The sequence below is a fragment of the Muscardinus avellanarius genome (assembly GCF_963383645.1).
Source record: "Muscardinus avellanarius genome assembly, chromosome: 3".
Lineage (NCBI taxonomy): Eukaryota > Metazoa > Chordata > Mammalia > Rodentia > Gliridae > Muscardinus > Muscardinus avellanarius.
The window spans coordinates 3,787,493-3,859,581 of NC_137788.1; positions in this window are offsets into that span (position 1 = coordinate 3,787,493).

The following is a 72,089-nucleotide window of genomic DNA, read 5'->3' on the forward strand; positions in this document are numbered from 1 at the left end:
GCAGGTGTGCACCAATACACCTGGTTCTCTGGCTGTCTCTGTCTTCCACAGACCCTGGGGGTAACTTTGGAGGTGCTAGGATAATACAGGATGACTTCCCCATCTCAGCATCCTTTGCTCAATACCACCTGCATGCCTTATTGCCTTTTGAGGTCTCAGGCTCACAGGTGCCAGGGAGTATAATGGGCACCTGGGGGGGGGCAGTACACAGAAAGGCAAGTGGGTGAGATTTCCCCCCCAGGTCCACCAGGGCAGGCTCTGGCTCCCTCGGTCAGGCAGCACCCAGAGGCACTGGCTCTGGGCCCCAGGTGGAGAGGTTGGCCGTGCACCTAGCAGAGTCTGGGTGTCCTCCTTGCAGCCAGAACCAAAGGCAGCTTCCTTTCATCCCTACCCCTTGACTCCAGGTTCTACGTCCCTGACACACTCAAGTTCTGACACCATTCTGCTTCCAGGAACATACAAAGCCGAGGAGGAGAGACAGAACCTGAGAACTCAGATGCTTTGGAACCCAGGTCTCCAGAGCGGACTGAGCAGGTGGCCTCAGGCCTGGGCATCCACCCACTCTCCTGGTTTTCCGACTCTGTAGAAACCCAGAGGCATCCTAAGGGGGACAGCCTGGGTGGGCCACATGGGACCTCAGGCCTGAGAACACCTGCTCTGTGGGATCTTGACCCTGGAGGGCCACCGTAGCTTAGGGAGGCCTTGCCCAGGGCCAGTGGCTACTTTTTCACAAGTGTATGCCTTAGCTAACAAGCAGATATGCCACTTTTTTTTTTTTTTTTTTTGGTGGTGCTGGGGATGGAACCCAGGGGCCTTCTACCTCCAGGCTATACTCCCAGACCTATTTTATATAATTTTTTTTTAAACAGCTCTCCAGAGCCAGCTGTACAAGCTGGCTCTCCTAAGCTGGCTCTCCTTAGCCAGCAAGGCTGGCTTCAAACCTGTACATTCCTCCTGTCTCCGCCTCCCAAGTGCAGGATTATAAGCGTGCGCCACCACGCCCGGCAGATACACCACTTTTTATCAGATCCTGCTTTGATGATACTCCTTGGGTGCGTACACTTTAAGGCATTCTGGGATGGTAACATTTTTCTGGCTGCCTTTAACTATGTCTATCCATGAGACCAGCAGGCATGGGAGCCTGAATTTTTTTTTTTTTTTTTTTTTTTTTTTTTTTGTGTGTGTGTGTGTGTGGTGGTACTGGGGTTCCTGGAAACCCTTCTACTTCCGAGCTACACTCCCAGACCTATTTTTTTTATATTTTTATTTGGAAACAGGGTCTCCTAAGCCAGCACAGCTGGCTTCGAACCTGCGCGATCCTCCTGTCTCCGCCTCCCAAGCGCAGGGATGACAAGTGTGGCCACCATGAGGAAGCCTGAATTCTAAACTGCAAAAGCTGCTGGATTCTTCTCAGGCCAAAAGCAAGCCCAAGGCTCAGCTTCAAAGCCTCCGGGTCAGGCACCATGGTGGGGATCCATCAGCAAGTCAGTAGATTCTCCTCTTGTCTTCTCAATAAAGGAAGCTAGAAAGACCTGGCCTTGGCCAGTGTGCCATGGGTCATTTACCAGTCACCCCCACCAAACGGTCTCCCTGGAACCCCGGGTCATTAGTCACATAAATGATGACCCTGGCTTTATATCCCCAAGGCCCCGGATACAGCTTTGCTGAAGAAGGCCAGGGAAAGTTGGTAAAGGCTAGTTGAGATAAAAGGAGCCCCTTCCTGTAAAGAGGGGGTGTGGACCTCCTGCTCACCGAGCGGCTAAGCACAGGGTTGACTGAGAGCTCACCCCAGGCACCTTCTGTCTTTAGGAGCCAGATTTCCTCAAAGGGGCCAAGGAGGAATGACGTGGCTCAAGAATGCGCCTCAGAATCCTTCTGGAAACGGCGGCTGTGTAAGAAGGAGATGAAGGGAGGAGGATGCGGGGTCAGACACAGAAAGGGAGGCTCGAGACACGAGGAAGCTGCCACCAGAGACACCCTCCAAGCAGATGCCACGGAGGGAAAGACTTTAAGGTCTAAATGTTCTTTAAGAACCAAGGAAACTGGAAGTCAAAGTCACGGGCCGAGTCAGACAGAATAGGAAGGAAAAGTCACACCCCGGCTGAACCTCCCTGTGGGTGCCTTCCCACTGACCCCCAAGCCAGCAGGAGCCAGGACTTGCTTCAATCTCTGGGGGACAATCACAGGAAAAGACCAGCGGAGCCCCCGGCCCCCAAAGCCAGTCACAGCAAAAGACCAGCGGAGCCCCCGGCCCCCAAAAACCAGTCACAGGAAAAGACCAGCGGAGCCCCCAGCCCCCAAAGCCAGTCACAGCAAAAGACCAGCAGAGCCCCCGGCCCCCAAAACCAGTCACAGCTACAGGAAACAGTGAGGAGAATCTCCAGGTTTGGTGGACTAGACAGAAGGACAGAGGTGTCAAACAGCCATCTTTGCATGAGTGGCTGGCAATGCAGCCATTGTCCCCAGCAGGTGAATCCAGGGATCAGGCTCCGGGGGAGACCCAGAGAGCGAATGGGGCCACACGGCAGGGAGGGCTGGAGCACAATTCTGTTGCTGGGCCAGGGTTAGAGTCCTGGCTCTGTCACCTAGTGCTGGGTGGAGGGGGGTCTTGGTCAAGTCACTTAAAGTCCCGTGCTTTGGTTTCTCCACCTAGAAAAATGGAGCTGGTGGTGCTGCCTGCAAGACAGGGTTGGGAATCAGGTCGGTATTTGCAAAGCACGCAGGAAAGTGCCAGGCAGAGCATCAGGTGGGTCAGAAACGAGCACATGTGGGAAGGGTCACAGGCGAGAGGAGACAGCCCCAGGCCAGGCCTGGGCGGAGGCAGGGCGCGGAGTCCAAGCCAGGGTTTCTAAATCAGGGAAGCCAAGAGGAAAGAATTGTTTTAATGGTCATTTCAGCTGACTTCGGACTTATCGATGTCATATTTCTAGCTACAGATAAGAATCCAGAGGAAAATATGTGCTTTGGGTATCACATAACGGAGAGAGAGAGAGAGATGGAGGCTGTCCTGAGAACACGCAGACCCAGCCAGCCCTTGGTCCCGGCACCAAGCCAGGAAGCAGAAGCACACTCAGTTCTCCGGGCCACCCCACAGGTGAGGGACATCATGGAGAGACAGGAGGGTGGGGGGCCATCCAGGGCAGAAGCTGCTGGCCTCCTGAGCTGCTTCCCTCCACGCTGACACCAACAAAACTGAAGTAACATTGATAGTTCGATGTCTTAGTCACACCAGCCTCGTTACAAGTAACACACAGACGAGAACACCTCTTCTGTAGAAGTTTCCCTGGGAGAGCAGGGCTCACAGCCCACTTCCGCAGAAAGACGTTGGCCAAGAGAAAGGTGTTTTGCACTAAAATGTAAGCCCATGGGAGCAGGGATGGTTGAAAATACCAGCCCCAGAGACAATCCCTATGTATAGCAGGATAATGGCTTCCAAAAATGTCCACTCTCTCATCCCAGAACCTGTGACCTCATTTGACTCATGGACTTTGCAGATGTGGTCAGGTTAAGGGTGTGGAGAGCAAGACCGGGAGATTGTCTTCTGTTACCCCTGTGAACACCAGGTCAGCTTAGGACTCTTACAGGAAGTGGGAGGCAAGAGGGTGGAGTGTGACAAGTCTCTGGATCTGGGACTGGATCTAGGGGAGAATGTGGAGGAAGGGGCAGGCGCAGTGCTGCCTGCTGACACCTTCATCTTTGCCCACAGTGGACCGCAAAGGTCTTGGTATGTGACATGACGATTCTGTGTTGTTTGAAACGGCTGTGCTGTCCTCACTTGTTACAGCAGCAAGAGGAAGCTGAGGCCACAGGTTACACAGTTCATCCTGATAAACATGTCGGACGCATGAACAAATGAATGAGTGAATGAGAAAGGGGACTCTCACTCAGGGTCAAGACACACAAAGGCTGAGCCGTGGTTTAGGAGCATTGGAGAGAGGCCAGGTCCTCCCTTAGCTGCAGGGCTCCCCGGGACACAGGCGGCTTGGCTCAGTCACCCAGAGAGGGCAGATGGGGCTGAGAAGCCGGGGTGTCTGGAGACGCAGCTTCTACGGCTGGAGAGGTGGTGGGATCCAGGAGGGAGACACTTCCTAAGCACACTGTAGGTGCTTTGTAGGAAGGCACCAGCATGGAGACACCCCAACACAAGAGAGGACGGGAGCAGTAAGAAGTCTGAAGATTTTAAGATGAAAATAAGTTCATCCAGATAAGGCCTAGAAACCCAGGCGACCACCTGTGTTGGCAGGACTGGGCGCCATTCCGAGTGCAGCTCTCTGAAGAGGAGCCAGCACTTCTGGGTTTTTCTCCCCTCTAGCCTGTTAATGGGAGGTTCTGCCCAGTGCCTGCATGTTCTCACGAGGGTCCTGGACTTGGCACAGATGGTGAAGCTGCAGCTAAAGAGAGGCGCACTGCCCTTGTCCAGCCAGGGCCCCCGCTGTGTCTCTGAAGCCCTGATTGCAAAGTTCCGGGACAGGATTTCACCTTGGGTGACCACTGCAGGGCAGAAGCTGAGCCTTCCGACGAGGCGGCCCCAGTGGACACCCGACTGCAGCCTCGGGGGAGACACAGCCAGCACCTCCTAGGTGAGCCGCTCCCCAGAGTCAGTTCTACACACACGACGAGAATGGTAAGTGCTCACCGACCTTCAAGCAAGGAGCTGACAAGGGGTTGTGGATGACTTCGTTTGAAATGTGGGAAGGAAAGCAGTATTTCTTGGCCTTGGAAACTGACGGGTCTCAGAGTGAATTCAGTTCATGTATAGAGGGGACGATGAGGCTACATACCTATACAAGCAAAGAAATATCATAAATTCAAAGAGCATTGGGCCTGTCGCGGTGGCACACGCTTGTCATCGCAGCATTTGGGAGACTGAGATGGGATGACTGTGGTTTGTGGACAGCCTCAGCATCTTAGGCCCTTTGCAACTCAGTGAGACCCTAGTTCAAATAAATAAATCCTCTGGATTCTTATCTGTAGCTAGGGGTGTAGTTTGGAAGTAGACTACCCCTAAGTTCCACCCCTGGTACTGCCCAAAAAAAGCACTGGATGCCCCAACCCACTGAAAGTCACAGCTTAGCTGAGCCTACCTTCGACACGATCACATTTCCATAGTCTGTGGCTGGGGAACCCATCCAACCCAAAGCCTCGTTTGTACTAAAGTGTTGAGTATCTCACGTGATTTACTGAATTCTGCACTCAAAATACAAAATGGACTGGATATATGGGTACTTTTTTTTTTTGCACCATTCAAAGTAAAACCATTGTGTGTCAGGCGCTATCTCTAGATGTCTCTTGTTTCTGAGCCTTCTGGAAGAATTTTCCTTGCCCACCAGCAGCCCTAGGGGGCCCCGCAGGAGGGACAGACAGATTTGGGGGAGCAGGTGTCACCTTAAGGCAGAGAGGTCAACGTTAGAAGAACCTCTGAAGTCTGAAGAGTGAGTTGGAGTCCTGTGGCCAGTAGCTTAGGGAGTAAGAGAATGGACAGCCATGGTGGTCACTCTGTGTGGCTACACAGAAGGATCTTCTCGGGGCCAGAGGCCAGCGTTTCCAGCCCTCTCGTGGCTCTTGGGCCTGAGGAGCAGGACTTGGGCTGAGCAGAGCCCTCCTTCCTATTCTTCAGTCGCCTCCCACCAAGAGGGTAGGACTGGGCCTTCCTGGGATGCAGGGGCTTCCCCAGAAGGCTCCATCTCACCATGGCCTGAGGGGAGGAGGCAAGTTCCAGTGGGGAGGGGGGCAATTGTCAGGACTTCCTGGCATCCCTAAGGCACAAAGACCAAGTAACTTCATTAATAATAAAAAAAGTGCCGTCTCTCCTTCATCTATTATTTCCTCCTCTTCTTCTTCTCTCCTTCTCCTCCTCCTTCCTTTTCTTCTTCCTTCTTCTCTGTCTCCATCTGTTTCTATCTCCATCTTCCTTTCTGTACTGGGAATTGAACTCAGGGGCACTTCTACCTCCGAGCTGCATCCCCCAACTCCTTCTTACTTTTTATTTTGAAACACGATCTCACAATGTTGCTGAAGGTCTTGAGGGTCTTGCTAAGTAAATTGCTGGGTCTGGCCTTGAACATGCAATCCTCCTGTCTTTACCTCTTAAGTACTGAGATTACAGGTGTGCACCATCATGCCAGGCCAGATATGTAGATATGTTTATTTCTACCTTCTTGTCTCCCACACCTCCCCCTATTTCTTTCTCTTTCTCTCTCTCTCTCTCTCTCTCTCTCTCTCTCTCTCTCTCTCTCTCTCTCTCTCTCTCCCCCAAATCTGGGTGAGGACTAGAGGAGTGTTACATAAAGAGCTCCCCAAAATCAACTTGGGGACTCAGGTCACATGGGCAATGACAGCTCATTAGGAATCCCAGGGAAAGAATCCCCAAGAGGAGAACTGTGTGTCCCCCAAATCCATACACTGCACTGTTTACCCCAGGCTGATGGTATTTGGAGACAAGGACTTGGGGGATGATTAGGCCGTGAAGGCGGGCCCCCCACCTAATGACATGGGTGAGATCTCGCTGGCTGGCTCTCTTCCTCTCCTCCACCTAACCCTAACCCTAACTCTAACCCTAACCCTAACCTTCTCCGCCACCCAAGGACACAGTAAGACAGATCCAGGAAGCAGCCCTCCCAGGTCCTGAATCTGCCCACCTCTGGGTCTTAAATTCCTGCCTCCAGAACAGTAAGAGGGAAACGTGTGCTGCCCACTTCCCTTGATGGTGGCTGCATTCCAGGGATGGAGATGAGGGTGTGGTCCAACATAGGTGCTCACTTAACATGCTGTGGAAAGAAATACACTTGGGCAGAAGGCCAGATGAGCAGCTCCGCCCACACGCTGCTGCAGCAGCTGTCACCCACTCCAGTTGGAAGGTACAGGCCGCTACACGTGGCCCACGCTGATCAGAGTCCAGGCGGGGGCCAGGTCACCTGGGCACACGGGCTGCGGTACTCCCCTCCGTGTGGTCACCATCGCAGGCCTGTTCTCAGCTAACAGAGGAGGCCAACTCCCAGTGACCCCATTTCACCGGAGCACCCGATGGGGCTGCATCCTGCATGCTGACGACACTGTCGGCCAGTGCCACCAGAGGGCCACGCTGGCAGTTAGCGAGGGCCTCATGAATTACTGAAGCTGTCCCTTTCCTGCGGAGGCCTGTCATAATTTAACACTGATTACATTGGGGGCCAGTGGAGTCAGCTGTTTCAATATTTCAGGCCCAAGCCCAGGCTGCTGGCACACGGCCCGTCCTGGCTCCCTCCCAGGGTGTGCAGCAAGGGTCCAGGCCTCACCCTTGCCATGGAGGAAGAAGGGGCTGGGCTGAATGGTGGATCGCAGCAGTGTGGGACAGGGCTCAGGCTCCCCATCAGTGCAGCTGATGGAGCTGGGATCCTGGGCAGACTGCACCATCAGGATACTGTAGAGCTGAATTCAGGCCATTTGCATCACTGGTGTGGAAAATGAGTGGTCCAGATTGGCACGTCTGGGCCTTTCCTGGTGAGAGGCTCATGGTGGCCCCTGGAGACCCAAGAGCTTGTTCTCTGCATTGACAGCGGAGCGCTGGCTTTCTAGCGCCTCTCTTCCTCTAAGTTGTCCCTGCCATGTGTTCCGGTCATGGTCCTTTTCCACTTCCATCACTCCCACCACAGGAGGACAGCAGCCCCTCCCTTCAGCCCCTCCTAGTATGTGAGGACGTGGGGAGACACCGCCATCTTGGAAGCACAGAGTCCTTGTCAGATACCAAATGTGCTGGTTCCTTGATTTAGGGCTTCATAGCCTCTAGAGCAGTGATAAATAAAGTTCTGATCTTTATAAAGTACCCAGTCTCGTGTATTTTTTACAGCAGCACACACAGATTAATACAGATGGCTTGACTTACAAGAGACCTGAACACACGGACCTTGCCTCAGCCTTTACATGGCTCTGTGACCTTAGGACAATTCTTTAACATCCCTGTTGCTCCGTTGGAGCAGAAATGACAGCACAGCCAGAGAGATTTAGTATTTGAAGCTCAACAACTTTCTATGGATTGAGATTGAAATTTTCCTAATATCACTTCTGCCTTCCCCGATTTTTCTTCCTTTCCCTCTTTCTTTCTCACTTCCTTTCTTCTTCCTTTCTTCCTTTCTTTCTTTCTCACTTCCTTTCTTCTTCCTTTCTTTCTTTCTCTTTCTTCCTTTCGAACCCACATAGCCACCCAGGTACAGGCTACATTCCCATCCTCCCTTGGAACTAGATGTAGTCACACATTAAAGTCCAGTGCCTTAGGATGTGAGAAGAGGGAATATGGACAGTGTCTGAATAGTATGTCCAAAGAATCTTCCCCGGGTGGATAACTACAAATTGAAGCAACATGGAAGCCGCAGGCTAATAGCTACTCAGCCACAGCCGGCCCTAGGCTTTCCACTCCTAAATGATGATGTGAATGAGAGAAAAAAGAGATATCTATGTTATCAAAATCACTGTGGTTGGCCTCTCTCTCTCTGAGCAGCTCAGCCTCTATCCTAACAAATTCAGGAACTAGTACCAGAAGTGGGGTTCTTCCACAGTAATTAATATGGCATAGCTTCTGGCAGAGTAGCTGGCCAGAGGAGAGGGTTCTGATGTTACAGGATTACGATCTGGTTGCCTTTGTTACACATGTTGGAAATTCTGAGAGTCATTGCAGGTATAACCCATCTACTTCCTAAACTTGGTCTTAGAGAGAACTTGTTGGAAAAACTCAATGTTTGTGTTATGTTCTTTTTTGCCCTTTGCTGTTTTTAGAAAAATCCAGAAGAAATCCAAACATAAGGAAGAATCAGTGGCTCTGTAAGCAGGGACAGAAAAGAATTGAGCCTGGTTAAGAGAAGCTCAGAGGCTGAGGCCTGCAATTTAAACCAATTGAAAGTCCAGAGACTGGGAACTCACAGGGCTAGAAAGGCCAGCTGGTCCTAGATCCCACACAACAGGTGACGTCAGGGTCTTAGGAGCCACCAGTGACAATGAGCAGATCAGCAGAATGGCCTTCCTACCTATTCCAGAAGGTCTCAGTGGCCATCATAAAATGGAGGGGTGTTCTGATTAAATAGCATTCCCCCAAATTAATGTTAAACTGGAACCGCAAATGTGACCTTATTTAAAAATAGTCTTTAAAGACAAGTGTGGACACACACACACACACACACACACACACACACACACACACACACCTGTAATCCCAGAACTTGGGAGGCTGAGACAGGAAGATCACAGGTTCAAGGCCAACCTCTCAACTTAGTGAGACCCTCAGCCCTCAATGACTTAGTGAGACTCTGTTTTAAAATAAAAGACAAAATAAGGGTGAGGGTTATAGCTTGAAGTTAGAATGCCCTGGGTTTAATCCTCAGTTCCAAAGGAAGGAAAGGAGGAAGAAAAGCAAAAAAGAAAGAAAGGAAAGGAAGGAAAGAAGAATGAAAGAATGGATTTTTGCAACGGCAGTCAAATTAAGGTTGGGTCACAATGGGTGGGGATGGGCCCCAAATCCCATATGGCTGGTATGATACTCCTTCTCTACTAAGGAGAAGGCAGTTTGGGTAGATCTCAAAAGAAAGAACACCATGTAAAGATTGAGCAGAGCTTGGGGAGATGTTGTCACACGCCATGAGATGCCCTGGACCACTGGGGACCACCGTAAGCCAGGGAAGCTGTCCCCACCCTCACCCGGACTCTGGACTTCAGTTTAAGAACTATGAGGGAATGAATTCCCATTGTTTAAAGTCCCCCGGTTCATGGAGCTTCCTTAAAGCAGCTCTGGGGAACTGAGGCACATCTACATGGTCATTTAAGAAAGCCAAGAAACAGAAAAGGCATCTGACCTGCCTAAAATCATGACTAAAAGGGATTTGGAGGATAGTCCCCTTCGCACGAGATGGGATGGAAGTAAATAGGTTTTGAGGAATTATTATTGCTAAAAAGTTCACCCCCCGGTTGGGCCTGCAGAGCCCGTGGCAGGTTCTACAGAGATTAGGGCTGGGCTGCCACACAGATGACCGGGCGTCCACTTGCCACCAAGATGGGCATCTTGCTGACCATTCCTGCTGGGAGGGATTAGGGGCAGTGCTGCCAATCTCCGCTGACCTCTCTTTTACCTTCCTTTCTGAGAGATGCTATCATCATAGTCATCCTTGACCATCCAGAACTTGTGTGGTAGAGCACGCATTGGGGAAGTGTTCAGACATGGTCCTTGGGACTCTCAGTGACCAGTTCCACGTGTCCATAGCTGTACCCTGTAGATGGGCTAAGGGCTACCCAGAGACCACAGACAGGAAAGAAAGAACAGGAGGGCTTCCTTGGAGATGGGGAGTGTGCAGGGGTGGGCACATGTGCTGGGGACACCAGAGTGCCTGGAAGGTGGTCTCTGGGCAGACACTGCCCCCTGCCCCCATGACCCCCTTCTGGCCTGTTTGCTCCAGCAGTGCATGGTAGAACAAAGGTCTCCACTGCAGAAGCCCCTCTGGGGGTCCTTCCTGCCACAGCTTAGTTTGTACCCAACTACCCGGAGACTCAACACAGATTGTTGAAGTTGAGCTTCCCAGCTGTAAAGTGGAGATAATCGCTCACCCCCAAGGGTGTTGTAAGGATTAGTGACATTCTATGCAGAACACCCAGCGCTTGGAATACACTTGATAAATGTGTAGTGGGACTGAGATTCATTCCTGACAGCTAAATGACGCGTCCTTATTTTCTAGAACTAATCTCATCTCCCTAAGAGGTCGCCACTCATCGAGGGGTGTAGACGCCTCCCTCTTAACCACATCTCAGGGATCCAGACGGGTATGTCCACACTTAGAGTTTATCCCTGTCCCCATCTCCACCCCAGGATGCTCTCTGAGGCCACAGGAGTGGCCAGTGACTTGGGTGTGGCCTGTCCCCCTTCCCCGGACCTTTGGGACCTCTGTGGCAATAGCATCCTCAGTTGGCCTGGCCATTGCTCATCCTGCGGCCCCCAAGAGCAGAAGCTGCCTACAGATGGAAGCAACGTTTCCAGATAATTCCAAGACCCATGGGTGGTCCTTCTGATGGACAAATCCCTGGTCTGGCTCTCACTGGAGCTTTGTGACCTTCTGAGGTGCACCTAGGGACCACAGGGTCATGCAGGTTCCTCTTGCCCTTACCACGTGCCCTTCTGGGTTCCCATAAGCCAGCACCATTAAGCACCCTCAGGGCTCCTCTCGGGCCAGCCTCCCTGCCTCCTCCTGGCCATGGGACTTTGCAGGAGACTGGAGAGGCCCTTCTTCCTAATCAGACCCAACCACCCAGCATCCTTGCAGGTATGGGAAGGGAGAGGGAAGAATCTGCAGGGCTGTTTTCCCCAAAAAGACCAATGGGTTCCAGTGCCTGGGGGTCCCTGACCCTTCTGTCCTTGCCTTCCATCTCCAGACCATACAACACTCCATCCACATTCTTTCCCTCCTCTATCTTCTTCCCTCCCCTCCGGCCACTGGGGCTGCGGAGGCACAGGCTTCCCAGCTCTTCATGTCTGTGCCTTCTGACCAAGACAGCCGCGGGCGTCTCTTCCACTAGACTGTGCTTTGGGCTGGACTGTCCTTCCTGCCTCTGGTCCCCTGCCCTCCCTGGGCTTAGATCCTTAACTTTAGAAAAATCATGTTCCTGAATTCTTTCTGGACATCCTTGAGATGTAAGTCATCTCCAACTTGGAATTGTAGTTACCTAGAAAAATGGCCCTGTTTCCTGGCCTTTGGGAGAGGGCAGGAGCCTACCTGGATAAGTGACAACAAGCAAATATGGTAGCCAAATCACACTGACCACATGACATGACCACACTGACCACATGACGATGGTCTAACGCTGCCCCCTTCCCCATGAGTGCACCCCAGCGTGTACCCCCTGGCTCTTATTTCAAAGGCATTGGGCGCCTTCTCTCTCCTCTGCAGCATCCATCTTAAACCTAGTCTCCCACTGTGTTCAGCAGGTGTCCTGCACACCCTTTCTCTAGGGCATCTTGCTCTGTAAAATTCCCTTCTTCCAACAGCTCCTCATACTCCATAAGAGGGCACTCCCTGTTCCCCGGTACCACCGTGGCCAACAGGATACCAGAAGGAGCCTGTTTGCCCATGAGGGTGGTCACCGTAGAAGTTGAAAAGCTCAGACCTCTTTCCTTAAGATCCTTGGGTTCTTGGTGGAGTCTTTGTAAACACTAAGATGTGGAGACCAAATCCTGAAGGGGATCTGCTCCAGAATCAACGCTGATGGTGGTGTAACTTCTAGAACAGAAGACACAACTGAGGCACAGGGTGGCCCTGAAATGCCCCAGGCCCCTGAGGCCCACAGGAGCCCTGCCCACCTGGCTTATCCTGTGCTGGTCACAATACCCTCCTGGCTGGCTGCCTGTCCCAGATAACTCACACTCTGATCTCTTTTTTATTTTTATTTATTTATTTATTTATTTTGCAGTACTGGGATGAAAGCCAGGGGTGTTCTACCTCTGAGCTATACCCCCCAGCCCTATTTTTTTATTCTTTTTATCTTGGAACAGGGTCTCACTGAGTTGCAAAGGGCCTCACTAAGTAGCTGAGGCTGGCTGTGAACTGCGATCCCCCTGTCTCAGCCTCCCAAACGCTGGGATTATAAGCGTGCACCACCACATCTGGCCCTGGACCTCTTCTTAACAGAACCCATGTTTTTACTGAGGCAGTCCCGGGTCAGCTGGGGAGGTCCACACATCGCAGCCTCCTGGAAGCGGTGTGATCCCATGACACAATCTCAGCCAGCAAGACCTGAGCGGAGCATTAAGAAAAGCTAGGTATGAGTTTCTTATGGCTGATGTAACAAAGTTCTGCTAACAGGGCAACTTCAAACCACAGAAGTTTATTCTCCTGCAGCGCTGGAGGGCAGAAGTCCAAAATGAGTGTCACTGGGTGGAAATCAAGGTGTTGATGGCAATGCCCTGTGAAAAGTTCCAGATCTCTCACCTGCTGCCCACTGACAGTGGACGCCAGCGCCCCTCCTGGCTACGTCTCCACCTCAGTCCGCCTCTGCAGTCACGCTGCCTGTTTTTCCATGTCAAGCCTCTCTCTCCTCTCTCTCCTCTCTCTTTCTCTTCCCTTCCCTTCCCTTCTCTTCTCTTCTCTTCTCTTCTCTTCTCTTCTCTTCTCTCTCTCTCTCTATCTCTCTCTCTCTCTCTCTCTCTCTCTTTCTCTCCAAAGGACAGATGTGATGATGGCACTTAGGGCCCACCCACAATCCTGGACCATTTTTTCATCTCAAGATCCTTAACTCCACCCCATATGCCCTGAGTTCCATCCACTCTGAGTTCCCCTTGAGGCCCCACCCCAGGGTCCAGGACAGGGATCTGCCCTGCACAGGAACGACTCAGCCCCCAGGGCTCCGTGCTCCTCGCCCCTTCCCTACTTCTGTTCTAACACACAGGCACTGTGCAGAAGCCAGAAGGCGCCACCTGGCTGAAAGGGACTAGAGCTGCTGCATGGGAGCCCGAGCTCCAGATGGATCCCCCAGCCATGGCTCTTGTGGTGGCCCACCTGCTGCAGCCCCTCCCCAGGAAAGCCCATGGCCCAGGCGGTGAGGGACAAGCGCCAGGAGCAGTGGCAGTGAGCCAGGCCAACCCTCTCCACCTCATGCTCCTTGAGGCCCAGCCCAGCCCTCTGCTGGACTCATGGGCGCCCTCGGTGAGGACTAGACAGCAAGTGCTACTGTGCCCACCACGTGCCAAGCTGGAAGCCAAGCACCTTGGAGAGAGCCATGCTCTCCTGGAATGAGATGCTCTGGGCCCTGCGGAGGGTTTGGCAGGAGACCTTGCTCACATGCACCTACACTAACAGCATCAGACAGGGCTCTGAGGCCCTGCGTGGCCCAGGACTGACACAGGATGGTGACCCCACCATCCCTCTGACTCACGATGAGAGCCTCAGAAAATGCTCTGACCCAAGGCCTTTGGCCAGTTGGTTCTCTGAGGAGCACTGCTGGAGCGTGCTGAACCTGAACTCCACATATATCCCACTTGTCTGCTCCCTGTGCCCCAGCTGGGCTCTTCTTGGTATTCTTAGCAGGTGGTCTTCCTCTTTCTTTATTCAGACAGTGGTCTTTACCTGGCTTTGTCTCACAGCAGAGATTTTGCAAGGTTGTTTTCAGCAGACACGGGGGCCAGGAGCTGGAGAAACGTGAGGGTCGGTGATGATGTTGGTTGACTATGGACTCTCCTTTATGTGCACCCACCCTGTGCCTGGTTCCACGCCCAGCACGTTACTATCTCACTGAATGTTCCCCACCAGTCTGGGGAGGTGGGCGGTACCAGCAGCCCTGCCTCAGCGCTGGAGGCTGTGAATGGCTAAGTATTTGCTCCGGTCACCAGTGGACTAGTAACGATTTGAGACTTGAGCCTAGGGCTCCCGTCAGAAGTGTCCACTTCTAATACTGCTAAAAATCCAGCCAGGGCTGGGCCTCTGAGGGACCAGAAGGGAATATGTTTGTTACAACAATAGTAACACATAGCTTGTGGATAATGCACGCAACACATATAGAAAACCAGAAATACACAATGAGGTACGCCTATATTCCAAAGATGATTACTGTAAAATGTCAATCAAATCTTTTTTTTTTTTTTTGGTTGCAATACTGGGGATTGAACCCAGGAGCATTCTGCCTCTCAGCTACATCCCCAGCCCTATTTTTTATGTTGAAACAGGTTCTCACTAATTTGCAGAGGGCCTCACTAAGTACCCGAGGCTGGCCATGAATCTGTGATCCTCCTGTCTCAGCCTCCCAAGTACTGGAATTACAAGCGTGCGCCATCACACCTGGCTCAATCAAATCCTTGTAGTATCACACATGCATGCACGTGCACACACACACACACACACACACACACGCAGAGGCAAAAACAAATTAGGAACATCCTGAGCAATTTTGACATCTGTTTTTCTCTAAATTAATGATATTTCATGTTCATCTTTCTGCATCATTAAATATTCCTTTAAACATAATGTTGCTGGCTGGACCGCATTTGGAATACGATGAGCACCATAGTCTACATATATTTATCTGTTTAGAAATTAGATTTTTCCAATTTGGGGGGGGGGGCATTACTAACGTGACTGAATTTGCCCTTGTGCATACCAATTACTGAATTCTTGCAATTTCCAGAAGTGAAATAAAGGGGCTTGGGAGTTTTTTAATGGATTTGTATGTGTTACACCAAATCGCCTTCCCAGAGGACTGACCAGTCTGCGTCCCTGTAGCCCCCCCCCCCACCTTTTTCCTCCTGATGGCAGCTAAGCTCTTTCTCTTTGAATCCGAATCTTCCAAGAGGAAGAGGACCGTGCCCCCTGGGGACTGTTTTTGGCTGGCCTGTGAAGGCTGGCTCCCCCTCTGTCTCCGCCTCCCACCAGTTCTAGAAAGCTCTCTGTCATTCTGCTTTGAATATTGTCTCTTGTAACTCTCTCCATCTCCCCAGGGCCCTCGTGTCTGCTGGACCAGAATCCTCCTCCCTCTCATTCCTGGACGGCCCCCTTAATCACTCATCCTGGCCGACCGGCATCCTGCCCGTTTAGTTTTCTTTAGCTCGGCTTTATTTTGTTTAATTTCGGTGGCTCTACCTCGCTCTCCTTCAGATCCACCTGCTGTATTCTTTCTCGTAATGCCATGTTCTTGCTTTATGGCGCCTCGTCTTCCCTTTATCTCCTGAAATACTTTAAGCACACTTACTGTAACGCGCCTTTGAAGTTGTCCTATTTTCTGTGCTTCCCGGGGTGTAATTTATCCCTTTCATTACTTCCTTCGCAGGGTCTGAGCACGCTTTCACCACGGCAAGGACCCGGCGCCCGGCCCAGCCAGGAGCCCCAGGAGCTGGCCCGTGCCCCGGGCACAGGTTTCGTACCCCGGGCACAGGTTTCGTACCCTCTCATGGCTTCAGTTTCTCCTTGGTCTCTGGTGTTGCGGGTGAAATGTGCGTGGTGTGTGTGGGGGGAGAAGTAATCCCCCCACCACCACCACACAAACAGACAAACAGAAAAACCATGGATTCTTGTCCTAAGAATAAGTATTCATCACTTGGACTGTTGCTGAAGATTTAAAGAAGTTTATTAGAAAGATAGAAATACAGAAAATAGAAATACAGCCCCATGCCAAGATGGCATGAGGGGATGACTCGAATGAGTACACCAAAGGGCTTACACGTGGACTCGGCCTTTTATACCCATGACCTCCATCTTGTTTGCGTGACTCTGACGTCCCTGTAAGGTACCTCCCCTAGCAAGGTGTGGTGAGGTGTCTCCTTTCATAGAGGGCGAGGTCAAACCCTGCCCCCTCCTCCCTAGCTCATCTTGTAGACCAGTCTTTAGAAAGAGGAAGCCCTCGGTCTCCTCTATTGACTTGTTAAGTACTTTGAGCTAGGTTGATTTACACTGGAATAGCTGCCTGTTTTAGGCAGAAACCAAGTCCTTTCTTTACCCATGTCTGCCGCCATTCTGACACAACTATTTTGAAATATACCAGTTATTTTCTTTTGAAATATACTAATAATCAGAGCTTTCCCAAATCTTCCTAGGTCATTCCAAATACTGGCACATCTGGGATTGGGGGTTTTAGTCTTGGCACACAAGCACACATCCATAAGTGTGTGTGTGTGTGTGTGTGTGTGCATGTGTGTGTATGCATCTGTACGTATATGTGTGTGCATGTGTGTGTCTATACATGTCTGCATGTATCTGCACATGTATGCACATGCATGTGCCTGTATATGAGCATGTGTGCACGCATCCACCTGTGTGTGCATGTGTGTGCATCTGTATGTGTGCACATGCATGTGTCTCTATGTGTGTGTGCATTTGTGTGTGTGCACAGTGCATCTCTGTGCCTGTGTGTACATGCATGGGTGTGTCTATACACGTGTGTGCATTCACGTATATGCATCTGTATGCACACGTGTTTGCACGTGCATGCACACTTGCAAGAGTGCGCTTAGGGAGGCCCGTCTCCATGCCTGGCGAGGCGAGCTCCCTGCGCCTGCCGTCTCCCATCTTAAATGGATGTCTCTTTGCAGCCGATGCTCACTAAAAAATTGCTTTTTGATCTACTGCTAATAATAGCAAACAACAATAATTTAATAAGTGTCTGAAGTTCCAGAAGTTTTATAGCCATTGTCATAAACACAGATCACTCTGGGAGTGTATAAAAAGCATGCTTAATTTTTATGTAATCCTCCAAACAAATCTTGCCACGATCCCCATCTTACAGGTAAGAAAACCGAGGAAGAGATGGGATAAATGAGCCGGCCGTGGCAGAGGCGCTGCGTGGGCCAGAGCAGAGGCAGGCTCTCCGGCCGGCCCCTGGCCTCCGCCCCACTATGCCCTGGAGTCCTAGGCCACACTCACACCTCTGGGCCCTGCAGAGCTCCCACTTCCCAGGCAGGAGCGCAAGTCCTCTAGGCGAGAGCTCCAAGCTACAGTGTGCCAGGGAGGTGTGAAGCCTGCGGTGGCTGCTCCAGCTAACTGCACGGCCTTCCACCTGCACAGGCGTGCCCCTCCTCACACACACTAACACAGATTTTTTTTTATTATTTTACTTTACTTTTTATATTTATTTATTTATTTTTGCAGAACTGGGGATGGAACCCAGGGGCACTCTACCTTCAAGCTATACCCCCAGTCCTACTTTTTAAATTTTTAATCTTTTTTTTTTTTTTTTTTTGCAGTACTGGGGATGGAACCCAGCGGCATTCTACCTTCAAGCAATACCCCCAGCCCTATTTATTTTTATTCTTTATTTGAAAACAAGGTCTCATTAAGTTGCAGAGGCCTCACCATGTAGCTGAGGCTGGCCGTGAACCTGTGATCCTGTCTGCGCCTCCTGAGGACTGGGATAACAAGCTTATACCCCCGCGCCCGGCTTCACTCACACCTTCTCTTGGGCAGGCTGCTCTTTCCTGAGCACCACTGGAAAAGGTAGCCATGAGACGCCCTGCTGGCCACAGGGCACTGGTAGCACGGGTGTCTCCACCAGCGAGCACCCCCTGCAGCCCCACGCGTCCCACAGCCTGGTTGGAGGGGCATGAAGACCAAAGATATCAGACCCCAGTGCACTGCATCCTCCGGCCTCTCCCCCGTGCTGAGCAGGACACTTGTCCCTTCCCATAGCGTGAAATCCGGAGCTGCCCCCGCCTGCCTGCAGGATGCTGTGTGCAAGGCTGGCCTGGGTCTGAGCGGGGCAGCTGCCACCCTGCAAAGGCCCTGCTAGTGCTGCTGCGCACACGGCCGCTGCTCTTCACCAGAGAAGCTCCGGGGGGGAGTGTCTGTGCAGTTCTGCCTGTGCAGGGACCAGGAGGCAGAGCATCACTTCCCTCCCCTGCCGTGGCCCAAAAGTCTGCGTCCTCCAGATCCCAATGGCCCAACATGAAGGCTAATGAGATAGGGCAGAGAGGAAGCAGCCTCACCAAACACCTAACGTGTGCACCTTCATCTCCGGCTTCTGCCTCTAGACTGTGAGTAGAGACTCAGGCACACGGCTGATAAGGACCCAGCTGTGCACCCTCGAACAGGAAGCAAAGACGCAGAGAAGCCGGCCTGCCCAGATCCTGGAGAAATGGCCCCAGGGCTGGGCCTCTGCCCTTACTCTGAGACTCCAACGCTGCCTTCGAGGTCCCCTCCTCATTATGTGAGCTTAGAGCTCGGTCACTTGGGATGGGTCCTTACAGGATGACCGGGCATGGGCGTGCCTGACCTCTCCTGGACAGTCTTCTTTCCCATGATACTTTGGGGTCAGCCAAGACAAGCTCAGTGGGGAATCAGCATGATTTCATGATGGGACATACCTGGGGCGCAGAGGTGAGACTTCTGGCCAGGGCTGTGTTTTGCCAACCCCTGCTGCCAGGGTGAACCCGGGTGACCCTGTAGCCTTTACTGGTCCCTCATGGTTGCTAGAACCACAGCTCCTTGAGCTGCCTTTAATCTACACCCCACATCCCTAGCTTCCTGTTAGGACTGGGCTCTGTCCCAGCCCCAGCTTATGCACAAACCACTTTATTTCTCCAACCTTAAGCCAAGATCCTCCTAGTGTTCTAGATCCCTGCCCACAGTCATGTATCCTGCTGCAGGGGGCAGTAATTCTTAACTGTCCTTGGTTTAAAAGTCTCACTGGACCAGCTACCTGCAACTTACCACATGCCTAGGATTTTTTTTTTTTTTTTTTTTCCGGGTCTGGGGATGGAACCCAGAGGCATTTGCCCTCTGAGCTATGCCCCCTACCCTATCTTTCATTCTTTATTTTGAAACAGGGTCTCACTAAGTTGCAAGAGGACCTCACTAAGTAGCTGAGGCTGCCCGCGAATCGCGATCCTCCGGTCTCAGCCTCCGAAATGCTGGGATTACAAGTGTGCGCCACCACGCCCAGCTACGCCTGGGAATCTTGACAGAAAGTCTCTGCCCTGCTGATCTACCACTTATCTTTGTGGGTGGAATTGAGTCCCCCAAACAATATGCTGAAGTCCTTGCCTCCAGGATCTGCTAACGCGTCCTCCTTTGGAAGCTGGGCTTTTGCAGGTGTGATGGAGATAGAGTTGGGATGAGATAATCCTGGATTAGGGCGGGTGCCGCTCCAACACGATGACTGGCATCCTTATAAGGAGATAGAGGCACAGAGGGAGTAGAGGCACCGAGACCAACCCCTGGGGACAAGGCCATGCGCAGAGGGAGACAGAGCGACATCTGGATCCGCCGGCAGCACAGGATGCAAGGATTATCCACAAGCCACCTGGTGGCAAGAGACAGAGATGGAGCCGACTGTCTCCTGAGCTTCTGGAAGACACCACCTGCCCATACCTGGAATTTGGACTTCTGGCCTCCAGAAACATTAGATAATATATTTCTGTTATGGCACCGGGTATGTGACACTTTTTTGGTACACTGAAGAGGGGTCCACCATGTTTGTTCCAAACCTACTTATGGCCGGAGCCTCTGTGCTCATAACAAGGTGGTTCAGTTAAGTGTTAAGTGAGCCCAGCTGTGGGCGTACGAAGGCAGAGCTCCTGCTCTGGAAACCAGACAGGCTGCTTGGGAAGGAGAGACAAAGGTAAGCCCTTAGATATATCACAGCTGAGTTCTGTTCGGCAAGTCAACCGTGAGCGACTGGAAAATAAATCAAATAAATCTAGGAAGAGTCTCACTCAGATTGTTTTATATATGACTTCAAATTCCCAGCCCACCTCAAAGGAAACCTCACCTGGAAATCAAAGGCTGAATTATAAAAGTGTGCTTGATGAGAGGCAGAGAGAGAGAGAGAGAGAGAGAGAGAGAGAGAGAGAGAGAGAGAGGAAGAGAAAGATTAGAATTCTAAGTAGGGGATCTGTGCTTAAAGAAAAATGCTTTGCATTGCACAAATGATTAACAAAATATGAATGTTACATATTTTCTCTTAAAAGGGACATGTTTATGGCCTTGGTGTAGCAGTTTTATGCATGCTCATGTTCCCCAACTTTCGCCTAACCAATAACCCAGTTCTGCCTATGTAGGGTTTTGTCGACCTCTCTGCTTTCTCCCCAGGGCTGGCCATGCTCAGTAAAATCACAAGCAAATAGAAGAGAGACGAGAAAACAGGCCTCCGTGTCTTAAATCATATCTGTCCAAACTCATGCCCACCCTCTAACAGCCTTCAAATTCCATTTCTCTTTAGTATTTCAGACTCACTCACTGGTTATGCCTCCTTACGCTGGAGACCGGTTTTTCTCCCTGGTTCCTAGAAGACAGGACTCTAAGGCACAGCCCCTTCAGCACACAGCAATGTCACCCTAAACTTCGGGACTCTTTAAAGATTCCTTCAGCACCTCTGTTTCTTCTGTCTCTTGGTCCCTGCCCCAGCACACTGAGTTGGTCCTCCAGGACAAGACTTAGAGATGTCAAAATATGAGGCAGGGAGGGTAGGACCGGAAGGCCACGGCACAGCTCAGAGATGCGGCCAAGCGCGAGACAGGAGGCTGAGAGAGGTAAGTCCCCCTCCTCCATTCTCCTCAAGGACCTCCCCCAGCTGCCATTTCCCTTGCAAAGCTTTCAGAAAAGTCCATTTGTTGAGCCCACACGCTAATTCCTACTCTGTTGTGTTGCAGCGCTCTGGGGAGGATGAGAGAAGACAACGTACCCGCAGCATGGTTTGCATTTTTCTTCACTCTGTTATACCTCTTCTCGCCCTTGCTACCCTGGACTCAGACTTCCAAATACAGCAGCAGCATCTCCTCTGACCCAGGATCAGGGCTCTTCCGTCTAGATGGCACAGAGACCTGTGCGGGGGGCTTATGAGGCAATCATGGATACAAGTGCCCGGCTGGCTCTCCAGCCGCCTCACGCGAGCCCACAGTGCCCGAGGTGAGGTCTCCCCTGAGCAGATCCAGCTTTGGGCACTGGATCGCATGGAGCTAGATCTCTAATCCCTCTTTAGAAGAGTCCCAGGAATCCTTGGAGTCAGGGAATCTTTAAGAACTCAGAAGTTCTCCTGAGGTCCTGGTCTCTGGCTCTCATTCGGCCAAAAGAATCGATTCTAACCACCCTAGAAGGCCAAGTGTTGGTTCTGATGAGAACCACTCCTGGAGGGCCCAGGCATCTGAAGCACGGGACCTCTGCCTTCCTGAGCAACTTATGTTCTCTCTCTGCCATCCTCTCGACACGGTCCGTCCTTGTTAAAGACAGTGGCCAACTGCCTGCCCTGGGTTTTCTTTAATCTATGCAACATGGCAGGACTCTGTCCTCATGGCCACCAGAAAGCCAGTGTGGTCAACCCCATTCCTTGCCCTGTACACGTGCCCGTGTCCTTCTTAGTCGCCCTCTGTGTGTGCATCTTTGACCTTGTTGTCCCCGCTAACTACAGAACCCTTAACCCAGGCAGTGACCCCGCAAGTGGAGCCAGTTCTCAGTGACTGCGTCCAAGTTCCAAGTAAATAAGCCATTTGTCCCGGGGGCTGATCTTTATCAAAGCCCGTCTGTCTTCCAAATGAGCGCTGAGTCATTTATAAAGTGTGCAAGTGTTTGGATTTTAGCAGCAAACATCCATCCATTTTAGAATAAATGATTAAAAGGCACTAATTAAATTCCTCTGATGACTGATGCCAAGATCCTGAGAATGGATCGGTCTGCGGCTCCTGGCTGGCCTGGCTCCTGGGTCACCTAACGGGGGCGCAGACAGACTCAGGAGATGGCAGGGAAGAGGGGGCTCCAGCCACTCCCTGGGGTGGCAGCAGAGAGCCTTTTTACCTTAGCAAGCTCTTGGGTAAAATTCCATCCAATCAGGGTGGAGAGTATTCAATTCAAAATTCAAGGCAATAACTCAGTAATTAAACAAAACTGTGTGTCGCAGCCCTGATACATGTTGGGCATCCAGAATGCAAGAAGGGTCTGCAAGATGGTGATGGTCCCTGCCTCGAAAGGGGGTGACAGATCACAAATAGACAAGCCAACACGTGAACCTTGGATGAGTGGGCCTTGGACCCCCATCCCCTCCTCTACTTCCAACTCTCATTCCTACCATCAAACAGACCATCATACTTACTGCCACCTCCAAGACACTCAGCAGACCGTGCCTGTGCCCCGCAGAGTCCCTGACCCATTATGGCCGTGCTGACTCCGAGGGTCCTTTGCCAGCCTCAGATGGATCATTCCTTCTCTGTGTTGGGGTCCCTGGTATCTCCCGTGGCCTTGGGAGTGGCATAATCTCCTCCCTGCCCATGATCCACCAGCTCTGGCCTCAGATCCACCTGGCCCCACCTACTGGGCCTCCCTGCCTGCACGCTGCTCTTCCTGATACCTTCAGTGCAAAGCCCTCGGCATGCCTTGTGCTGGGCTCACAAGGACATCACAGGATGTATCCCTCCCTCCCTGCTTTGGGGCCTCGCTGGGGTCAGAGCCGGCGGTCCTATGGGTGCCAGCAGTGAAGACCAGGCCTTCCTTAGGCGTGGGCTCTAATGGGATGCGGCAGCCTGCTCGGTGTGCACCTGCAGCCCTGCTGGGCACTGCAAGAGGGCGGCTCTGCTGGGCGCTGGCCTGGGCCTCTGAGAAACCATTATCTTTCAGACTGTGGCTCTACTCTCACACTTGCCTGCCACACTTATTGGTTCTCCTGGTGAAGGCGTGTCCCAAGTGGGAGGTGCTGGGCAGCTGGTGGGGGCGGAGACAGCACAAGGCCCCGGAGATGTGTCCAAACCTCCCTCCCAGCATCTGGTCTTCAGCCATCTACTGGAGTTTCATTTAAATCCTCACCTAAAATACTAGGTTGAGGCTAATGTAGGAGTTTGGGCTGAGAGTTGACAAGGGGGTGGGGAAGTCAGGATGAGAATTAGGAGCTAATCCAGGCTGATCTGGTTCCTGGGGTCCCTTGGCGTGAAGGTAGGCAGAGGGGCCATTCCAGGGGCTCCCTTCAGAGAGTGACACCAAGGGCATTACCGAGGTCTGGTCACAAGAGTGGGCCAGGTCCCCTGTGGCCTGCCTACCAGCTCTGCCCTCAGCAAGCTTCTGCGAGAGCCTGGCCTCACTTTCCCCCTCTTACTCTTCAAGATCAATAAGAGATGTTGGCTGTGATGAACAAAGCTTTGGGCAGGCTGAAGAAGCCCTCCAGAGGTGCCCTCGTCAGGGTCTTATGCTCAATGCCCACATAATCCAAGCTCGAGGGTACCCGCAGGAGGACCACTTAGATTGCTGATGTGAGCCTTTCTAAGATGAACAGCTTCTGTATAATAGTGGGCAAGTGTTCCTGGGACCAGCCAGGGTGGCGCTTGCGAAACAGGAGAGCTCGCCACCGGTACAGAGGGCTGACCAAGGTGGTCACACCAGACAGCAGGTGCCATGTTTTTGTTTTGTTTTGTTTTGTTTGAGGGTATGGGGACGGAACCCAGGGACACTCTACCTCCAAGCTATACCCCCAGCCCTATGTTTTATTCTTTATTTTGAAACAGGGTCTCACTGAGTCGCGAAGGGCCTCGCTAAGTAGCTGAGGCTGTCTGAGAACCGCGATCCTCCTGTCTCAGTCGGTGCCCATTTTTACAGGTGGAGAAAGTGAGGCTCAGGAAAGCACAACACTTTCCATATCCATGGCATTACCAGGGGCTGGAGCCAGGAGTTAAAAGAGGACAGTTGAACCCAGTGAGCCTGCCTTGACCATCCCGGTTCCTTGCAGAGGCAGCACAGCTCCACAGACGCTTGTGGTCAGATCATTCCTTGTCCTGAGGGATTTTCTGAACTCTGTGCCATGGCCAGCAACATCCCAGGCCGCTGCCTACAAGATGCCAGGTGCAATACCCCCAGCTGCAACCACACCCAAAGCTGCCATTTAAAATATACAATTCACCAGGTGTGCTGGTGTGTGCCTGTAATCTCAAGTACTGGGGAGGCTGAGATAGGAGGATCACGTTCAAGGCGTGAAGGTAGGCAGAGGGGCCATTCTGAGGCAGAGTGGCCTCAGCAATTTAGCGAGACCCTCAGTAACTTAGTGAGAACTTGTTTCAAAATTTAAAAAAAAAGCCAGGCTGGTGGCACACGCTTGTAATCCCCACATTTGGGAAGCGGAGACAGGAGGATCGCGCTGGTTCGAAGCCAGCCATGCTGTCTTAAGAGACCCTGTTTCCAAGCCCTGGAGAACATTATGTTAAGTGAGATCAGCCAAGCACAGAAGGAGAAGGTACAGATGTTTCCTCTAATATGCCCAAACTAGGGAACACAGAGGATACCAGTGGGACTCCAGATAATGGAGGGGAAATATCAGCAAAGTTTGAATGGAAAGATAGGAGAGGAGGAAGGCTGATCTTGATTAATGAGGGTCTACATCTAAATATGTGTAAAATTATGAATATGACATGGTTACCCTGGACAACCACTGGTGGGAGTGGGGAAGAGAAAACAGGGGTGGGGGGGAGGGCACCAAATATAGTTTAAATATATACCATTTATGTTCAATAAAAAAATTGTTTAAAAAATAATAAAGTTAATGATCAAAATGAAAAAAAAAAAGAGACCCTGTTTCCAAACAAAGATATAAAAATAGGTCTGGGAGTGTAGCCCAGAGGTAGAAGGGCTTCCAGGAACCCCAGTACCACCAAAATAAATAAATAAATAAATAAATAAATAAATAAATAAAAGAGCCGAAAGTGTATCTCAGGGACAGAAAACCCCTGGGATCAATCTCCAGTACCACATATCAACAAATAAATACAGTATACAGTTCAAGCAGGGCATGGTGGTGCATGCCTATAATTCAAATACTTGGAAGGCTGAGATAGGTTTGAGGTTCAAGGCCAGCCTTGGCAACTTGGCAAGACCCTCTGCAACTTAGTAAGACCCTGTTTCCAAATAAACAAATAAAGTCAGGTGTGGTGGCACACACTTGTTATCCCAGTACTTGGAAGCCTGAGTCAAGGAGGATAACAGGTTCAAGACCAGCCTCAGCAATTTAGGCAGACTCTTAGCAATCTAGCAAGATCCTGTTTCAAAACAAAAATTTTAAAAAGGGATGTAGCTTGGAGATAAAATCCCCCTGGGTTCAATCTTCAGTACTACAATAATAAATAAATAAAATAGGGCTGGAAGTGTAGCTCAGAGGTAGAATGCCACTGGGTTTGATCTACGGTACCAAAATACATACATACATACATAGTATAACTCAGTGGTTATTAGTTGTGCAACTAACACCATAACCCATTTTCTAGCCCTATCATGCCCGAGGGGGAAGCTACCTCCCCCAAAACTCCCACATAAGTCCTCTGCCCCATTCATTCACCACCCCAGGATCACTACAATAGTGATTTTTGCCCCCGCAGAGATCCGCACAAGCTCTGCACCCCACTAGCTCCCACAGCCCTCACGACATTGCTCTGGGGGTGAGGGGCAGGGAAGGCACCCAGCAGAAGGCCTGCGGAATATTCAGTCAGCCCTGGTCTAAAGAGGGCAATGCACACCCTCCCTATTCATTCCACCCAGGTAGGCACCCCCAGGAAGGTCACCCAGGGAGGAAGAGAGGTGGTGTCTGCATCACAAAGCTCACAGCAGAATCCCATGGACTCTTTCTCTTTTTATTTATTTTTTTCCGGTACTGAGAATGGAACCCAGGGCATTGTACCTCTGAGCTAGACCCCTAGTCCTATTTTTAGTCTTTTTTTTTTTGAAAGAGGGTCTCACTGTGTTGTGAAGGGTCTCACTAAGTAGCTGAGCTGTCCCTGAATCCTGATCCTCCAGTCTCCACCTCCCAAATGCTGGGATTACAAGCGTGCGCCACCACGCCCCGCTTCCCATGGACTCTTGCAAGCATACTATGCAGACATCTTGAAGCAAGCAAGATCTTCAGCTAACCTTAATACCAGAAGCAAAGGGAAGATGGAGTAAACGCGTGCCCCTCCACAGCTACAAAATAATGCATCACAAACTCCAGGGCTTCAGACAACCCAAGTGCATCCTCTCCCAGCTCTGGAGGCCAGAGTTGTAAATCCAGGCGCTCCCTCTGAGGGCCCTGGAGGTGGCCAGCGATCCCTGGCATATCTTGGCTCGTGCTGCCTGGCTCTTCTCGGTCTCTGTCTACACGTGGCCTGCACCCCGTGTGTGCCTGTCTCTGTATGTCTGTGTCTCCTCTTCTTATGGGGACGCCAGTCCTATTGGATCCAGGCCTCACCCTAACGCAGTATGGCCTCATCTCGACTAACTGCATCTACAATCACCCTATTCCTAAACAAGGTCGCGTCTGGATTTAGTATGAGTGAATCTGGGGAAGACGTGATTCAACCCAGTGCACTGAGCAACAGAGGCCGCAGAAGCTCTGGCTCTTTGCAATAGATACACAAGCTGTTATGAAGTCCTTCGATTGTTCAGCCCAGATGGCTTGCCAAAGCAGGTCACAGATGCCAGGTTAGACTGTGCCCTGGCTCCCTGTCCACTGTGTCCAGCCTGGTGCCCCCAGAGAGCACTGTGGAACTTCCCCAGGTCCGGACAGGGCAGCCCCGGCAGGATGAGGCTAAAATTTGCGTCTCCAGTTGGAGAAATGGTTGCAGTTATTTTCAGCCGTGAGTTACAGCGGACATGTGCGGGTTTGCAGCTCTGAAGGATGGAGAGGAGACGCCACCCTCTGCAGGCTGGGGCTCACAGAGGATTGCCAAGGGAGGAGCTCAGGCCAGGCGGTCATCCTGTTCCTCTCCAGCTGAGCAGGAGGCTGCCTGGTGCACCCTGGGAGCTGCATCCTTATTTACATGAGAATGCTCTCTCTGATTCAGGTCCACTTAGTTTCCAGAATGCTCAGGTAGGAAGTAATCATTAAAAAACATGTAAATTAAGTTACCCCAGGAGCTTAATAGATTAGTCATCGACTTTTTCCCTCCTGTTGGATCTTAACCTTCCACGGAAATTAATCACCAAATGGCTCAAAACGGCCGCCAAGGATTAGCATGTTCTAATCGCCATCGTGGGAGGGGATCAGGCCCAGCCTCTTCAGGGAGGAAGGACCCCTCATCTGCTCTTCCCTTGCCTCCTCCTCTGAAGCCTTCCTGTTGGACTGGACTCAGCTGCCCAGGTGGGCCTGAAGCCCCTGGCCGCCTGCCTCTTCCTTCACAACCCCTACCCAGGAGCAGGGAGGAAGGGCTCTTTACAGTGACAGCCCCATTCCCTGGAGTGACATGCCAGCTGGACATCCAGAGAAAGGCTGAGAGGAGAGGAGAGAAGGCTGTTTCTATTCCTTGGGTTCAGTACCGGAATGAAGATGTCCCCGGACACTCATCCATTCCTGTATTCACTGTTTGAACATTTATTGAGCACCTTCTATATGCTGGGACCCACACTGTTCTGAGGACATGAAAACCAGCAAGATCCAGTCTCAAGGGATTCTCCATCCAATAGACAAGCCTGGTATTCCCTGGTCCCAAAAGCGTGATCAGAGTGACCGCAAAGGGACCCGGGAACCTAACAAAGGAGATGGGGCTGCTGCCCAGAGAAAGCAGGCAGGCACCATGGAGGACCGGGCATCCTCTGACACATAAGCCAGTGTTGACCACGGGGAAGCTCTGGAGGAGGAAAGGCCTTGTCTAGCACCTGGGGCAGGGGGACCCAGGTCCCAAGAGAGATGCAGCCTCGGGCCAGCTGTGATGGCGCTGTCACAGACAGCCACTCCCACCCCTGAGTATCTGTCTCCCCGACACTTCACCCTTCACTTGAAAGTTAGTAGTTAAGTCATAATGCACAGGGTGGTTATGTTGTTGTTGTTGTTGTTGTTGTTGTTGCTGCTGCTGCTGCTGCTGCTGCTGCTGCTGCTGCTGCTGCTGCTGCTGCTGCTGTTGCTGCTACACCAGCTCCCTGAGCTGCAAGGCCCCACTCCCAGAGCCTGGGCTATGTTGGAGGAGGGACTGGGAGGCACAAGATGCATACAGTCTGCCCTTGGGGACTGTCACCAGTAGAAAATATTTGGGAGAAAATTGTGTTATGTTGAACATATACAGACTTTTTTTTCCTTATCATTATTCCCTAAATAATACACAAAACAACTATTTATACAGCATTTACATTCTATTAGGTGTTATAAATAACCTAGAGACAGCTTAAAGTATGCAGAATGATGCGCTTGGCTGTATGCAATAGTATGCCATTTTATGGAAGGGGCCTGAGCATCCATGGATTTTGGTACCCATGGGAGGAGAGGGGTCCTGGAACCAGCTCCCCTCAGATGCCAAGGAACACCTCTATATATACCGTGTAAGAACTGGGTTGGGCAGAAGAGAGGGTGAATGAAGGATTAAGAGGGTAGAAGGCTGCCTCTGGTACCACACTGAGGAGTGTCATCGACGGAACACTCGAGCTGGGGTGGGCGTTGCAGGATGCGCCCCAGAGGGCAGCGTGCTCGGATTTGCACTGTTATGGTTGGGTACAGAACATCCCCCAGAAAAGCTCCTGTGTTGGCATCGCAGCAATATGTAGAGCTGAAATAATTGAATCACGGCCCTAACCTCATGAGTGCATGAACTCATTGCTGGATTAATAATTTGAATACTTATGGGATGGTAACTGTAAGCAGGTAGGACATGGCTAGGGGCCTGGTCTTGGGGACTATATCTGCCCCTGTTTCATTCATTCTCTCTCTCTCTCTCTCTCTCTCTCTCTCTCTCTCTCTCTCTCTTTCTCTCTCTCTCTCTCCCCCTCCCTCCCTCCCTCCCTCCATCCCTCCCTCCATCCCTCCATCCCTCCCTCCCTCTCTCCTCTATCCCTCCCTTTCTCCCTCTCCCTCCTGCCTGGATGCTTGGAGCTGCTATGCCCAGCTGCCATGATGTTTCTGAACCTGGACGAGCATGGACTAAACCTTTAAAATCATGAGGCAAATAAACATTTCCTCCTCTAAGTTGCTCTTGTCCAGTATCTTGGTGACAGCAATGAAAAAGCTAATACATGCACCTGGGAACCCTGTCCTAGGAGGTGGGCTGCGGCAGGAGACAGCCTCTGCTCCTCCCGGTGGCTGACATCCTTGCCTATGGCTCCAGGTTGACCACTGACTGGTCTGAGCCCTCATCCCAGGTGTCCCCGGGGTCAACCCTACAAGTCCTGCCATCTCACACAGAGGTTCCCCCTTGGCTCCTCAACTGGGGTCCCATGGGTGCCAGCATCACCACATGCCAGCTCTGTAACTGCTTCCAGAAGAAAGGAGAATCGGTAGGTGGATTGAAGATGTGTGGCCCAGCCAGGCAGAGGGCATGGGTGGTTTTATTTTGGAAGATGAAGAAAGGGACACGGGGACATGCATGGTGTAGACAGGTTCAGGTTTCCCCTCTGGATGCAAGCTTTTCCCAGAACAGGGCCCTACTGTACTTCTTCACCGGTTCAGCCCGGACTCCATCAGAGCAGGGCTTGTAAGACTGGAGATGTGGCTGTTCATATCACAATCCTCAGAATGAGAGGAGCCAGCTGGGAGAACAGGGCACTTGTGCCCTCTCTCCTGGACACTGAGGCCGGGGCTACCTTCAGGGCCCATGGACCAGGCACCGCCACCACCTATACCCACCCCTCTTCCCACAGCTCGGGCCGCCTGCCGTGGGGATTCTGCATCAGGACTGCAGGAACCGCGCATCCAGCAGCTGCTCCTGGCAAGCTCACAGAGAGTCGGGCGATGCCAATTTGTGGCAGACGTCTGAAGAAGCTATTTCTAAAACAGCAATTACCAGAAAGGGGAACAAATTACTACTTCCTTCAGAGACTTTCACACATGGAGAATCAGGGCCCTACAAAGTAATCAGGGCAATGTGTTTGCAAAACTGCATTATTTATATTGAAATATTTCACAGAGAAAGGTCAGGAACAGAAATTGAAGGTTAGAGAGGAATAAAATACCAGGGTCACTGTATCTCTGCGAAGCCCACGAAGGCCTTGATTACCACCACATTAGGCACATTTGAAAACTATTACATTAATCCAGGCTGGTATCCAACGTCAGATTTCTAGGAAAAAATGAGCTCAGTTGCCCAAATCTAGTGGCAGAATGGCAGAGCAGGCAGACAGGCTGCCCATGCCTGCAGCCCACGGAGGGCCAGGCCACGCCCAGAGAAGCTGCCTTTGGGTGCCAGGCTGGTCCATTCCTCAGACACTGGGTGACCATCTTGTTCAGTTGCCAAACAACTAGCCAGCCCCTCTGTATCCACCCAGGATCATGTGGAAATTAAGAATGACTGGACGTGGGACTGGGGAAGGTGTGAAGGTGGCAGTGCCCGGTCAAGCAATCTGGCAAGAGCTTAAATTTAGACTTTGCAACAGGACGTCATCAGGCAGCTGCTCCAGGGGTGGGGGACTGAGGCAGCACCTCCTCTCATGCCACCCTCTGTCTCCATGCCCATCCGCTCTCAGGGCTCAGCCTATCGGGGTCCCAGGAAGTATCCATTCACTACTTATTCAGTTTATCCACAACCCAACCATCTCCCACTCATCCATCCATCTTCCATCCACCTGTCCTTTTATCTATCTACTACCTACACATCTATCTACTTTTCCATCATCATAATTTACCCATCCACCATCCACCCATTAAATCACCCACCATCTATCCATCCATCCATCTATCCATCCACCCATCATCCATCCATCCGATCATCCACCACCTATCCATCCACTCATCTTTTAATCTACTACCTACCCACCTATCCAATCTCCATCATTCATTTACCCACCCACCATCTACCCATTAAATCACCCACCATCCATCTACCCATCCATCCATCCATCCACCCATCATCCATCCATCCGATCATCCACCACCTATCCATCCACTATTCATCCACTCATCTTTTAATCTACTACCTGCCCATCTATTCAATCTCCACCATCCATTTATTTACCCACCATCCATCCATTTATTTATCCATCATCCATCCTTTCAATCATCCATCATTTATCCATCTATCCACCATCCATCCATCTACCTGCTATGTATCCACCATCCTTTTATCTATCTAACACCTATCCATCTACTCAGTCTCTACCCATCATCCACTTTCCAGCCATCATTCCTCTATGCCTCATCCATGTATCCAGCCATCCACTACGTATTCATTTATCTATCCACCCATCATCCACCCACCCACCATCCGTTCATCCATCCACCATCCATCTAGCCACCCAGTATGTATCCATCCACCATCCAGCATGTGTCTATATATTATAAGCACCAAGAGTTTGCTGAGTGGCTCCAGGCTCAACCCTGGCATTAGGAGAGGGGTCCACAGATATGGAAATGCTTAAACAAGACCTCAGTCATCTGTCTCTCTGCCGCTTCTGTGTGGCACATGGGGCTTGACCAAGTGCTGAGCGGAATCTCAGCCTGGCCTTGACAGTTCACTGAACAGCACATGCATGAAAAATGTGTGCAGAGGGAAGAAGCCCAGAGAGGAGCTGTCAGACTGTGGCAGAAGGAAGAAGGCTGCGGTAAGAAGGAAGGGGCCTTACTCAATCCTCTGTCGGGCAAAAAGGCATGTCAGGAAAGATCAGAGGAAGGGAGCCGCCAAGACTCTGCTGAGGACAACCTTCACCTGCTACCCCCGCTGGAGAAATGTAGGGCAGGAAGGTGCAACCATATCTGGCCAGCGAAATGCTTGGCAAGGCTCCGTGCATACTAAGAGCCATCAGGGGCACCAAGGAGCCCTTTCCTTCCTTGCAGAGCCCCTCCCTCGACTCGTCACAGTGGTGTTTGTTTGCCGTGTGATGCCACTGTAAGTAAAGATTTAATTTAGATTTTAAATTATTAGCTTGTATTTTACTGTTCATCTTTATATTGTACAATGTCAATTTTAAAAGCAAATATAAGAGCATTTAACTGATAGGTGGGATCTTCAACCTGGCCCGTTCTGTAGCTCGTGCGTGAACACACTTTCTGCCCGTGTCGGGGCAGAGGGAGCACTGTGCAAGTCGAGTTCAGCTGTCTATTTCCTTAGTGACCTGGTGCATCCCCACTACTCTCTACCTCGGGTTTACTGGCAGGTCAGGAAGAACCATAAGAAATGGAACTCTGAGTGGCCTGTCCCTTTCCTTTACTTATTATTTTTAACATACAAGAACAGGGCAGGTAGGGTTCCTGGGCCATTCGTGTTCCTCAGGGTTCCACACCTTCTTTCTTTGAAGAAGCGAGGCCCGGTTCCAGTGGAAGGCATGGCCCCTCAGGCCTGCCAGTGCCTTGCTTTGTGGTGGACACGTTGCTCTGAGCCTTGGGGATTCCAGGCATCACGGGAGCTGTGAACACAGGGCCTCATGAATGCCAGCAGCCAGGAAGGCAGACATGTGCTGCAGACATTTGCCCTATGCACCAGCCCGTCTGGGGCCCAGTGGACTCTATGAAACACAACTTGAAAACGGTGCAATTATTAAGAATTTTCGCTCTCTGTTCAACTTCTCTGGAGAAACTGACAACATACAGGACCAAAGAGAGCCTTGGACTAGCAAGGAATCACCCAGTGGAAGAACCTAGAACAGGTCCGGTCAGAGACAGGTATTGTTGGAGTATAGGGATGAAAAGATTCTCCTTGAAGGAGAAATAATGAAGAATATTTAGTTTCTATTTCTATTTTTAAGAAAAATATATATCAAGACCATATATATACACACACGCCTTTCGCAAATATATCTTGGCATAATATCCATCCATGTGCTCATACTGATCATTTCTAAGTGATGGGATTAATGTAATGTTTTCTACTTTATACCTTTTGTAGTGTCTTATATTTAATAAAATATATATATAATTGGTTTTAAAAAGGTTATAACTGCAAAGCATTAAAGGAGACATGAGCCCCTTCCAGGCAGGGGCCACTGTGGTAAGGAGGATGGTTCAACAGTGGGTGCTGAAGTGGTCGAGCAAGTCTTTTCTCCACAGAAAGGAACTGCCCAGCTTCGAGATCGCTTCTCCCCATTTGCCATGCCTGGTTTTGGGCAACAGAGTGGAGGGAGGTTCACTGAATAGCAAGGGGTTTGGGGATGAACCCTCATCTGCCATAGCTTAATCACACACACACACACACACACACACACACACACACACACACACTCACAGATGTACTGATACACTCAAATGCTCACGTGCTTGCACACTCTGGCACATATGCACAGACTCACACATCCACCTGGTGCACTCTGCGTATTCATACAGACTCACACAGACTTGCATGCTCTCAGACATACACGCTTACACTCTCAGGCACTTCCATGGCCACCTGCTCTTGCTCACACACGTGCCAAAGCTCACAGGCTTTCACCTTCTTGCTCTCGAACTCATAGACACGCACACTCACATGCCGCATGCTCGTGCCTGTAGCGTCGGGCTCACCGAGGCCTGTGGCTACCTCGCTATCTGTGTAGAAGACAGAGAGCAGAGAGGCTGCATAGCCCAACAGGAAGAGGAGCCCCATTTCCACTTCTGAAACATCCAGACACAACCCCGGAGCCAGACAAGCATGTTTTAACAGGACCCAGCATTCTCAGCATTAGGTTGGGCTGAAGACAGCAAATTTAGTAGAACTGCCTGTTGTGTCTTGCTTTCAGCTTTTCAAGCTATTTTTAAATCCTTCTGGCCCACTAGAATCATTTCGCCTCTGTGATCTGCAGAAGAAAGCGCTTGTATCAGGACCCAGCCTCTGAGTCCTGCAAACACACACACACGAGGACACTCTATGAGTCCACCTTGAAATTAGTCACAAGCAAAGACAGAGCCAGGGGACAGGATCCCAGGCTTCCATGTCCACACAATGCTACATCCTTGCACTGAAGCACAGGATGTCCCTTCAACACTGGCACGCAGAACAAGGGGGCTGTGGAGGTTCTGTCTCCTCCTGAGAGCGATCTCAGGCTGGGTGCATCCTCCCCTGCACACCCAGAGAAGCCTCAGCGGGGACTGTGTGCATCTTTCCAGGTTGGATACAATGCTGACAATTCTCGAGACATTCTGAGCCAAGGCTGGGTGTGTGGATAAGGGGCCACCACCGTGTCACAGGCCACTGTACTGATCCCTTCCTCTAAGTCCACAGCTCCATCTCAGGCTGCTGAGCTTAGCCCTGGCTCAGGCCATCAACTACCTGATGACCTTGGTCTTCACCTCTGCTATGTGACCTCTGCCTCTGGAACTCAACTGCTAAGGGTACTCACTTCAGGGATTCTTTTTGAGAATTTTCTGGATTGCAATGCACCAGGTCCTAGAACGTCCAGGATGGAGTGAGCACTCAGCACCAGCTACGTTCATTCCCTCCACCTTTTTTTTTTTTTTACATTTTTCTGGTGCTGAAGATTGAATCCAGGATAATTCTATTTCTGAACTACACCCCCAACCCTCTTTATTTTTTTTAAAGCCTCACTAAGCTGCAGAGGGCCTCACTAAGCTGTGAGGCTGCCTTTGAAGCTGCAATCCTCCTGTATCAGCCTTCCAAACACTGGGATTTTAAGAATGCACCACCACGCTGGCTCATCCCCACTGTTTAAGAAGTATGCTCTTGTGTAGCTCAGAGAACAGCAGCTCTGGGGGCCCTGTCTCCTCCTGAGGCTGGCGCCCAGTCTCCTGTCTTCTCACCCCTGAGATCCCGCTGAACCAAAGCTGTCTGAGGGAATGTTCTAGAATGATGACAACATTCTCTTCTCCACTGTCCACTTCAGTAGCCATTAGTTACACGTGGCTGCCACATACCAGCTATTGTGGAGGAATGAACTTTACATTTTAGTTGCTTTGAATTCATTTGAGTTTTACAAAGCCACATCTAACTAGTGGCTAACATGTTGTACAGAGCAGAACTAGACACTTGTTTCCAGATTCTGTTTTCTTTTTATGGTACTGAAAATTGAACCCAAGGCCATTCCTCCTCTGACCTCTACCCTCAGCCCTATTTTATTATTTTATTTTGAAACAGGGTCTCGCTATGTTGCTGAGGCTGGCCTTGAACCCGTGACCTTCCTGTCTCAGCCTCTTACATACCTCTGAGATTACAAGCATGCACCACCATGCCTGGCTCCGAATTTTTTATTTGAAATAAAAAGGGGTCTTTACTTATGCAGGCATGGGAAACAGTGACTTTTACATCCACTCCTGGATTGAGCTGTTGAGTGCCTATTACCTGAAGAAAGGTTATGTGAAGTCCTGCAGCCATCAAATTGTGTTCACCCTAGCTGGGCTTGGTGGCACACGCTTGTATTCCCAGTATTTGGGAGGCTGAGACAGGAGAATCGCAGGTTTGCAGCCAGCCTCAGCTACCTAGTAAGGTCCTTCACAATTTAGTGAGATCCAGTTTCAAAATAAAGAATAAAAAATAGGGCTGGGGGTGTAGCTCAGAGGTAGAATGCCCCTCGGTTCAACCCCCAGCACTAAAAAACAAAAAACAAAAAACTGTATTCATCCTAGTGTTTCTGAACTTTTCTGACCCCAGAACCTCTCTGATGTGCAAGTGTAAACAATATCCATGAACACCCTACAGAACATACCAGAAGAAGGAGGCCATATTCACCAGCACAATGAAGAAACATCATTTTGGCTTTGAACAGTCTCTAGGGAAAGGACATGTTTTATATCTCATTTTAGTCCATGCTAATAATTCCAGAATCGAGAGTCAGTGTTAAATCGCTCATGCACTCCTTCCACAAACGTGTGATGTCCACCTGCCGCACACCAGACTCGGTACTGCGCCAGAAGCCAAGCAATAATTGTTTCTTTCTGCCCCCAGCACCAAGGAAATGCCCCTGCCTGTCCCCAGACATCATGATATGGCATTGGCTTCCTCCTATAATTCACACTCCTGGTCTTCTTGGAAGGGCCCAAGTTTCATATCACTCAATGCCAGGTGTATAACCATTGGAGGGAGAAAGCAAGGGGGGGTGGGCTCACTCACCCCTCTGAATGCATCCCAGGCAGATCCAGTTCCCAGGGCTGGTGCTACAGCCTCTGAGCAGGGGAGCCAGCTCAGCACTCCATCGACAGATTGGACCTGAAAAAGGAAGAGACGGGTCCGTTTGGTCCACCTGCCCTAGATTCTCCCTGATGAGCAAGCTCCCACTCGACTTGGAGAAGGTAGCAAGCATCCGCTGTCCTCCCAGGGAGCTGCCAAGGACACAGAGGCCAGGGAACAGGCCCTCCAGCTCCCCCAGCACAGAGCCCCTTAATGATGTTCAGCTTAACAAGCCAAGAGCCTGGCATATCCTTGAGATGCCTAGTAAAGCAATTGGCCCACAAGCCAACCCAGCCCCCGAAGGAAGCCCCAGATGCAGAAACAGGACCAGCCCTGCCAGGCCTGCTTAATGCAAAATTGGTAATGTCATTTACAAGCCTCTCAAAGGCAGGCTTATGAATAAAAGAACGATGCTCCCAAACAAGCCCCGCCGATTTCTATGCATTGCAAACAGCTCAGAGCAGATCCTTCACGCGTTCTTGGCACTGCCTTCAGCGGCCAAGGGCTCTCCACAAGTTTCTCCAACATCCCAGGCGCTAGCAACGCTGCCAAGTGCCAGGAGGGAGGAGTGCTTCGACCTCTCAGGCAAACTGGAGCAGAAATGCACCCCGTCCCTCTCTACTGCAGATGTTGCCAGAAACATCTGCCTCTCCCGTCCCTGCCTATCAGCTCTCTGCCGAAATGTGTCCATCCAAGGGGGCCTGGCTGAGGACAGAGGCACCCAGGCGGCTGGCATCCCGACATGCTCTACAGAGAATCCTGGCTCCAGGGCTGGCCTCTAGCACAGACTCTCCCCCCAGGCATTTCTGCAACCCATTAAAGAAAGAACAAAGGAGAGTAAGTTGGAGAAGGCCAGTCTCTCAGGATTCAAAACGAGAAGATGAAACGTTCTGAAGGGAGAGAGACTCTTCAAAGGATTTTCCAGCCAGTGCTGGTGCAGTTTGAGAGGCTTGGAACCAACAGAGGCCAACGAGACCGACAACTCCAGCAGGGGCCTGGTTTGTCAGAGTCTTGGGAAGAGACAGAGGCGCTCTGCTCCACGATCCCCGCAATGGGCATGGGTGAGGGACTGTGCTGAAAGTCCTCTAAGCACATGGCATCTGTCTTTTTCACCAGTGCCAACCTGTGGGGCCGGGAGGAGCAATGGCCAGCATCCCCCCTCCCCTCCTGCTGCCCCAGGTCCCGTGCATTACAGCCTCCCCCAGGCCTGAGCTGCTCTCTGAGGAAGACTGTCCACTTCCCTCTTTAGATACGGGCTCCAGCCCAGATGAATCGCCAGGTCCTCTGCACCTCCAGCTCTCCCTTGGTAACTGTTCTCATTTGCGATACAAAAATATGTACTAACAAATATTTATCATCCCTCTAGTAGAGCAGTTCACACAAAGAAGGCGGTTCATGAACATCAGAAGGTTTATTAATTGATTTTGTTATTGCTGCTGTTAAGCTACTCTGAGAAAACATCTGCTGCCCTTTGTCCTGACTACGCCCTGCCCTGGCACCAGCCATTTCTGTTCCATCAAAGCAGGACTTTGCAAAAGAGACTCGGGTGCCCATGAGAGCATCCATCCATCCAGGAACAAGAGCCTCCATCCTAGTATCTCCGAGCCCGACTTACTTCCATCAGCTGGAGCCTGATTGTGTTTCCTGAAACTTGAGGGTTCATCTAAGTTCTTGAAACTTTTCTTTCAAGGCCCAAGGGGTGTGTGTGTGTGTGTGTGTGCGTGTGTGTGTGTGTGCTGGACAGAGGATAAGAGAAAGTCCAAATAAAAGCAAGCTCTTCGAAAGGCCTATTTGCAACTTTTAACGGTATTAATCTGTCACGGGGCGCCAGGGGGAAAGCACATCTGCACCCTAACTGTAATAACTACATATTGAACAGCCCGTGACGTGATTTATTAACAATGAGATTTTTACAAGTAAGCCACTATTGACAAATGGTAGCAATTTTAGGCACCCCAGATCAATACTCTTTAATCGAGTCAAATCTCAACAAATTCAATTAAAGCAAGATTCCAAAATAGCCTCAAACTGAGCAAATGAATTCGTGTAAAATTCCCCTATGTGGCCGGATGACATGAGAGACACTGTCAGGAGTTCTTGTTGATGTTTCGTTTATTTGAAAATTGAGAAGCCAGGCGTGGTGGCTCACGCTTGTAACCCCAGCATTTGGGAGGCTGAGACAGGAGGGTCACGGTTCGCGGCCAGCCTCAGCTACCTAGTGATGCCCTTTGTGAGTCAGTGAGACCCTGTTTCAAAATAAAGAATATAAAATAGGGCTGGGGGTATAGCTCGGAGGTAGACTGCCCCGGGGTTCCATCTCCAGTACCGCAAAAAAAAAAAAAGAAAAAAGAAAAAGAAGGAAAGAAAATTGAGGTGTTTGCAGCCCTCCCAAGCCCTGTGTATGGGACACCAATGGTTTTAGACAAGAATCAGCACAGACCTGTCTGCCCCGTCCTGAACCTCTGTGGAGTAAAATCCTTTCCTCACCTGTCACCATCACCTGGCATGGCCTTTCAGGCGAGGAGCCCGCCAGACTTTCCAAAGAACGAAAGCCAGATACCACTCTGCCCCAAGGGAGCAAGGAGATCAGGAATAGAGATGGTGGCCATTTTACTTCTCCAAAATGGGAATGATAACGGTCATTGCCATTATCACAGGAAAAGAGAGGATCTGGGGAAGGATCTGGAGGCGTTCCCAGTGGAGGAGAGAGGAGAGCATACTCAGGACCTGCAGGGTCTTTGGCTTACGTGAAGGACAAGAATTTCACCATGCATCCAGAGACAGAGATTTATTTGGGAAAGCAAGAAATACACATTCAAGAGGGAAGGGGGCCATCTCCAGAGTGAGAGAAGCTTTGGGCTTCTCGACTCTTCCATGGCAGGAGACTTTGGTGAGGGAGGGTAGGAGGAGGTACCTGAGGATGGTGTCGGTCCCAGTCACAAGGTGACTGAGGGTGTTTGGTCATCTGGTCCTGGTGGAGCCCTCCCTGGCTTATCAGAAGGTGTCTTTTTTGTTTATTCACCGTGGGATGGCTAAACGTGGCCGAGGAGACGACTCTTCTGTGTGACCAGTCATCTGACCAACAGACACCCCTCTACACTGGCTAGTTCACAGCTGAAGGTTTTCTGTAAGCAGATGCGTTTCCAATATGGTGTCTAGCCACCTTTCTAGATATTTTGTGTGGTCTCTGTTGTCTGGTCAATAGATAACCTCTGTGAGAACAGTCAACAGTGCACAGGGTAATTAATTAGTAAAGACAAATTCCCCAGAAAGTTGGGACTCACAGGCCTGGCTGAGGAGTCAGGGTTTAGGGGAATTTTGCCACAGGCTTTCATGAGCAAGTGACAGTTCCCTCATTCTTTATTTTTTCCTTTTTGTGTGTGTGTGTGTTACTGGAGTTCCTGGAAATTCTTCTACCTCCGGGCTACACTCCTATACCTATTTTATATTTTTATTTGGAAACAGGGTCTCTTAAGCCAGTGCGGCTGGCTTCAAACCAGCGCGATCCTCCTGTCTCCGCCTCCCAAGCGCGGGGATTACAAGCGTGCGCCACCACGCCCGGCTTTTTTGTACATATTTCTTTTAGTTCCTCTATCCTACCTTACCCTAACAGTAACAAAATGGCACCCTTGGGAGACCAAGGCTGGATCTCAAAAGGAATAAGTCAGGAGTCCAGCTGGATGACAGGAAGAGACGCTTTCTCCACCCCACAGCGCCAGCCTCTCCATCAGCCTGCCCCCAGGCATCTTCCTTTGGAGGGTGGGGTCCCAGCAAAGCTGCATGGGGTCCTGGTGTACCTCAGGGTTCCGCAGGGAGCTGCATCAGGAGATTCTCGTGCCTCTGAAATTCTCCCTTGTCTCCTGGGAAACCCTGCTTCATAGAATTCCAGTAGGAATCATGGTTCCAGTGGTAGAGGCCCAGGGGCAACCTCAGGGAGCCTGCTGTCCCTGGCCTGATGTTCGAGAACACAATATGCCTTCCCAGACGCCATATCCATTCCAGGGTGGGAATGAAGGTGTGTCAGACTTAGGGACAATCCAGCGCTGACCTGGACCATGGTCAGTCCTATGTCAGTGCTGGAAGAAGCAAAGGAGCCCGTGGCAGCTCCGCGCTGGCTAGGAGGTCGTTCCCAAGTAGGGACGGGCAGCGCCGCTGGGGTCTGGGCACCGGGTGGCCTGGCTGAAGGACCCTGGTGCCCCTTAGGGTCCTTCAGTTGGGATTTGATAACAAAGCACAGCCGGTGCCCTACAGCGCTGTTGGTGGCGGGTTCCTTGTGCCTAGCTAAGACCTCTTCCTCAACACTTGCCTTCCCACTGTGTGCCAGCCACAGTGACCCCCAGCCCAGGGATGTGCAGAAAGGCAAACCTCTCCCAAGCGCCCACTAAGCGTTGGCAGAGCCCATGGGAGGTGGACCCACCTTTGGCCCAGGTCTACACTTTTACTGGGCTGTGTTGGTTCAGGAGAGCCCAGGCTCGGATTCACCATTCTCCACTGGCCCCTCCCTGAACTAGTGTCTCTGCCTTTTTCCCGTAAAAAATATCTGCCATTGGGTTTAAGACTCAACCAGACTATCCAGGATGCCTTCCTCATCCAAGATCCTAGAAAACATCTTCAAAAAAAAAAAAAAATCCCACTTTCCCAGTAAGATCCCACTCACAGTCCTGGGGTCTGGGATGAGGGCATCCTTCATGGGAGAGGACCTCATTCAGCCCGCTGCATAGTCCTACGCAGATGCCAAATTAACATTTGCAGGTGAATGAATGGACAGAGGAGCGAATGAGTGAGCAGGTGGCTGCTCCTGCTGACTCAGGTTGGCCCCTCACTCCACGTTCTCGGGGTCCTGCCCACAGTGCTGCTGGTTGCTCCTAGATTGTAGGATAGTGATGCACCCTGAGTGGCACCTGGCCCCACCTCAGAAGGTGGGAGCTGCTGAGACTCCTGCATGCCCTTGGAAACCTGTTGGGAGGCTCCCCCACATGACTCTGAAATAGGATCCAACTCCTGCTCTCTCCCCAAGCCCCTCGCTCCTGCCTGTGGCGTGGCCTGCAGGACCAGGGAGCGTCTCTTCACGGTGCCCTGAATGGCACGCACCTGGGGAGGAACGGAAGGCTGGCTCTAGAGCCCACGTGCCTCGGTGGGGGCCACGAGCAGACAGAGGCTGAGTCCTCACAGAGCCCCACCCACGGTGGAGCCACCACCCACCCACAGCTCAGGGCCAGGCTGCAGCTGTCCAAGGAACAAGGTCCAGCTCTGCTGTGCTCCTCAGGCCATCTGCAGACCCGTACCTGGGCCCCTTTCCATTGACCTCCTGGGCTTCTGGCTGTGAACCAGCAGCCTACCACCAAGCAGAGCACAGGCGTCCCTCAGGGGCCTCCCCTGTGCCCGGGAGGACGCTGCTCAACAGGCATGGAGGAGAGGGAGAGGGAGAGAGGAAGAGAGGGAGTATGTTGACGGTGCACTGTGTGCATGCAGGTCATGGGCCTGTTCATGTGTGCATGGGGGTCCAGGTATGTGCTTGTGTGCATCGTGTACAGGCATGCGCACAGATGTGTGGGTGTGTACACTGCTGTGCATTCCCTCTACGTATGCAGACATGTGTGGGTATGTTCAGGTGGGCACATGGATGTGTAGGTGTGTACATGGGTGTACATTCCCTCCAGGTGTGCAGATATGTATAGGTGTGCACTTGAGTGCCGGTGTGTGCAGGCAGGTGCACAGAGGTGCAGGTGTGAGCACTAGTGTGCATTTCCTCCAGGTGCACAGGTATGTCTAGGTGCATGTGTGTGTGTGTGTGTGTGTGTGTGTGTGTGTGTGTGTGTGTAGACCTGTGCAGGTGTTTGCAGGTGTGTGGGCTTGCACAGATGTGTGAGAGCATGTGCAGGCATGTGTTGTGCACATGGGTTTGTGTTTGCACATTTAAGTGGGTGTAATTAGCAAGCATTATCAAGAGACGTGCATTCTTTTTAGGCCTGTGATTTCCTGTCCTGTCAGAACATTTGCAATAAAAATTATGAGATATAAATGGGGCTAGTTAGCATAAGACCATAAAATATTTGTTTCTAATGGAGCCTGTATATGAACAAATCTGCCTGCAGGCTGCTGGGGCACTCTTTAAGAAGAGGGCTGTCTCAAATGCAAGTAGCATCTCACATGGCTTTCCGGGTGCCCCTGCCTTCCCCCCTCAGGTCTCTGGTATCTGTGGACCTTGGGAAGGCTGAGACAGGAGATGTGCAGTGTCTGGGCAGGAATCTGATGGATGCCAGACAAAATGGCTATCACCTTCCATACCACTGTTCACCACTCACCCTGGGGGATTACTTCTTTCTCTTCTGAGGAGATAGAAACACAGGCTCACAGGCATTTGTCCAAAGCCACACAGCCATGCCTGAGTAGGCAGACAGCCTGAAGCCTGGGCTGGGACCCAGGGCCAGGGTTCCCATCTGGAGGAGAGAAGAGGAGGAGATGGTGTGCGAGGCATCCAGGGACCAAGTGACTCTCGAGCCTCCCTGAACCCTAGCAGAGCTGGGTCCAGGAACTGCAGCTTCACTAGGCAGCAGACCAAGTCCAGACCTGTGTCTGTCCTCTGTGTGAGGGCTGAATCAGGCTCTCATAGACAAAGAGGCCTCAGACCACAGGCTACAGAGGACTGGGGAGACCAGAAGCAAGGTGGCCCTCACCTCCCGAGGGAGCTGCTGAAATAGGAGGACCACATCAAGGATGCTCACCACGGCCAGGGGATGGTCTGCAGAAACCAGCCCCCCACCAAGCGCTACGGCACCGAGAGGCGTTCTTACATGGGCAAGACTGATCCTTCTGTCATGAAAGTTTCCAGATTCTCTAACTGAATAATTAATGGGGAAAAGGACATGCCTTCAATACGGTGGTATCAATATGGTGGCATAGACGATGGAGACATTGATGGATAGATAACAGATAATAGATGGAAGGATGGACAGACGATTAGATAGATAGGAAGATAGATCAATCAAATTGGAGGAGAAGAAGGAGAAAGATAGATGATAGATAGATAGGTTTGTATATATAGATGATAGATAGATAGATAGATAGATAGATAGATAAGGATAGATGGTAGATAGATGACAGATAGATGATAGATAGATGAATGATCGATTTGTGTAGATGATAGATTCATATAGATGATGATGATGATGATGATGATGATGATGATGATGATGATGATGGATGGACGGACGGATGGACAGACAGACAGACAGGCAGGCAAACCTTTCCAGATCTGAGTGTACTGGGAAGGAGGGCTTGCAGGTAGTAGAGTCTGACTGACAAAGGTGCTGAAAACCAGACTGAGGACTTGTGATCTCACACATAGATTCATTTACTTGTTTGTTCACTCAACAAGCATTTAAAGTGTGCCTGCTATGCACCAGATACTGTGTGAGGAATGAAATACGACAGTTCAAAGGGGTCCCCCGTCCCTCCAAGAGCAGAGCTTAGTGGTTAAACAAGCAAGCGCGGTTATCCCCCTTATCTGCAGGGAATACATGCCAAGCCCCCCAGGGGATGCCGAAAGCTTTGGGTAGCAATGAGCTCTGCATTTACTATGTTTTTTCTATATATACACAGCTGTGATAAAATTTAATTTATAAATTAAGCACAGTAAGAGATTAACAGCAATTACTGCTAATAAAAATAAAACAATTACTATATGAAGTAATAAAAGTTATGAGCTAACGCTCTCATGCTCGCTCACTCTCTTCTCTCTCTCTCCCTCTCTCCCTCCCTCCCTCCCTCCGTCATGGTACTATACTCATTCTTCCTGTGATGATCTGAGAAGAGTCACGCCCAGCTGACGAGATGAAGTGTGATACGGCCTTAGGCTGCTATGAGCTTCTGATGACATGTTTAAGGGAAGGATCACCCTGGATCCTTGGACCATGATGGCACTTGGCAGGCATTCCATACAGTGTGGATATATTAGACATAGGGATGGTTCCCACCCTGGTGGGATGGAGCAGGACCATGCAAGATTCCATCATGCTACTCAGAGTGGCTTGTTTATGGAATCTTTCGTGTCTTATTTGACCATGGGTAACTCAAAACTCAGAAAGCAAAAGTGCCTATGAAGAGGGACCGCTGCGCAGAGAGCAGGTGTAGGACGCAGATGCTGCAGGAGCCATAGCCGGGCCACTGACCGGGCAGGACCTCGGGGAGCCTCTGAGCCATAGCAAGCCGAGGCAGCCAGGAGCAGTCCAGACAGCTACCACGAGATCAGCTCGCAGGACACAGGGAGGAGAGCCAGCTGCAGAGGACGTGCAGGACTGCCCCTTGCTGGACTGTGCAGAAGGAATATCCACAGTCCTCAATCGGTGGAAAGTTTGAATTTAGACAGAAGAGTTTCTCTATTTGCATCCATCCATATATCTGTCCCCCTAACTACCCTTCCATCTCTGCATCCACGCACCTGCCATCTACCTGCCCACCATAACCTACTTATCTATGCATCTTTGCACTTATCTACCATCTGTCTCTGCATTCATCTATCACCTCTCTTTCTGTCCATCCATCCATGCATCCATGTATCGATCTGCCTTCCTGTCTGCCTAGATAGATAGACACCTAGGTAGACAGAAAAGTATCTATCCTATCTGTCCATACCACATAGGTATGTATGGTAGACATGCACACCCAAGTATGCAGATATATGTGTAATACAAATCGATATTAATATAAAATATGAAGAAAGAAGCCCTGGTTAGGTCACATTTGGATCCATGTAGACATTTCTCCAAAGCAGAAAAATACTTGGCTTAATTTTGTTCTGCTGAAATGGTGTACCAATAAAAGTCTGGCAAAAGCTTCTTCTCGATTAAGCATGTTTTTTCCCCGAAAGTAAATGATCCGGGGTTGTCCTGATTAACTGAACAGTCTGGACAAAAAAGCAGTTACCTTTGGAACTGGTGTGACATATAACTTTAAACATTCCCCATGACTGGCTCCGGAGCGTGATTTCAACTGCTCTTCCGCAAGGGCGATGGGGACCACAGCAGCCTTGTCCGAGGTTCAGTGCCCTCGGACCCGCCCGGCCCCTGGCTGGCCCCTCGCAGCCCTCTCCCTGCACGGAGAGCAGAAATTAAGCCTCATTACTGAGCCCGCTCTTGTTCAAGTGGCGTTAACCGGGATTTACTATAAAAGGCTGACTTAGCGCACTGGGAAAACCCAGTGTTTTGCGTCTTAATTTCTCCTCTCCTAAGTAACATCTATTATAAAGAATTTATCTTTGCCTTCTCCCTCTGCCCCATGCCTCAATCTATTTATAATGACATTCCTGCCAGCCTCGTGTTCCCTCTTCCCCTGTCAACGTCCAAGTCCTTCATTATTCACGGTGCCGTCAGTCAACCTGGTCCACACCGCATCCTAAACCTTCCTGTCACACGACAGATCTGCTTTATGGTCTCTGTTCCCAAGGCTGATCTCTCCATTCTCAGTTCTTTAAACTAGACAGGGCCTTATCTGCCCAGAGAAACGCACCCGCCGCTCCCAGGAAGCTACCCCTTGAGCAGGTCCCCTGCAGAGGCTGTGACGCTGTCATGGGTAGGCGATGCACAAGTCCGTCTCCTAGCCTCCTCCCAAATACATGACTGTACGCCATCATCCCGAGTCAGAAGGCAGCTGTGCACCTTGAGGTCAACCCTGGGAAGTGCCAGGAGGCGGCCAACATTGGGTCTGCTTTGTTCCTGCCACCTGAGCCTACTTCTTTGTTTTAGACCCTAAACATATGGCTTGGAGGCTTACAACATGCGCACTGGGATCACAAGGTCTGAAGTTCTCATCTCCACCGGGGACTTTGGGCATCTGACCATTTCTTTTCATTTCTTTATTTTTTTGGGGGGAAGCACTGGGAATTGAGCACAGGAACATTCTACCTCTAAGCTATACCTCTGGACCTTTTCATAAAATTGTGTGTGTGTGTGTGTGTGTGTGTGTGTGTGTGTGTGTGTGTGTGTGTTGAACCCAGGGGCATTCTACCTCTGAGCTAAACCCCCAACCCTTGTTTATTTTCTTGTTTTATTTATTTATTTATTTATTTACGGTATTGGGGATGGAACCCAGGGGCATTCTACTTCCACACTACACCCTCAGCCCTAGTTTTTAGTCTTTTTATTTTTGAAACAGGGGTCTCACTTGAGTTGCGAAGGGCCTCCCTAAGTAGCTGCGGTTGTTCGTGAACCGCGATCCTCCTGTCTCCGCCTCCTGAATGCCGGGATGACAAGCGCGCGCCACCAGCTGTTTTCTTGTTTTAAAGTAAGGTCTTCCTTGCTAGGTTTCTGAGAGTCTCACCCTGTCACTGAGTCTGTCCTCAGACCTGTAATCCTCCTGTCTCGGGCTCCCAAGTCCTGGAACCACAGGCACACACCACCACACCCGCCACCTTTTTATTAATTTTTCAATAGAAACTCCATTCCAGTCAGCACTCTTGCAGCTATTATCTAAAAGCCTAACCTCATAACTTAGAGGAAAAAATATTTTCTTATGGTTCAGTCCATGTGAGGCCGGGGACTAGGGATTTCAGGGAATGGCGGCAGGAAGCATACGTGGGCTGTGCTTACATCATGTACACGGGCTGTGCTTACAGGAGAGTACATGGGCTGCACTTACAGGAGAGTACGCGGACTATGCTTAAAGGAGAGTACACGGGCTCTGCTTACATCATGTACACGGGCCCTGCTTATATCATGTACACAGGCTTCGCTTACAGGAGAGTACATGGACTCTGTTTACATCATGTACACAGGTTCTGCTTACATCCTGTACACAGGCTGCACTTACAGGAGAGTACATGGGCTATGTTTAAAGGAGAGTACACGGGCTCTGCTTATATCATATACACAGGCTTTGCTTACAGGAGAGTACATGGACTCTGCTTACATCATGTACACAGGCTGCACTTACATCATGGAGACCAGAAGAAAGGGAGCAAGGGGAGAAGGAACCATATGCATAAACTCCAAGGCCACAGCTCAGGGAACCAGCTCCAGCCACACCCTGCGAGCCTACCAGGTACCCCCCCGGGGAAATCCGTTACCATGGATTTATCCACTGTTGGGGTTATGTCCTCAAGACTAGATTAGTCAACTCCAAACACCACTTATGAGCTCCTCAAGGGGCCATTCCCTATCTAACTATAACAGTCTCACTGAGTTCCTGAGACTGGCCCCAAACCTGCTGCCCGCCTGTCTCAGCCTCCCAAGTGCTGGGCACATGTACCATTTCTAAACACCACTGCCCTCCCCCGTAAACGGGAAGTGGTTCTATGCATTGCAAAGCACTCTGGCGAGAGTGAACAGGAACCCTTCACGCAGCCCTGGTTGACACAGAGCAGGTGCACGGCCCAGGGGAGATCAAGGAAGGCCACGTGGCTTCGCAGACAAGGAGAAGAGCGAGTGTGCTTCCTGCAGCGGAGCCCGAGGAAGACGGCGGACCGCGGTGAGACGGGTCAGACCCAGATCCATCTCCTCAGTTTTAGCTACCGTTAAAATATGAAAGTCAGCATTGCCAGCGCGCCTCCCTCTCGGTTGCTGCGCCCAGTATTTATGGCGACATCCCACCAGTCGAGGGAGACTTATGAGCTACATAAATACAAAGGATAATTCGGCAAATTCCAAGTCGTACTAAATGGCTGCAAATCAGTCCTTGGGCCGGGTCCCAGATACAGAGAGAAAGTATGATTAAGTGTGACTTCTTTAAAGTTTTGTTTGGATTTATTCCTAAAAGCTCCTTCACCCAGAGACGCGGATTTCTTGTTGGCGCAGATGTCTGCCCTGTCATGAATCAGAAGCAGAAAAACTTGAGTAGAGTCCAAAGGGGGGCTGGCAAAAAGGAGGTACCAAAAAAATAAATAAATAAATAAATAAAAGACCAGAAGGACTGGCAGCTTAGGTGCAAAGTTAAGATCTGCCGCCACCTGTCTGTGATACTCCCATGAGCGCTTGCAGAGACCTCACCCTCAGCATCTCCTTAATGGGCAGAGGCCTCGGTGGGTGAGCCCTTGCCCAGGGCTATGGGGGCAGTCACTGCAGGCCAGGCCATTAAAGGACATCTTCCAGGGGCAGCAGGCCTCAGCCGGCCTAGCAGACCAACTTAGAATAAGTGCACGGACAAATGATAAAGAGATATTGGGTGACACACAGGACCGAGGGCCGGGGCGCTCAGGCAGGACAGGGCAGGCGGTCAGGGCTGGAGACCACCCGAGGCAGGCATTAGTGCCCGGAATGACAGCTCGTGGACAGCACCAGGATGGTGACGCGGTGTCCCCAGTCCAGCCTGACATGCTCTGAGCTGAGGCCTCGGGCCAACTGCTTCCTGACCCTCAGTTTCCTCCTATGTAGAATTGGAGACCAGGCTAACCTGTCAGAGTGAGAGGTCTGACAGTCCTTCAGGACCATCCAGCAAGTGTCTAATTCTGGGACAGTTTCTTCCACATCACTACGGTCAGATCTGGAATGTCCCCAGCAGGAGGATGTGTCTAAGGCTTGGTCCCCAGCCTGTGGCACTGAGGAGACGTTATGGGCCCTTTAAGGGGTGGGGTCTGGTGGGAAGTCTTCAGGTCATGGGGGGGGGGCATGTCCCCAGAGATGACTTTGGAGGGGGGGGGAACCCAGTGTCCCATTGTCTGTCTTTTTTTTTTTTTGGTACTGGGGATTGAACCCAGGGACATTCTACCTCCAAGCTACACCCCCCAGCTCTATTTTTATTTATTTATTATTTTTTGTTTATTTGTTTGTTTGTTTGTTTGTTTTTGGAAACAAGGTCTAAGTCGTGGGGTACCTCATTAAGCAGCTGAGCCTTCTGCCCCAAATACTAGGAGTACAAGTGTGCGCCACCAGGCCCGGCCTGTTTTCCTCTTTCCTTTTGTGTTGTGGCCAACCACAGCATTTACCACATGCTGCCGCCATGATGTACTCCCTCGTCACAGCCCAAAAGCCACAGGGCCCATGGGCCACACACTGAAACTTCCCCATCTGTGAGCAGAATAACTTTTTTTTTCTCTTTTTGCAGTACTGAAGATGGAACCCAGGGGCATTCTACCACCGAGCTACACCCCAGCCCTATTTTTTATTCTTTATTTTGAAACAGGGTCTCACTGAGTTGCAAAGGGCCTCACTAAGTAGCTGAGGCTGTCTGAGAACCACGATCCTCCTGTCTCTGCCTCCCACATGCTGGGATTACAAGCGTGTGCCATCATGCCCAGCCAAAATAACCTAATGTCTTTAGGAATTACTTATCTCAGGTTTTTTTTGTCATAGTAGTGGAAAGCTGACTAGCACATGGGGCCTTGGGGAGATGATTGGGTCATGAGTGAGATTAGTGTCCTTATAAACGAGGCCTCACTCCTCCCCCATGTGAGAAGAGAGTAAGGAGATGCCACTAATGAACAAGAGAGTCAGCCCTCAGCAGACCTCAATGCTACAGCTCCCTTCATCTTGGACTCCGAGCCTCTAGCACCATGAGAAATACATGTTTCCTGTTTATAAGCCACCCATCAGTCTATAGCATCTTATAGTAGCCCATGGACTAAAATACATGGTCACTCTGAAGAGTTCTCAGCCCTGCAGGGACCTCCAGGGAAGGAAGACATGGAACCCTGCTTTGGTAGCGCTGACATAGGGGTTATTTGTTAATGCGCCCAAACCCTGCCCATCCTGACGAACAGGGCGGACAGAGGTTCCAGTCCACAAGCAGGGACTCCCGGCAGGTGGCCTTCGAGAGAACAGGCTTGGCTGGTGCTGGGAGTCATCAGGCCAAGTGGGAAACTCTTAGAAAGAAGAAGAAAAGTGACAGCGATCGTGTGACGTGGCTGCATCCGAGAGAGAGAAAATCAGATTCTAAAGATCTGTCATCTAAATTGCCTGAGGAGAGAACGTTTATTAAAAGTTTTCCATAACCATTCCCCAGCTCTTTAATCACACAGAGCTTCTTTTTTTTCCCCCTTCCCGTAACATCTTAAGCACATTTACTGCCTCCGCATAAAGGACTTGTGCTTCTAATCATATCGATTTTACTATAATTAATTTTTAATGTATTTTCCAGGGTGTTGTGTATATACAGACCCAGATATTTTATCATATATTAACATAGCCATTTCCAACTCCTAAAGTGGGTTATTAAATGAAGACTAATTTATTATTGCTTAAGATGTTACGATGTTAACCCAGTTACCACTTGCATTTTGTCATGTATGCTTTGGGATGTGATAGGATGTTGTTATAGACCCAGTAGGATTAAATCTACCCACCCGGGTCCTTGGGTTTATTGCTGGGTTCTAATAATAGCTTGGCTATCTCGCAAGCACCCACTGCTGTTCCCACAGCGAGTCTTGGAGGACGGCACCGTGCCCTCACCCCAGGGCTGGACACAGGGTCCAGGAGCCCTTGCCTCCTTCCAAGACCACATTTAGCTTCTATCCCACACCACCGAGCTGTACTCCAGGCCTCCGTCCTCTCTGCCAAAGCCCTGATCACGACCCATCAGGAGGAGGACCAAGGATGCTCCACATCTAGTGGAGAGACTTATCCGGTAGCTCAGCGTGCGGTGGGGGCAGCCAGAGGAGACAATGGGTGCCGTGCCTCCTACAACCTCCAGGTCCATGGTGGACCGCCCGCTGGCCATCACTTGGGTCTCTGTCACTAGCACCATTCCTTCATCCCCTGCCAATCAAGGAGGATCTGGCGGGCCTCACCCACGGACGGCATTTAGGTAAGCCAGGGAAGCTGCATGACCCCCTGGCAGGAGCCAGCGACAGTGGAGACAGAGGGACGTGGCAGTCCTCACTCGCCACCAGGGACTTGCAGCTGGGGTGGGCATCGTGTCTGCAGAAGGAATTGCAGGTGGCTGGACTGGAGGCCAGGGGTGCGGGAGGGAGCAGCCTGAGAGACCGCTTCCCCTCTAGAAGGCAGAGGTATTAGTCACTAATAAAGAAGGGCCACCGTCCTAGGAGTCTGATCCCAGTGTAGAGGAGGGCTGCTTCTTCCACTGTCATCGCTAAGGTGACCAGCTTGTCCCGTCACACTGCTCAGAATAAGGAGCCCTGTCCCCTGTGACGCAGAGGGTGTTGGCAGGTGAGGCCCTGGCTGACTCTGCTCCCTGCAGATCTCCTGTGCTGCCAGCAGCCCGCCACCAGTCACTCTTTGTGACATGCATGGCTGCCTAATTTAAGGGGCCGGGAGAGCGGCCGTGGCACCCGCTCTCTCTGTTCTTCACCAAGATGAATTGTAGATGGGGGAAGAAACCTCATTAAATCACCTCATCCCCTTCATTAGGATAATATCATTTAAACCCGCAGCTTCCAGGCTCCATGAAAACCGCCACCTCCCTCCCGAATGCCCAAAGTCAGGGTGGGGGAAGGAGGCGGGCAGTGGGGGTGCGCCCCGGCCCTCGGGATCCTGCGTCCCTCCGAGGTTAATTTGCCAGGGCTGACAGCTGGATTGCGGAGGGCGCTTATTTATAATATTCGCACTTAGGGTAAGAGGAACATTCTGGAATGGGGCCATTTATCTCAGTCCTTTTGGAAGCACTTCCTCTCTTTAACTAATGAGGAGATGGCTTACTAAATAATGCATGGCCCCGCTGGCCAACGCAGCAAGTCTGCACAGAGAATGCTCTCCCTCCTCCTCAGGGTGGCTTGTTGACCCGGAGTGCTGCCTTCATGGTCAGGGAGACTGGACACCTGGCGCTGCAGTCTCCCACCCAGCTCGGTAGCAAGCCTGACCTGGGGCAGCGCAGCCGCTCTCTCTGCTGGGTAACAAGGGGAGACTGAAGCCCCTGGGTGGGAGCCTGGTCAAGGCAGGGAAGGTCAGGGTCAATCTCGGACTGCGCAGTGGATGCCTGGAGCTCTGATTTCCTATCTGTGCCCTAGCTGGGCAGGGTCTTGACCTTGCCTGGGAGCATGCACCTAGGCGAGGCTGGGCAAGGCTGAATTGGAGGGACGGCCGGACCCTCACTGGCGTCCCCTCCTCACTGCCCCCATGCTTAGCCCCCTGTCCTCAGCCCCACAGCGAGCCACGCCCCAGGTACCACAGCACAGATGAGGACATGTGGAAGACCCTGCCTGGGATGGGCTGACTTATCCTGTGACCCAAAGGTAACTCTCCTTTTGGGGAGCCTCATTTTCCCCCAGTGAAAGAGTATTCATGCAGTTCTCCTGTGCTTATGGGGACCTCCTGAGGATCTTATAAAATCCCCGGTGCCTGGCTGCACCACTGACCAGAGCTGCTGCATCTCCAGGCAGGGACCCAGGCATCTGCCTTTGTACACCTCCCCAAGTGACTCCAGCCTACAGCCAGGGCGAGGACCACTGGGCCGCATCAGTGTCCTCAAGACGTGGGATCCCGAGCCACGGCAAGGCCAGACTGCCCATCTCAAGCCTCCGCTCCAAGCTTACACTCAGAGACCCAGGAGGCGGCTCAGCCTTGTGCTTTGAGCCCTGCAGGGGATTCCCATGCTACCCGGCTCAACCAAGGTGTTGGCAGCTCTGCGCACTTGAGCACCATGAAGGCAGAGCGGAGTGTGGATTCGGGCTCCAGATCCAGAGCATTGCCTGAGTCAAACCCCCTGGCTCTTCTTCTGAATCCTCTAAGGATGCTCCCTCCCAGGCAGGTCCTAAGGAAACACACGAGGTCAAGGGCAGGGGCGCTAAGGCATCCCAGGTGCTGGCCAAGACGTCGCTCCTGGAGGGACTCTAACAGCACCAGGCACTGAGTCAAACCCTGCTCTGTGGTCCTTCTGGAGGAGGGCAGGAGGAAGGAGAAGTGGCTTTAACAAAGAGGAGCCCAGGGGCCAGCGGATGCAGGAGCTCCCACCCTCAGCCCCCTCCCTTCCCAGCAGGGACCCATTGGCAGGTCAGCACTGGGACCAACAGCCTGGGAGGCAGCTCTTTGTACTAGGACCAAGGAGGGAGCAGCAGCCAGCCCAGGGCCCTAAACACAGGGACCCCTCCGCACCACCTCGCGCCCCAGTACGTGTGCGCACACACGGGGAAGGGCTCTCCTGATTCACTGTGATCACAGCTTGGCCTCCCAGATCCCAGGTCCCTCAGTCGCCCAGGGCGTGGAGAGGCTGCGGCTCCAGGGCTGGCCATGCAGTGCAGGGAGGCCTGGGAAGCTCGCAGCAGCTTTGTGGGATACAGAGGGTACTGGTGCTGGGATTGGTCGGCAAGCCCCTCGTACTCAGAGGCTCATGCTCTAGCCGGGAAGCCAAGTGTGGTGAACCCCAGTGGCCCAGGACCAGCCCTCCTGCCAGGATTCCTAAGCGTGCAGGCTGGCAGCCGCTGAAGACTAAAGATTCCCAGACATCATATCCCAGGGAAAACCGTGAAGCTTTTTCTTGATCATCAATTACCCTTAAGCAGAGCCAGAAGTGGGTGGCCGGATGTCCTCCAGTGTGTGAGACTGTCCCCCAAGCAATCCATGCCCGCACCTGAGTTTGACTCACAGCTGGGAGGACATCAATTATCCTGACTGCTCACTCCAGCTGGGCACTCACAGAGAGGCAGCCTGGCTTACCGCTGGACTTCTCAGAGCTGGGGAGGAGGCCAGGCAATACCCCCTCCATCACTGAGGACTGAGGCTGGAGAATCTAGCAGCCACACGGCCGGGCAGCCTCGCCCCAGAGCTCCCTCTGACTTTGGGGTGAACAACTGCATCCTGGAATCCCCTGTGCCTACCCTTTCTTCTCACAACCAGAAGTGGGGTACAGGCTCCCCCATGGCATGGAATTCCCTTGGAGGAGGGTAGCAAGACCTACCCTGTGGTCAGGTTAATGACTGGTTGCTGGGGATGGATTCCTTCCCTTCCTCTTCTTGAGAGTGGCCATGCAGGGATGATTAGTGAATGCCTGGCGGGTAGCAGCTAATAAGGACATCAGATCTGATCTTCCCCCAGAAAACAAAGCAAACTCACAGCCAGGGCGCCCAAAGAAGTGGCCAGGAATCGGCCCCTGGGCAGCGATGCCCAGATTCCAGAGCACCTGGGAGGAACCCCAGACCCCAAAGGTATGGGCAGAGGCCAGGGGAGGCTAGAAGCTGTGTGCCCATGCACCCAGCACAGCTGGCTGGTACCAAGGCCGCTGGTCTTCAGGTCGGGCTGCTCCTTGGTGCCTTGGGCAGCCCGTGAGTCTCCATAAATCTCCCGTGTGGAGCCCAGGACCATGGAGTCTCTGGGGCCAGCAGCTAAGAGCAGAAACTGCTTAGCAAATGAGCCACAGAAGGGACATTGATGAAGTGAATTCAGCCAAGTTAAAACAAAAACAGAGCTGGGTGTGGTGATGCACACTTGTAATCCCAGCACTTGGGGGGGCTAAGACCGGAGGATCACAGGTTTGAAGCCAGCCTCAGCTACTTAGTAAGGCCCTCTGCAACCTAGCAAGATCCTGTTTCAAAATAAAGAATAAAAAGTAAGGCTGGGGGCATAGCTCAGAGGTAGAATGCCCCTGGGTTCACTCCCTAGTACCACACACACACACACACACACACACACACACACACACACGCACACACACACACGTTCCAGAGAGCTGAGTGCTGATTGGTGATTGGTATCCTAGCACAAAGCAAGGTGTTTCCTTGTGCACCTGCCAGACAGCACCCCCTCTTCAAGAGTGTCAAGACAGATGAGGTGGCAGCTGTTAGGGGGTTAGAGGTAGAGGGGAGGCAAGTATCTGCCCACGCCAGGCTCTTAGCATGGGCTTACTGTGCCAGGATCCCCTGTCTCTTAAGTGATGTGACCGTTAAGTGACTCTAGTGGAGGCCAAGGGAGTCATCTGCTGGAGTCTGGCCTCCTAAGACTTGGAGCCAGGAAGTCAGTCCCGTTCACCTGGACTTTTTATCAGTAGTAGTAGTAGTAGTAGTAGTAATAGTAGTAGTAGTACTAGGGATTGAACCCAGGGGCATTCTGCCTTTGAGCTACTCTCAGCCCTTTTAATTTTATTTTGACACAAGGTCTTGCCAAGTCTCGCTATGTTGTTGAGGCTAGCCTCAAACTCACAATCCTCTTTTTTAGCCTCCCCGGTACTGGGATTGCAGGCATATACCATGGTGCCCAGGTCACCTGGACTTCTAACTATAGGATTATGGCTTCCTGGTCTGTCAGAAGATAAATTGTGTTGTTCGAAGCCACTCTTGTCTGTTACAGCAGCAAACAGAAAACTGATACGGGATTCTTGTCGCGGCCATAACTTGCTTTTAGTTTGCCCATTTGTTGAGAAGGGCCACAGGGCCCAGCCCAATCCACCCCCTTCCCTGCAGCTTCGTGGCATTCTTCCTGTGCAAGTTTCTGATATCCCCTGCTCAGTTAATGCCTCGCCCTCCGGTCACCAGCCTCCCAGGCTCCACTCTGCCCCAGCCCCTAGTCATCCAGACATCTCAGAACATCACTGGAATCCCACAAATGCTCTCGAAGCCCACCCGTGACCTCTCAGTGCCCAGACACCTACGCATCACCTCCGGCACTCGCGGGTTTAATCAGCTTCGAGAGAACCGGGTGAGCAAGGGGACTTGGTTTCAAGTATCATGCCACTTGGAAGTCTGGATTAAAAAACAGATTGTGTAATAATTAATTCATCCCATCCCTTGGAGGTAAAATAAAGGGAGGCACAACACACAAAGTAACTCAGAAAACATCGCTTTCTTTAACGTTAATGGGACCCAGGGTTTTAAATGGAGCCATAGCCAATTCTCCCAGGTTTTGCTTGCTTTTAAACATGGTTATCAGCACCCAGGGCAGCAATTAAAAGTGTCAGCAAAGCTCCTACTTAGTGCTACCGAAGCACTTAATTTTCATTAAAAAGATGACATTGCAAGCAATTATCAAGGACAATCTGCATCTGTGGATATTTATATTCTTAAGGACAGATGCATGTATTACCCCGGTTTCTCTGCAAACTGGCTGCCCCGGTTACTTACTTCCAGTCTTTCTGCCTGAGCCACCAGGCAGGACTCTGCCCTCCACGCGCTTGCTCCACCTCCAGCCCAAGACTGAAATTAATCTCTGGCATGATACCAATGGGTTTTTAATAGGATCTCATGACCCTTCTGACATTCTCTTCATTGAAAGAGGAAACTTTACTTGTACCCTGTGCCCCTCCATCCCTTATCCATCACAGAGCTGTGTGAGTTTGGAAGGCTGGTGATGGGGTGGTCTAGCCAGGTACCCCAGAAAGAATAACATCAGACCTGAGTCTCGAAACAGCCTGAGATATGCGGTCATCGCCCAGTGGACCCTATCAAAGCAGAGAGGGGTGTGGTTTGTTCCAAGGCCACCCGGCTAGAAGTGGCTCCACCAGGGTTCAAACCCAGGACCACTTCTGCCTCAAGCCCATCATCTCCGCTGTGTGCAGGAGGACTTCCTGAACGATCCCACGAATGTGATTGGCGACCACTGTCCTTGCCGAGTCCGCGCAGGGCCCTGAGAACGGGAGTGACGGCGTCGCACTCGTCTCTCAGAGTTCCCGGTGAAAGAGGCGGGTTCAAAAAGATGAGACAGGCGAGGCTTGGCCAGAGCTTTCCAGGCTGCCAGCCTCTGAGGAAGATGGAGAACTTAACACATCTCTGTTCCGAGTGCTGAATGATAGATAAAATATGAGAGCCAAAAATGAAAAACACATATCCAGACTAAGAAGGATGAACCACCGAACCATGGTCAGCCTCTCCGGGGACCAGAGGAGAAGCTAATGTATGACCCCACCAAGGCCCTAACTGGCTAGACTCCAGCCACTGGTGGTGACGGGGAAACCCACCCCAAGGACACAAGGGAGACCAGAGGTACCGCACAGAGGGCAGACACAGAAGCCAGGCTCCCTGCTTCCCCCAGAGAATGGGCGTCCCATTCTACAGTTCATAAGAGGAAGCTAAGCAAAAGTTTGTATCCGATATTTGCAGATGGCATGACATTAGCAAGCTGTAAGGCTGTAGAGGCAGGAAGACCCCAGACAACCTTGCAACCCAGAACCGAGAATCCTTCACATCTCCCAACAAGCAGACCGGAGCCCAGGCGCTGTCCTGAGGACCGGTCCTGAACACGGGCTGCGGACCAGTGGAAGCTATCAGAAGAGCAGTAGGTGGGAAGGAGGGAGCTCAGAAGAGCAATGCACAAAGAAAGCAAAAAGCCTTAAAGAATAGACTGGGAAACCAAAACCTCAAAACACATCCAAAAGAAATGCTAAAAATGCCAACCTACAAAACCCAGAATGAACAGATAACATGAACTCAGTGTCCAAGAGCAGCCCTGAGGAGGAGCCCAGCAAAGACTTCATAATCAATATACTTACGAAGCACCAAGGGAGAATAAGCAATAGCTCTCATTACAAAGAAGAAATTGAGCAATCAAAATCAGAATGCCAGGTAAATAAAACGAGGGCGGATGCAAACAAAAATAATCTATTAAAATTTTGAAAATAAAACTATAGCCTCACTCAAAAAAATAAAAAATAAAAACTACTGCAGATACATAAATTGGTTCATTTTTTTTTCAGTACTGGGGATGGAACCCAGAGGTATTCTACCTCTGAGCTACACCCCCAGCCTTAGTTCTTAGTCTTTATTTTGAAACCGGGTCTCACTGAGTTGCAAAGGACCTCACTAAGTAGCCGAGGCTGGCTTCAAACCTCCATCCTCCTGTCTCAGCCTCCCAAATGCTGGGATTATAAGTGTGCCCACCATGCCTGGCTTGGTTCAATCTTTCTAAAAAGCAACGTTCTTAGTCTTTATTTTGAAACCGGGTCTCACTGAGTTGCAAAGGACCTCACTAAGTAGCCGAGGCTGGCTTCGAACCTCCATCCTCCTGTCTCAGCCTCCCAAATGCTGGGATTATAAGTGTGCCCACCATGCCTGGCTTGGTTCAATCTTTCTAAAAAGCAACGTTCTTAGTCTTTATTTTGAAACCGGGTCTCACTGAGTTGCAAAGGACCTCACTAAGTAGCCGAGGCTGGCTTCGAACCTCCATCCTCCTGTCTCAGCCTCCCAAATGCTGGGATTATAAGTGTGCCCACCATGCCTGGCTTGGTTCAATCTTTCTAAAAAGCAACGTTCTTAGTCTTTATTTTGAAACCGGGTCTCACTGAGTTGCAAAGGACCTCACTAAGTAGCCGAGGCTGGCTTCGAACCTCCATCCTCCTATCGCAGCCTCCCAAATGCTGGGATTATAAGTGTGCCCACCATGCCTGGCTTGGTTCAATCTTTCTAAAAAGCAACTAAACAATTCAGTCAACACACCCAAAGCCTTTGATGAACCCCTGCTGGGTGGCAAATGACAACTGCCTGTAAGGTGCCAGAATGTGAAAAGAACAACTAAAGTCCCTTCCTGCATAGCTGTCTCTTCTACTTGGTGCAACAAATGTGAAGATGTCAGTATTGAATTTCAGCACTGAAATGGAGTCACTTGTGTCAAGCCCTAACAAACAAACACATGAAACCAGAAGGCCACTTGTATCAAGCCCTAATAAACAAATAGATGAAACCGGAAATCAAGGATCACATATACAACACCTGATAATAACTGTCACAAAAAACTCTTCCAAAACTATAGCCTTGCACAAAGGCCACCGCACCCTTACAACAAAAATGGTTCTGCAAAGACATCAGCCTAGCAGCTGCCTATTCGAACTCAGATCAGCACTGCCCTTATCATTCAGCCTCGTGGCCAAGATTGCTGTATCAAAATTTGTGGTGTAACCCTCCTCACCATGCCTTAGAAAACTTCTCCTGGTCTCAGCCTCTGTGAATAAGCACACAGTTTACAGTGGGATCCACGTTCCCATCAAATTGCACTCCCTGAGCAAACCTTCTTTGTTTGGAGAATCAATCTTTGGAAAATCTCTATTTGTTACTTAGGGTGACACAGCAAAAGAACAAATAAGTAAGTAGGAGATGAAGTCAAGAAAGCCATACATACATACATACATATATACATGCATACATACATGAATGCATACATGAATACATACATACATACATACATACATACATAGTATGTTTGTATCAGACCACACACCTGATCTACAGAGAACATTAAGAGGATATTACAGAAAGATAAAAAGATGGAGAAGATGAATAAGAAATGTTAAGAGTAGAAAACTAGAATGAGAACTTCAGTATATATCCACCCTACCTTGTCACATCTCAGACATGATTGACTGAAAGTTGAACCAATGTCTTATGAGCCAAAGAAAATAAGCAATGCTTCCAATTAAATGGAGACACCATGTTTCCCTGTGACTTGGGATATTCATTTTAGATTTAGCAGAAGAGCTTTTGAAAAATTGCACAAACTTAGTGAAACTCGAATGTATTTGTAAAAAGGAAAATATAAACAAAACAATTTGTTAAAATTTTCTCAGATCTCTTTAACCTTCAGAGTGAGTATTCAAATGAAAACAGACAACATCCATCCTTTTCATAAACAGTTTGGCCATGGGGGCTGCCAAAAGAGTTAGAAATGAGACAGTTTTATTTTTAAAGGTACCCCACCGTTGTGTCCAAGCCTCTGACATTCACTGTTCAGGGGTTGACTGTCTAAATATTACCACAAAATGCCAATGGAAGGTTTTTGGAAACAAACAAGTCTCACCTTTCTTCCTTAAATGGTCCTTAAGTACCCCATAGACTGTAATTTGAGGCTGCAGCTACATGGTCTGCACCAGAAATCACAACCATGTTTAGCACACACAAGCAATGAAAACTGCTTCAGAGTGACCCCTGGCTGACAGCCATGTAAAAGCCACCAACTGCCCAGTGCATTATATTTTCATAGACATGAAAAAGTGAAAACACAATCATAGAAGTTTCAGAAAAGGAAAATATAGAAAGTTGATGTTTGAGGAGATAAGGACTAAGTTTCCAGAACTAATTAATGAAATGAACCTTGAGATTGAAACTTGGCTCGATTTCTAAACAATAAGCAAAATTAAACTCACATTTAGGCATATAGAGGAGAAATTGTAGACCAATCCCCAAAAATAAAACACAGAAGCAAAAATACTATCAGACTAAAGAAGAGTACTCATCATAAAAAGATAGAGTCTAGAAACACTTTTAAATGGTAAGGGAAAATAATTGTCAATCTGGAATTTCATACCCAGCTAAACTATGATTTATGAGACAGGATGAAATAAAGATGTCTCCAGATATAAAAAGAATAAAACACTTCAGTTCCTCCAGATCCTACTTAACTAGGAAACTATCAAAGGATCTACCAAAGAGTCACTTCAAGAGTAAAAAAAAAAGTAAACCCAGAAAATAGTAGAATTTCAAAGATAATAAAAACTTGAACTAGACGATGGCCTGGGTGAAATTGCATTGTCATTGAAATGGGTCTGATTTCCATTCTGGTGACTTCTAACGTAGACAATTGAATCTGTTTCCTTCCTTGACTCAAATGGGAATTTTTCTATGGCAAAACCATAGTAAAAATATCTTTAATGAGAAAGTTTGATAGAGAGGAACAGAAACAGAAAGCAAGAAAGAAAAATTAACAGGGAGATGGCCAGATCACATAGGGTCACACAGGTCACAACTTCAGACTGATAGTGAAACAATCTTATTTGAATTTTAGAAATAAAATTTCTGGGTCAAATATATGGGGGAAAAAATGAGAAAAGAGCAGATGTGGGTTTGCTGAAGTCTAGTGAGAGGACTGGCGCCTCTTCAGGGAAGGAGAGAGGTGGACAGAGTCCTGGCTCTGTGTTTGCTTCCTGAAGGCCCCTCAGCACCCTGGTTTGTCTTCAGAAAAGGCTGATTACCTTCCTGGTGGGAACCCACCTACTTCCTGGAAGAGGCTGTTTCTTTTCATCGTCACCAACTTGTTCTCTGGCTGTAGAACACAGCACCCTGGCCAGACTGGATTTTACACCAAACTCAGGTCTTCACAGAGCTTGTCCTATGCAGAGATTAATTGACCAGAAAATGCAGAGACCTCCTTTCCAGGGGCAGAAGTCTTTCTTTCATTACACCAAGCTATTACCCACTAATGGAGAAAATAATGAAAATTCTAATTATAGACATATGGTTCCTTTCCAACACTTGCCTGCTCCATAACAGGAAAGCTCCAGGCCAATCCCAGGCCCACTCCTCCAGCAAGGCTCCAGCTGGCTGCCAGGGATCCAGCCCTTCTGCCAGCCCCAACTTCTGTATAATGGTCAGAAATGGTCCAGAAATTGTCTAAATGGAGTTGATGCCCCAGAACTCAATAGGACTTCCACTGGGCAGGTCCAGCTGGTACAAGTGGAGAGAAAATACAAGCCATGCCCTACACTGGGTTTTCTAACACCCAGAATGCTCCGGAAACCAGTTGAGAGTGAAGAAATTTTACATAGGCCTTTAGAGACCACTTTCTAAAGAGAGGGGGACCCGATAAGAAGTGACCCTGCTAAGGCCCTAGTGATAGGGCCATGTCAAGGGCTCCTGGGCTGTCAACAGGTTTTGGTGCCTGATGGTTAAGGACTGAGCAACAGCTTCAGAGAATTAGGAGGATCTAAGCCATCCCCAGAGCCCTGTGGCTGCCATGTTCATCTCTAGGTGCAGGTCCTCTTCTTATCATGGAGGCACAGAGACCCCAGACACCAGCTCAGCCCCCTGGGTTAAGGAAGGGCAAGGAACACTTCTCCCATCTTCCAGGCCAAAAGAATAGGCCCAGCCCCCTCCCCTCCTCTAGAGAGAAGCTGGTATTGCTGTGGCTCACTGTGGCAAGGGGCACACTGGCATGGACCCCAGCTTCCTCTTGGTACCTGGGTGGCCTGGCCAACTTGTTGGCCTGGCTCAGGGAGTGGTGATGTGCAGGGCCCCAGTCACGAACTGCCCACGGAGTGTGGAGTGCTTAGTGAGCTGGTGCTAGGGAATATTAACACCCACTTTCTTAGGCCAAGAGTCAGCTCAGATGCTCCCCAGAGGGCACTCCCCAGAGGGAACCCGTCGGGTCCACAGAACACTATACCGGTGGAATAAGCCAGACAGAAAGGCAGAGGCTCAAAGCAGATCTCATGGAACAGAAGGCAAGGCAGGTGCAGGGTCTGCACAGGATGGTGGGAGGAGGGTCACGAGAACCAGCATTCAGTTATGAGCTATCGCATCTGGGGATCGGGTGTGCAACCTGCTAACAGTAGTTAGTGATAGGTCGGGTCCCCTCTCCCCAAGTGACCCCACAGCTTGGACAGGAGGTGGAAGCCAGAATCAGAGATATGGCGAGAATCCGGGTGCCTCGAGACTCCAGGCATCCTGAGACAGACTCCAGAGGTCGTGAGACTACAGGTGTCGCGAGAGAATCGGCATGCCTAAAAAACATCTGTGCTTCCGCTCCGCCACTTGACTCAGCCAGCTGACCAGGACTACGCATGACTCTCCAGACGCATGGATGGTCTGTCCCTTCCCCCACGGCCGGCTGACTCCCCGAAGGAGTCAGGTTCTTGATTAAAGCCGTTGTTAATAACCTGGTTGGTGCTTGCCTCCTTCGCAATTTCCCTAACTCTATTTTCAACGTTTCAGTTAGTACTGGCCTGAAGTCTGGACATTCACTAAGAGAGCGGATAGAGTAGATCCCCCCTCCCAACACACACACACACACACACACACACACACACACACACACACACACACGACTGGGTGGAGAACATGATAATTGTCATAATCACTTCGCCATGCACAGAGATATCAAAACACAACACTGTACATCTCAAATGTTATAGTTTTGTTGATTAAACCTCAAGAGAGGTAGAGAAGATGGCCTTGGAGCAAACCTGCATGATGGTGGGGAGCAGCTGAATGAGCGTCCAGCAGAGGGGACAGCTGGGACCAAAGGGCCGGGCCAGGGCCAAGCCTGGAGGGTTGGGAGCAGGAGAGGCCACAGTGGCTGGTGACAGGGAGCCGGCGCAGTCAGCCACAAGGCCAGGGAATGATGGGACCGGGTCCTGTGGGGCCTTTTTGAACCTGTTACAACTTTGGCCTCTACTTCGTGAGAACTGAGGGTCCTGGGGAGGCCGTGGAGGTTTCAAGCAGGAAGGAGCATTAACATCTTCATTGTGCAGAAGCCAGACCACGGGAAGAGGAGTCCAGGTGTCTCGAACGCTGTGGGCTGCCGTGACAGCACCCTGAGACGTGTGATCTATCAGCGGCAGGAATTTATTGCTCACAGGTATAGAGGCTGAGGGTCCAACGAGGCACAGGAAGAGGCCACGCCCACAGGGGGCGGCGGCTCACTGGTGGGCCTGATGAGCAAAAGGGTTCCCTCAGCATCCTCTGCAAGGACGCTGGTCCTGTTCACGAGGCTCCGCCCCCATCATCCAATCTCCTCCCAAGGCTCACCTCCTGAGACTATCATATTGGGAGTGAGGATTTCAGCATTTGGGGGGTCCATAGGGTCAGATAGTAGGACCGGGTGAGCATCTGGCCAGAGTGGTGCCTCTGTGAAGGTGGTCGGGTGGTCGGGTGGGTGGGGATGGAGTCAGGAAGCCGATGGGTTGGATATCTTGGGCTGGGGCAGAGAGCCATCCGGGAATGGCCCGATGACCAGAGAGGACGGAGTCACCATTAACTGAAGCGGAGACGGCGCCACCGATAAACATTAGCAGCAGATGCTGTTGACCTTGTAATTCCACTTAAAGTAATTTATTATACAGGAATAATCATAAACTTGGGAAAATATTTCAAATATGGCTCATTAAAAGGTTGTTTACGATAAAAAAATTGTAAGTGGCCTAGTTACCCAGCTGTAGGAGTCTGCGCATGGGCCGTGGGATCTGTGGCCCATCGGCCGGCCGGCCACATTCCCAGACCTCTCCTGCAAATCCTTTCCCCCCTGGAGAGGCCAGAAAGCCAGGGACTCCCACACCCAGCCTCCCTTGAGTGAGGAGTGAACTGTTTGCAATGGGAGCCTTCAGGATGCTCGTGCAGGATTCCTGCCATGGCATTCCTTTCCCAGTATAAGGTTAGATGTGAAGGGAGCCCCATTGAAGCTCTTCCTTATCTCCCCTTCTCTATGGACACAGATGCATTGCCTGGAGCTGTGGCAGTGATCTTGGCACTGTGAGACAACAAGATGGAGGAGAAAAAGGGGGGAAAGAAGTAGGCTAAGGGAGTCAGAGAAGAGTCTAGACAGATGCCGGGTTCTCCTTGGGGTAATCAAGCACCGCGCAGATTTTGTGCCAACTTTTAGACTCCCCGTTACAGTGCAAAATGAATTGTTGATATCAGGCCCCTGTGGGTCGTGCTCTCGAATATTTGCAGCCAAAATGTTCCTATCTATTTTCTTGGCACGGCACGCCACCTGGGCTGGTTCTCTCCTGCTTTCAGGAAGGGGAGGGAGCAGGCCTGGGCACCTGCTGGACTGGCTAGGCAGAGAGTCCATGCCTCTTGGAAATCACACAGCAGCTCAGCTGGTCATCCAAGGGCCCACAGGACCTACCCTGCACCCCGAGTGCCGGGGCTGAGATACCCCAAGGAAAGTCAGAGCCTCCCCTGTAGCCAGCTCCGCTGGGCAGCAGCTTCCCAGCGCCGCCTGCTGCCAAGTCATGCAAGCCTTGCAAGAAGCAGGCTAGGCCACTGGTAAGAGCCCAAGGCCAATGGTGGCCCAAGGTCACAGACTGGAGGAGGTGTGCCTGATCCAGAGCCCATAGCACCAGGCGCCTCCCCAAAACTGCTTCCCTGGAAACCCTGGGAGACCCTGGACAAGTGGACTCCATCATGCCTCCCCTTTGAGGGCCAGCTCTCTATTCCCCAACAGGGGAGCAGAATGTGCTAAAACCTTCCAGAAGACACTCGGGAACAGCTAAATTTACCTCCAGAGAGGCAAGGCAGGCACCTGAGGGAGGAACTGCCTGGACTGCAGACTCCGTGCTCCCAGCCAGGCACACAGTATGCCTACTACATGCACACATGCACGCACACGCACACGCACGCACACGCACACGCACGCACACGCCTATTACTATGATCCCCAATGACATCCACGGCAGCTCAAAGTCACACAGTCTATAGAATGCGTGGCACGCCCATAAAAGGGAATATTAACTAGCCATAAACATGCTGTTTTCAGAGAGCAATTTTAACATATAGGAACAATATCTTCTAGTATTAGGTTAAAACAAAGATCAGAGCCCAAACCTAAGTTTCTGATATCATTTCCATTCTGTGCCATTTAGACCTGGCGGCTATAGAAAGGAATGCAAAAGAAGGAAGAGGACCTCTTAGCCATCCCTCAGATGGGCTCAACAACAGACTATTTTATTCTTTATAATCCTCTGTATTTTCCAACTTTCTCATTTCTTATAATTAGGAGGGAAGCCATTGTGTAAGTTCCAGAGCAGGGTAGGGTTGGCTGGCGGTGCCCAGCTCCCTGACAGCCTTTTGGGGGCCTCTGCCCAGCCCGTTCCTCTCCCCACCCCAGGCTGCAGGACACCCAGCCCGCAGATTCTGCAAAGGAGCAGCATGCAAGCCGGGCCGCTGTTTCTACACATGCCCTGGGTGCTGGGGGATCGCAGCTATGCCTTGGGACCTGCCACTTCAAAGAGTAACTTTAACTGAAAGGAATGATGAAATCTCTTCTCCCCCAAGTCAGCGTGTGCATTGCAAACACTGTCTCCTTATCAGGAAGGTTGAGACAGGAGGATCTCAGGTTCGAAGCCAGCCGCAGCAATTTAGCAAGACCCTCGGCAACTTGGCAGGACCCTGTTTCCAAATCAAAAGAACTGGGAGTATAGCGTGGAGATCAAATGCCTCTGGGTGCAATCCCACTTACAAGAAAGAAAAGAGAGATGAAGAGAAAGAGGAAGGGAGGGCTGGCTCTGGTCCTACTGTGGTGGGTGATAAGATTTTAGTCCTTGGTCATGTTCCTCTCTGAGCCTCAGCTTTACCATCTGCAAATTGAGAGGATGGTGGGGGACACATGGGCACTCGGGCCTTCCAGACCAGATCCTCTGGAAGCTGGACAGGGTGGAGGAGGGCCTCTCTGCCTCCCTGGCAGGAGCTCAAGGCGAAGCGCTCTAAGAAAGCAGCCCCACAACCCACATCTAAGATTTACTTCTTGGCCAGCATCCCTTCTAATTCCTCCATGAAGACGAGTGGCTCTCCACGTTTCAGGCTGCACCAGCCTGCCCCATCCATCAGCCGGGCTGCTCTGCGCTGGTGAGACCAGCACTAATTCACAGGAGGAGATCTTAGGGCCGCGGCTCCCACACGGCCGTCCATCATGGCTGATGCTGGAGTCTTTCTGCATGAGGCACAGGGCCCTGGGCATGAACAGCCACAGACCAGCCCACCCCAGCCACAACTGGAACCCCCTGTGGCTGAGCATCCACTCAAGCTACCAGGCCTACTTTTAGCCAGACTCACCAGAGACTCTGCTTCTCCCAGGTGGCCCATCCACCCTGGGCTCTCCAGCTGTCCCCACACTGGGTTGGAGTTCTTTTGAGACAGGGCTGTAGACTCAAGGCCTGCACAGAGCCTGAAGGGAAGACACCTGTGCATCCTTGGGCAGTTGGGAAGCAGCCCCAGCAGGAGCTGAGGGTGTGGGAAAGAAGAAGGTGGAGAAGGCAGCAGAATTTGTAATATAGCTGGCCTTTTACTACTAAGGAATGGAAAACCACTGGAAGCTTCGGACCCAAGAAATAGCATGATCTGATCTCTATTTTCAAGAACTGCCCTGAGTACTTTGCAGAACAGACCCTCAGTGGGAGGCCAGGAGCCACATGAGTGGGAGGGTGGTGTGGACAGGAGGTGGCACTGCCCTGTGCAGGTTCCCATCAGGCTAGATCATGGTGGGCCATAGTGTGCAGGAGAAAGAGGACACAGGGACAACTCCCGAGTGCCGGTCTCAGGAGGAAGCTGTCACTTACTGTTACCCAGCAGAGAGACCACCCGCTCCCTACAGAGAGGACGACTTTATCCCTGACTTGGTTTTGAAGTGTTGTCATGCGGGGATGAGAACCGACTGACCCTCACCCAGTGTTGATATTCCTTAAAATATCTACAAAGCTTCCATTGCCCTCACTCCAAAGGATTGCTCCCCACCCTTTGGTTTGAGACATCCAATAGACACCAAGTGGATGTGTGGAGCAGGAGTTTGAGGAGTCAGGTCAAGGCATGAGACAGTTCTGGGCTGTACACTGCTCTTGGTTACTGTCACACATATATACTGTTTTAAACATAAATCTGAACATCACAACCAAGGGCTTGAGTAGCTGGAGAATCCAGGAAGTGAGCCCTGGATTCTACAAAATTAGGAAGCCCAGGAAGGAGCCATTAGAATAGGAAAACCAGGAAAGCTTGATGTCCCAGCGGTGTCCCAGCAAGAGAGGAGAGCAATCAGATGGTCCAAAACTACTCAGAAGAGCTCAAGATTGGGTCCACCAAAGTGGATGTGGGTGGTGATCTTGGCAGGTCCATTTGAGTGGTGCTGGGTGCTGGAGGAATAAGAATCTGATCCGAGGGAACTAGATCCGTGGGCCTAGTCATGTTCAGGAAAGGGACAGGAGATGGGTCTGAAGAAGTGAGTGCAAAGAGTCGGAGCTGGGAGAGAAAGGGACGCATGTCAGGTTTTCTTATGCTGAGGTGGAAGGTGCCAATGGCAATGACTCCCCAGTGGGGAACCATCTAGACACATGAGCGGGAAGATGGACCATTGGAGCAGCAGCCTTGGGTTGGCAAAAAAAAAAAAAAAGACAGTATCTGGGAACACAGCAGAGGAGGGCCTTGATGGGCACATGGAAAAGGGCAGGAGGCGGGTGACCAGGTCTAGATGCAGGGAGAGGAGGACAGGTGGACGCTCAGGACGTGTCTCTTATGTTGTCACTCATAGACAACGGGGATGTCAGCCAAGGGATGATGGCAGAGAGATTAGAGGTTTGCAGAGGAGATGGGATGGATCCAAAGGAGTGCTAGAGACAGTGAGCTACAAAAGGGTAGAATAACTGAGAACAGAAGCAAGGGGCCTTTGGAAGTCAGTGTTCATGAACTTTGGATAGGACCAGTCAGCATGGAAACAGGCGGGTTATTCTTTAGCCATGATCATCTGTGCAGGTGAAGGCTTCAAGAGAAGTACTGAATTTAATGAGAAGCAAAGTAGCTATTGCCAAGAAAGCTCCCCATGTGGCCTAGGCTCCTTACTGCTTAATGACTTTGTTCTGAGAATCCTTCCAGAGCATTCCAGAAAACCCAGGTGGAAGCTTCTGGGCTTCTTCTAATCTAGCCTCCAAAGTTCTAGAACATCACTTCCACCATTTTCTACTGGCAAAACAAATCACTAGGGCCATTCCAGATTCAAGGGGGAAACGGATTAGGCTCCACTTCTTCAGGTGAGGACCAGGGAGAGAAGGAATGGGTGGTGACCTTTGGAGACCACATGGTTTCCCTCTGACCCACCCTACCTTGAGCCGAAAGGCAGAGTTCTGCATGACAATATCCTTAACACTCTTAGAAGCGCAATGAGAAGGACCATGAGGCATGACTTTCGGCATTTCTGAGGTCTTGACAATAAACCACATTCTTAACTTGCCTTGAAGCCATTTCCCACTTGGAGCATCTTCCTTGGGGTGTCCTGCCAGTCACAAAGAGCGTTTGTGTCTCTGTGATCATATATTGTTAAATGTGGCAAAAATAAACCAAACTGCCCCAAAAGCCTTCTGTCTGTCTGCCGGGCGTGGTGGCACATGATTGTAATCACCGCACTTGGGAGGCAGAGACAGGAGGATCACGCTGGTTTGAAGCCAGCAAGGCTGGCTTAAGAGACCCTGTTTCCAATTTTTAAAAAATTATATATATATATATATATATATATATATAGTCTGGGAGTGTAGCCCAGAGGTAGAAGGACTTCCACCAGTAACACCAGTACCACCAAATAAAAACGCCTTCTGTCTGGGAATCTCCTAATCCAAGTCCATCAGTTCAGTTCATTAGAAATATTGTCTATTTTTCAAGTGACAGCGTTGCAAGCTTTCCACCAATTGTGAGAGTGGTCTCCATTTGATAATCACACCCTTGCTGTCCTTCAAGCCTTCCCTAACGAGCTTCTGCCTCCCGCTTATTCTAAGGACAATGACGACTGTTTAAGGTTTTTGTTAAGTTTCACTTCCAGGCTCCAACTTCTGTTCATTATCTGAAATGAATATCAAACTGTGGCAAAGGTTAAGGGCTCAAAACTATGTCCTCGTTCAGGTTTCTGTGGGCCGACTGAGCTCCACTGGGTGGATCTTGCGTGGGCTCCGTCATATGTTGATAGATAGTAACTGGGATTGGTGTTGTTTGAAGGCTCCACTGTATTAGACACACAAGATAGAAACTATACAGCAGGCAGCCGATACTGTTGGCTGTGGAGCTTTTGACAGGTGTGTCTTCACTTAGATTCTTTATGTGGCTGGAGATTCTCACAGAATAAAGGCTGGGTTGATGGTTGATGGTGGCTGGCCAATGGGCACTCAGTTGGGGCTGCCCCCATCTAAGAAGGAGTATTTCACCATCTATTGGCGAACAAATCACTATGACCAGCCTAGATCCAATGGAAGGGAATTAGACTTTGTATGTGGATGTGAGGAGAAGCACACTCATAGAGAGGGAAGAGGTGTTCGTCCGCCAAAACTTCCTACCCCAGGTAGACTGGAGAATAAGATCACTGGAGGATGGAGATGGTTGTGGAATTTGGAGGTCAGTGTGTTAGAAAAAAATCTACATGGATATTAAATACAGTAAAAATAATGACAAATAGTGATGTTGGATAGAGCAAGAAGCCGTCCTTCAGGGATAAGTGGAGTGGCCCGTGGGTGTTGGCAGATGCCTACAACAGTAGTGGGAGGTTGTGAACACTGGGATCTTAGGTGAGGAGAGAGGACGGATGGTCAGATGAGCCATTAGGAATCAGGAGAGTGCCCATCTCCAAAGCCAAGTCCTTTGACTGAGGAAAGAGCCCCCCATTTAGGGTAGGGTGCAAGGGAAGGATAACTTGTTCTAATACATCTCAGAGCTTATCAGTGCCACTTGGAACTCACACAAAGAAGAATCATCAACTGCGCTGGGGCGTGTTAGACTTTTGAAAGACAAAGAATCTCAAAAGCAGCAAGATATAAGTGACTCATCATGTACAAGGGAGTCCCACAAAGATTATCAATAGATTTTGCTTTGAAACCTGGAGGCCAGAAGGCAGTGGGCCAATATATTCAAAGTACTAAAAGAAAAAATGTCAAACAAAGTACTAATGTTTGTCAAAACTGTCTTTCAAAGTTGAAAAAAAAAAGGCCAGGTGTGGTGGCGCATGCTTATAACCCAGCATTCAGGAGGCAGAGACCAGAGGATCGCAGTTTATGGACAGCCTCAGCTACTTAGCGAGGCCCTTTGCAACTCAGTGGAACCCTGTTTCAAAAATAGAAAAATAAAAAGACTAAAACATAGTGCTGGGATGTAGCTCAGAGGTACAATGTCCCTGGGTTCCATCCTCAGTATCACAAAAAAGAAGAAAAATTAATTCCTTTCCAGATAAATAAAGCTGAGGGAGTCTGTTACACTAGACCTCACCTACAAGATATGTCCAATGGAATCGTGTAAGGTGACATAAAAGAACACTATGTGGTAACTTGAAGCCATATGAAGAAGCAAGGACTGTGAGAAAGGTAAACACAGGTGCAATTATAAAAGATAATGTTCTTGTAATAATGTTTTGTAACTTTTGGGTTTCTACATGATTTAAGAGAATAATATATTTTAAAGTATTAGTCTAAAAGCTATTGTTATTGTAGCTTTATTTTAATATCACATTTCATTATCTACATAATTGAAGATATTTAAGCATTTAGGAGAGATATTAATTTGGGAGCGCACAATGCAAAAGATGTAATTTTGCAACATCAACAAACAAAAGGGGTGGGGGTGGAGCTATAAAGAAGAAGTGTCTTTGCATGTCACTGAAACTACACTAGAATAAAGTCAAATTATAGTTTTAAAACTTGAAGATATGAAAATTTAATAGTCATAGTAACCACGAGGAAAAGAATTATTGGAAATAAACAAAAGAAAATAAAAAGTAAACATTTCTCTTCAAAAAATTCAGACACAGGTTAATAATTATAACAATAATAGTATTAAGTAATAACAATCAGTAGTATCATGATCAGTAGTATTGTGCGCCAATAGTTCAATAGTATTGAGTGTTAATTATAAGCAAGCTCAAATGGCCAATATTAATGGGCAAATTCATAGAAGAGCTAAAAGTATAGGGTATCTGCCCTGGCTAAGAGCATCCGCCCGTGTAAGGGCTGCAAACCTAAATAAGAGACCCCCTGCCCCTATCCCCGTTATCTTAAAAAATGTCCATACAAGTTACGTGGGAAATGTAAAGCGGGAAATGTAGAGCGGGAAATTTAAAAAGCGTCATCAATTATGTAAAACAGTGACTTGCAGTTTAATGTAAATGGTATAAATTTGGCCCCTGAGCGGAGCTCTGGGCCCTTGTCATTTCTGCTGTGCCAGAGGTGCTGGGGTCCAGGTTCGAACCTGCAATAAAGTATGGCTTTGCGGACAAAAAAAAAAAAAAATTCAGACACAAAAGAAGAGAGTAGTTTTATAAGAAAGGAGGGGTCAAAGAAAGACATGAGACATATAGAGAACAAATAACAAAATGCATTTTTCTTTATCTGTAATTACTTTATATCTAAGTAGATCTGAGACAGGAGGATCACAGGTTCCTGGCCGGCCTCGACAACTTAGTGAGATCCTGTTTCAAAATAA